This window comes from Musca vetustissima, unplaced genomic scaffold, assembly GCF_032173495.1.
Source record: "Musca vetustissima isolate MV318-11 ecotype Yass unplaced genomic scaffold, APGP_CSIRO_Mvet_v1 utg76885, whole genome shotgun sequence".
In the NCBI taxonomy this organism is placed as follows: Eukaryota; Metazoa; Arthropoda; class Insecta; order Diptera; family Muscidae; genus Musca; species Musca vetustissima.
Genome location: NW_026885094.1, coordinates 1 through 60,616, shown reverse-complemented (window position 1 = coordinate 60,616; position 60,616 = coordinate 1). Strand labels below are relative to the sequence as shown.

The 60,616-nt window shown below is 35.1% G+C and overlaps 6 protein-coding genes across 7 annotated transcripts; 2 read left to right on the top strand and 4 right to left on the bottom strand.

Moving 5' to 3' along the window:
• Positions 1-2,234: 2,234 nt before the first annotated feature.
• LOC133332205 (AP-1 complex subunit sigma-2) lies at positions 2,235-20,617 on the bottom strand. 2 transcript variants are annotated; one of them, XM_061540585.1, is made up of 4 exons: positions 20,439-20,617; positions 20,262-20,370; positions 17,629-17,766; positions 2,235-2,279 (listed from the first exon to the last, which is right to left on the bottom strand). In XM_061540585.1, exons 1-4 carry the CDS (start codon positions 20,615-20,617, stop codon positions 2,235-2,237), a joined length of 471 nt encoding a protein of 156 aa, XP_061396569.1. The 2 variants fall into 2 exon arrangements, with proteins under 2 accessions (XP_061396569.1, XP_061396570.1); XM_061540586.1 differs by lacking the exon at positions 2,235-2,279 and adding an exon at positions 8,450-8,494.
• Positions 20,618-22,451: 1,834 nt separating this feature from the next.
• On the top strand, positions 22,452-31,210 carry LOC133332201 (bifunctional glutamate/proline--tRNA ligase). The gene is made up of 7 exons (XM_061540581.1): positions 22,452-22,525; positions 22,716-23,654; positions 23,719-23,890; positions 23,962-24,195; positions 24,260-25,088; positions 28,186-30,968; positions 31,049-31,210. The coding sequence occupies exons 1-7, from the start codon at positions 22,483-22,485 to the stop codon at positions 31,203-31,205; spliced, it is 5,157 nt and encodes a 1,718-aa protein (XP_061396565.1). The 5' UTR covers positions 22,452-22,482; the 3' UTR covers positions 31,206-31,210.
• Positions 31,211-31,917: 707 nt separating this feature from the next.
• Positions 31,918-32,361, bottom strand: LOC133332204 (mitochondrial intermembrane space import and assembly protein 40-B). The gene has a single exon (XM_061540584.1). It carries the CDS (start codon positions 32,359-32,361, stop codon positions 31,918-31,920), a length of 444 nt encoding a protein of 147 aa, XP_061396568.1.
• A 20-nt stretch (positions 32,362-32,381) lies between these two features.
• On the bottom strand, positions 32,382-32,862 carry LOC133332203 (uncharacterized). Its single transcript, XM_061540583.1, has 2 exons — positions 32,779-32,862; positions 32,382-32,652 (listed from the first exon to the last, which is right to left on the bottom strand). The coding sequence occupies exons 1-2, from the start codon at positions 32,808-32,810 to the stop codon at positions 32,382-32,384; spliced, it is 303 nt and encodes a 100-aa protein (XP_061396567.1). The 5' UTR covers positions 32,811-32,862.
• Positions 32,863-33,572: 710 nt separating this feature from the next.
• LOC133332200 (DNA repair protein RAD51 homolog 1) lies at positions 33,573-34,670 on the top strand. The gene is made up of 2 exons (XM_061540580.1): positions 33,573-34,231; positions 34,291-34,670. Exons 1-2 carry the CDS (start codon positions 33,573-33,575, stop codon positions 34,667-34,669), a joined length of 1,038 nt encoding a protein of 345 aa, XP_061396564.1. The 3' UTR covers position 34,670.
• Positions 34,671-43,338: 8,668 nt separating this feature from the next.
• LOC133332202 (PC4 and SFRS1-interacting protein) lies at positions 43,339-46,617 on the bottom strand. The gene is made up of 3 exons (XM_061540582.1): positions 46,106-46,617; positions 45,926-46,054; positions 43,339-44,366 (listed from the first exon to the last, which is right to left on the bottom strand). The coding sequence occupies exons 1-3, from the start codon at positions 46,611-46,613 to the stop codon at positions 43,339-43,341; spliced, it is 1,665 nt and encodes a 554-aa protein (XP_061396566.1). The 5' UTR covers positions 46,614-46,617.
• Between the last annotated feature and the right edge of the window lie 13,999 nt (positions 46,618-60,616).

Here is a 60,616-nt window from a genome sequence, read left to right as displayed (position 1 = left end):
TTTTCGAGGATTAATACAAGGCGTGGATTTTTAAAAGAATATTTTTTCGAGGATTAATACAAGGCGTGGATTTTTAAAAGAATATTTTTTCGAGGATTAATACAAGGCGTGGATTTTTAAAAGAATATTTTTTCGAGGATTAATACAAGGCGTGGATTTTTAAAAGAATATTTTTTCGAGGATTAATACAAGGCGTGGATTTTTAAAAGAATATTTTTTCGAGGATTAATACAAGGCGTGGATTTTTAAAAGAATATTTTTTCGAGGATTAATACAAGGCGTGGATTTTTAAAAGAATATTTTTTCGAGGATTAATACAAGGCGTGGATTTTTAAAAGAATATTTTTTCGAGGATTAATACAAGGCGTGGATTTTTAAAAGAATATTTTTTCGAGGATTAATACAAGGCGTGGATTTTTAAAAGAATATTTTTTCGAGGATTAATACAAGGCGTGGATTTTTAAAAGAATATTTTTTCGAGGATTAATACAAGGCGTGGATTTTTAAAAGAATATTTTTTCGAGGATTAATACAAGGGTGGATTTTTAAAAGAATATTTTTTCGAGGATTAATACAAGGCGTGGATATTTTTTCAAGGACCAATACAAGAGGCGTGGATATTTTTTCTAGGACTATCGAACACGTGGATATTTTTTCAAGGAATATTTTTTCTTAAGCGTGGATTTCTTCAAAGGACTTTCAGACCTTTAAGTGTGGATTTCTTCAAAGGACATGCAGGCCTCCGAGCTTGGAACTCAAAGGATTTTCAGACCTTAGAAGGTAATTTTATTCAAAGGACTTTCACACCTTAATGCGGACATTCAGACATCTTATGGGACTTTTAAAGAACTTTCAGACTAACTGAAGTGGATTTTTTTCAGAGGACATTCAGACGTTGATATTTTCGAAGGAAATTCAGACCTTTAAACGGGGATATCTTCAAAGAGCTTTCAGCCCTTTTAGCTTGGATTTTTCCAAAGGACATTCAGACCTTTAAAAATGGATTTTTTCAAAGGTCTTTCAGACCTTTAAACGTGGATTTAAAAATTAATATTTTTCAATGACCACTTACCCTTTAAAAGTGGATTTTTAAATGGGTTTTAATTGAATATATTTTCAAGGCCTATTAGCTTTCAAAGCGTCGATTTTCTAAAGAGTATTTTTTCAAGTATTATTTGTTCTCCAAGAGTGGATTTTTAAATTAATATTTTTCAAGGATTAATAGTCCTCCAAGTGAGGATTTTTCTAAGGATATTTTTCAAGGAATATTAGTCCTCCAAGCGTGGATTTTTAAATGAATATATTTAGTCCTCCAAATAACAAATTTTCTAAGGATATTTTATCAATGACTATTAGCCCATCAAATAAGGATTTTTCTATGGATATTTTTTCAAGTACTTTCAGACCTCCAATCCTGGTTTTTCAAGGACTCTTATTTGTTTCCCTAATTTTCCCATTAAATAAAACACACAATTTTTTTATTGAGCAAATATTTATTACAATAAATGTTTTATATATGTAATTGTTTTTTATTTTATTTTTTAGTATTTATTATGCGACTATACACACAATTATATTAAATATATATTTTTTGGAATGAAAATGAGAAAAAATGTATTTATGAAAATAAAAACAAAAAACTAACAAAATTCCAATTTAATAGAGTTTCGACTGTGTCTTTTTTCTTTCTTTCTTTTTTCTTTCATTATTTTGTGCTAAAGTGGATTACAAGAAAATTAAAAAAAAATAATTATATTTTATAAAATCGTTTAAAACTTAAGTAGAATTAAGGCCATCTTCTTTGTTTTTGTGTTTTTTGTTTTTTAATAATACTACGCACACACATGTAGATACATATTACAATATTTTGGTTATACAACAAATTTTTATGTTATATAGCTGGGTGGATAGGGGCAGAGGGGGTTGGTTTTCAGTGATATTTAAAGTTGGTGGTTGGTACATAGATATTTTTGAGATATAGTAGTGTATATAGAATTATAATAATATTGTATAAAAGCACTCCTTAAATGTTTTTGGTTGGTTATGGAGGAGGTGCGGCAGGAGATTTTAATTTTTTTTTTTTATCTTTTGAAAAACATTGTCAAAAATATGTTGTTGATTTTTTTCTTTAGATTTTGTTTTGTTTAAGGACAGCATTTAGGTTTACATTTGTTGTACTAACACACACCCACTGAGTACCATTTTTTTGTTTTTTTTTTTCGTACTGTTTAGATTTATCCCAGACCGTGATCATCAAAGAAGCCTTGTGGAGTTTCATCCTGAAAAAAATAAAAAAGAAAAAACAAAATTGCATCGCAAAATAGAGAAAAACTGCCGAATTTGTTAACTTAAACTTTGGGAGAGGGGAAGAGTATTTATTAGGTTTTCATGAGATTACAGGAAGAAATTCAAAGGATTTTTTCTAACAAATAATTAAATACTATTTCAGTCAAAAGTTGTTAATGTTCATATGTCAAGGATAATCAAATTTAAAATAATCAGGAACTATTTTTTTAAGACTTCTACAAAGGGCTTTCAGAGCTTAAAGCGTGGATTTCTACAAAGGATTTTCAGACCTTTATGAGTGGATTTCTTCAAAGGACTTTCACATAATTAAGCGTGGATTTCTCCAAAGAACTTTCAAGCTTTTAAGCGTCGAATTCTACAACGGACTTTCAGGTATTTAACCGTGGATTTCTACAAGAGGTTTTCAGACATTTAGGCGTGGATTTCTACAAGGGACTTTCAAATCTTTAAGCGTGGGTTTCTTCAAGGGACTTTCAGACATTTAAGCGTGGATTTCTTCAAAGGACTTTTAGGCCTTTAAACATGGATTTCTTCAAAGTACTTTCAGACCTTTAAGCGTGGATTTCTACTAAGGGCTTTAAGACTCTTAAGCGTGGATTTCTACTAAGGGCTTTAAGACTCTTAAGCGTGGATTTCTTCAAAGGACTTTCAGATCTTTTAGCTTGGATTTCTACACAGGACTTTAAAACCTCCAAGTGTGCATTTCTTCAAATAACTTCAGACTTTTAAGCGTAGATTTCTTGAAAGGACTTTCAGACCTTTAAGCGTGGATTTCTTCAAAGGACTTTCAGACCTTTAAGCGTGGATTTCTTCAAAGGACTTTCAGACCTTTAAGCGTGGATTTCTTCAAAGGACTTTCAGACCTTTAAGTGTAATTTTTAAAAAGCGTGGATTTTTACAAAGAACTTTCAGACGGATTTTTCTTCTCCCCTATTCCGTATGATATTCGTATATCATTTTATTATATATATTATGTTAGGGCAATAGTACGGATTCTTATATTTGTTTGAGATTATTTTCAAATTTCTCTTAAATCTCATGAAAACTTAAAATTGAATACTTACACTTGTCTTAAAATATTAACACTTATATACTAATTATTTATACTATAATAAATTCATAGACAAAGCACAGTTAAGCTATTAATTTTTTATATTTAAAATAAAATTATTTTTTGCAGATTGATTTTTATCTTTATTAAAGTGTTATTATATATTATTTTTAAGTTGAACAAATTCACCATTAAATATATTATTGTGTGTGTACGACATACATACATATTACAAACCATTCACCCAATATCAAATGTTACTATTATTTTTTATAAATAAATTGTGATGATTTAAAAAAAATATAAATAAATTGCACAACATTTACATTTCATATTGTATTTTTTTATAAATTATAAATATATTATTTTATTTATTTGCATTATATATTTTTATTTTAGTTTACATCGTTTGGACATACATACAAAACATACAGAAGACAATGCATCACAGGTCACAAACTCACTCATAAAAACACGCACAGACTCACAGAGATGACCACCACAAAAGGACACATGGTACACACTATTATTTTGTTAATTATTTAAAATTTTTTATTTATAATATTTTTTTCTTAATATTTAATTTGTGTTTTTTTTTTAATTTCTAACCTAGTACTATAAAAATTGTGGAAAGACAATCATTTATTTGCAAATGTTCCAAAAAATTGGCTGTTTTTCTAATATATATGAGAAATAAAAAGAAACCATTTGTTTTAATTTTTATATATATTTTTTATTATTTTTATTTTTTCTCAACAACACCATTTTAAAATTATACATTTATATATTTTTTAATTGTTTAATTACAACTATATAACTTTATGTTTTGGAAATTTTTATATTTAGATGGAATACATTTTAAGAAAATGGAATTTTATATTCCAAATTTTGCATTTGAAGGAGGATGTCATGTCATGTTTATTTTTGTTCACTTAAATATTGTTCTTGTTCTTTTTTCTTCAACTATTCTAGTTTTTTTTCGGTTTTGCAATTTTTTATTTATTGCTTGAACTATTAAACTATTAAATTATTTTTATTTCTTTAAAAGATATAGACTTAAACAATTCTTAAGACATTATTTTTTTTTTCTTTTCAATTTCAAAGCTTTGCATGATGAACTGCCAATGGGTGAAAAATGTTGGAATTTAGGATTTTGTAGAGTAAGGATTTTTGTTTACATTTATGAAATAGTACGGGGGCTACTACAACACTAAACACTTACAGAATTATTTTCTAGCATCTATAAATGCCACAAGACTTATTTTTATTTTATTTGGGAAGGGGTGTCTAGCAAATCATAACTAAACACAAAACAGATAATCCGCGATGTATGAAACGATTTTGTAAGCTGTGAATGGACTTCATTTCAATATCTACTGAAACGATAACAATAGCGTTCAGATACACAAAAATGACACAGAGTCTATTAGACTATGAAGCTATTTTTCTAAAATATTTTCTCGATGAAGTCGATTTTCTTAAAAACGAAAAATGAAGGACTTCACAAATATTTTTTCAACCGAGTACTTTTTATAAGAAGAAGAACATTGTTGGACCTCCGAGCAAGGATTTTTTAAAAATTTTTCTCAATTTTTCCCTAGACCACCAAACGTCGATTTTTTTAATATTTTCTCAAGAAGAAAATCCCCCTTTGCGTTAAAAATTCATCAAATATTTTCTCAAGGACAGTTAGACCTTCAAAAATGAAATTAAAAAAAATATTTTTGTTTTCAAGAAGTATTAGAGCTAGCCTACGCCGATGATATGGAACATTGCGAGAGGTAAGAGCCAACTTTGAACAAATTGAAAAGGAGTCTGCCAAAGTGGGTCTGGCAGTAAATGACGAGAAGGCCAAGTACATGGTATCAACTCCCAAGACGTCCAGTAGACTCGGACCAACTGTGGAACTTGAGAACTACAGCTTCGAGGTAGACAAAGATTTTATATACCTTGGTGCCGCCATAAACAAAGCTAATGTGATAGCTTTGAAATCCGGAGGAAAAAAGTGTTGGCCAAAAGATGCTATAATGGTCCGCCAGACCAAACTCACACTCTACAACTACCCGTGCTGTTATATGGATCTGAAGCATGGGTACTTACACAACCAGACGAGACAGCTTTTGGAGACTTTGAGAGAAAAATTCTCCTAATGATCTATGGGCCGATCTGTGTTGACGGTGAATATCGCTGTCTAATGAACCATGAGTTGTACCATCTATTCTCGGACATCGGCACTGTCAGACGTATCGAGCTGCAGCGACAACGTTGGTTAGGTCATGTTGTGACCTAACCAAGATCAAGTGGAAGAGAACATTTCGAAACATATTGGAAGAGCTGCGCGCAATACCGACGCGTCTGGAAATCTTTTTTAAACTCGCATCATGGAAAAACCGTTCTGTCACAAGCCAGCTAAGTAAGTATTAGAGCTCCTATGTCTGGATTTTTAAAAATATTTTCTCCATGACTACTAGAACTCCAATAGTGGATTTTTACAAATCGTTTTCTCAATTAGTAGCAGATATTTTTTTAAAAAACCTGCACCTTTAAAAAAATAATTTCTCAGGGACCAATAGACCTCAAATAGCAGAAATGTGTATTTTTATACCTTACCCAACTATGTTGTCAGGGTATTATAGCTTTGTGCGGCCCAAGAGTTTGAGTTAAGTATACCGAATGTCATATCACAGCTAGCTGATTCGATCTGGACATGTGTGTCCATCCGTTTGTCCATTATAACACGATACAGGCCACAGTAATGGGCCAATCATCATGAAATTTTGAATGTAGGACGGGTTCTGGCCTATTATTTTTAGTAATGATAGGTTAATATTAAGATGGATGAAATTGACCAAAAACTTTTTTCTCTGTTTTTCTGGTCGCTCTAGAGGCCACAATTCTGATCCAAACATAACCGAATTATACATGTGGAAAAGCATTTGGCCAAAGAATAAGCATGACAGTTTTGATGAAAATTGATCAATGTTTAGCGCTTCAAATGGACTTCAAATGTGTGAAAAATTATAAAATTTGAATTCTATAACGTATATATTTACTCCTGAAGGACAAAGGCCAGTGAGGTAAATAATATATCCAGTGTAGGTATCATATGGTCGGTCCTGCCTGACTATACTGCCTCGCTCACTGGTTTTTAATATATTTTCAATAACCTCTAATCTCAAAAAACCCAAAAGCCTGAATATTTTTTATGAGCTCCAAAGTGGATTTTGTAATAAATGTTCTCAAGAACTAGTTTTTCGTGTTTTTTTTAATATATTTTCTCAATGACCTCCACACGTCAATTTTTAACAAACATTAATATTTAAATATGTTCTCCAATATTAAAGAACTAAGCAGACCTCTGAGCCTGGATTTGTTTAAGAATATTTTCTCAAGGACTAAGCACGATTTTTAAATACTCGTGTTTTAATGAAATATTGTATATATAAATCTGGCTCTTCAATGAAATTTCCTTCCAATGGTGGTATTTAAAAAAAATTAAAAAACTCCGCTTAGGTGATCTTCGATTTCTTTAAATCCTCGCTTTGGAAGTCTTTAAAAATTTATTTTTTTAAACCTCGCTCAGAACTTCTTCAAAAATATTTTTTAAAGACTTCGAAATTTGTTTCTAAAAGTTTATTTGTGATCTTCGAAAAAAATATTTTTTAAATCGAAATATGTTTCTCGGCCGTCAAAAATTTTGTTGATATAAAATCTACACTAATTGAATGTCCCTACAAAATTTCAAATGAAAATCTCATTTTTCTCTTGAAGATATAGCCGATTTATTGTGTCAGCATCAAGTGACGGCTGAAGGGCTTCTCAAACTTTAAACGCTTTTCTCTAAACATTTTTTTTTTTGCGAATGGCGGGCACGATAACACAAGAACTAATAACCCATTCGATTTCAAATTTTTACACGTTTCTCTGTGAGTGTAAAGCTATCGTATAAACTAGGATAAAGCCAATCGGTGAAGATCTTCCTTATTTTTTAACTTTGGTTTTGGTAAAAAATTGGCGATTTTCCAAAAATATTTTTTCAAAGGTCCACCATTTTGTTAATTTTAGAGCGAAGTCCTAGTTCATACGAGAGCCAGACATGTACTCTTTCTAACACCGTTGGATTTTCGGATTCCGATGTTCCAGTGAGGAGATATCATGCCCGGCATCAAAAATAAGGACTTTTCTTTAATTACAAAAAAACAACAACAAAAATTTTTTGTAAATTATTTTTCTTCTATTTTAAATCTTCAATTATATATGTGTAAAGTTACAGACCTTAACAAGCATTGGTATTGATTTACCAGCCCATTGAAAATCTTGAAAAATTAAAATCGAGAATGGGGGGGTTCCCTTAAATCGAAATATGTTGGCCGTCAGAAAATATCTATTTTTTAAAAAAAAAACTCAACTTTGGTGGTGTTCGAAAGTCTTAGAAAATGGTTTTAAAAATCATTTTTCGCTTTAAAAAAATCATTTTAAATAATCATTTACCCCTATTCGTTTTGTGTCGACGATGACATACGGAATAGGGGTGATTATAAACATTTTTTTTAAATCCCTGCTTTAAAACCTTTGATTTTTTTAATCACGATGTTGATGCAACCACGCTTTGATAGTCTTCAAAAATTCTCCTTGAAAATGTTTTTTCTATTAGTTTGTAAAAACCAATATTTTTGCAGTATATACCCAATCTATATCCCTTTTTTTTTTGTCCAATACTGTTCTCTCATAATGTAACGATAAAACAATTCCCTTTGACAAAAATTATAAATTGAATTATTTATATACTTATGATGTATGTATGTTTGTATATATATATTGTGCATAATGTGTTGTTATACAAATTCGTTGTTGCATTGTGTGTGTTTTGTTGTTTGTATCAAGTGTTAGTAACTAATGTGAATACATTTTAAAATATGTAATTTTGTTTTGTTGTTTTTTTTATCACATACAAATTTCAAAATACGTAATACATATTTATCTATTTTTGTTTTATTTGTAGCTGGCATTAAACAACAAGTACAATAATGTGCAAAATATGTTGATCTGTTGTTGTTGTTGCGGTTGTGATTTTAAATGAATTTTTACTTTCTAAATGAGTCCAATGTCTCTTAAAGTGCCCTCTACAACGTCATCCTAGATAGAGTGGTAGTAGTGGTAATGGTTGTAGTAGTAGTACAGGATCATAGGCAGAGAAGATGAAATTGTTTTTTGTTTTATTTTGAGGAGAGAAGAGTAGGAAGAGAACAGAAAAATAATAATAATAATAATAATGAAATGTAACTAGCATTTGATGGCTAATAATACCATGATGTGAGTGTGTCTTTTTGTTTTACATTTAAACAACAACAAAATGTTATTATAAAAAACACGACGAAAGGAATTAAGAAGAAGAAGAGAATACAACAATAGTTATAAGAAAAATAAATATTACAATATTAACAATTCTTATTTTTTCAGGTTTTAAAATGTTTACATTCTTGCAAGGGAATCTAGACGAAAATTTATTTAAATAAACGGGATAACATTTTCTTGGTGCAATTTATCATTGTTTCAAGGATTCATTAAACAATGGTGTTTCTACAAATTATTTGAGAAAAGAGTAAATTACAGTTATGGAAAGTAACAACTATTGAATTGTAATTTCTTTTAATATGCAATTAAAATTAAAATACATCGTTTTTTTTTAAGTTTTACATGTAAAGCTTGTTTTCTTTTCTCTCTGTCTATGGAACTGCTTAAATTATTTACAGCCTTGTTTTTTATTTTAAAGAAGAACAACATCAATTGAGAAATGTTACAACATTGCAAGGAAAATGATTGTCTTTCACACATTTTTTTTATTTAATTTTGTACAACAACTTTTGTTTTTTTATTTTTTTTTGTTAATAATACACACATACGTTTGTTTCGAGACGTACTTACGTTGAGTTTTTTTATTAGTCCTAATTAAGCAACTATGAAGCTTCGGAATTATGACTATAGTTAGTATTGTGTATGCGTAAATTATTTTATTCTAGCTAGGTCATCCAATTAGTTCACTTAAATAATTGAATACCCTTCTAAACTGAAATGAACGATTTAAAATTTCAAACTTTATAAACCGAACCTCTCAAAATACCGAAAAATGGGCAGTACGGTTATATGGTGGCTATACGGAAGGTTCACCAATGACATGGATTATTTTTGGTAAAAACATTTGCCTCAAATTACACCCAACTGGGTTGGAACATATCATAAATTGAGAGTATCATTATATGGGTGGCTATACCTAACGATAGACCGACAATTATAATTTTGGTAGGTAGATTTGCTACACAATCAGAACCCAAAATAAACAAATAAAAATGTATCAGACGGTGTTGCCGAAAGATAGATTTCCTTATCCTATTGTCTGCGTAGGTCCACGAAATTACACACAGGTTTTATTATTTTTATTGGGAGGTACCATATAAAGAGCAATCCAGCGTGCTGTGTGAATGGCTGAAGCCAATGATCAATGACATTATTGGACCATACCAATGCAGCTTCAGATCTGGCCAATCCATCATTGACCAGATCTTCATTCTGCGCCAGATCCTGGAACAGAAACATATCGACATATTCCACCTATTCGTCGACTATAAAACCGCATTCGACAGCCCTATCCGTTCAGAGGTGTACAAAGCCATATTTGCGTTCGGCATTCGGCAACACATGCTACTCGCCTGCGCCGATGACATCGACATAGTGGGTTGAACACTGAGAGCGGTAACAGCTACCCTTGAACAAATTGAGGAGTCTGCCAAAGTGGGTCTAGCAGTTATCGGTGATAGTATCAACGCGCAAGCTTCGAGGTAGTCAAATATTTTATATACCTTGGTACCGCCATAATCAAAACTAATAACATCAGCTTTGAAATCCGGAAGAGAATAGTGTTGGCCAACAGATGCTACTATCGTCTACGCAAGCAGTTTAGAAACAATGCCACATTCCGCCAGACCAAACTCAAACTCTACAAGACACTGATACTACCCGCGCTGTTATATGGATCTGAAACATGGAAGCATCATTTTCTTGCTAAGTAGCCAGCAGGTGAGGCAGCTCTTGGAAAGTTTGGAGAGAAAAAATTTCCGAAAAATCAATGAGCCGATCTGCGTTGACGGCGAATATCGCTGTCGAATGAACCATGAGCTGTACCATCTATTCTCGGACATTGGTATTGCCATACGTATCGAGCTGCAGCGACTACTTTGGCTAGGTTATGTTGTGAGAATGGATGAAGATGTGTCAGCTTAAAAGGGCATATAAAGCGAACCATCTGATGGTTCACGCAGAAGGGAAAGACTTCGAATTTTATGTAAAGATCAAGTGGAAGACAACATTGCCGAACATAGTTTTTCAAAAAAGGAAAAAGTGCGCAAAATACCGACTCGCCCGGAAATCTTTTTTTTTTTTAAGGTCATCATATGGAACGAAAGTTCTGTCACAAACCATCTAAGTAAGTAAGATTCATTATCTCATTGACTTTCCATCGATATTCACCAAACATCGAGGCTATACATAAATCTGGACTATATCCCAACTAAGTACTGCAAAAACGACAGGCAAATCGGTAGGAAAAATGGGTCTATAACCCATAAAAACCCGAAATGGTAATTCTAGTCTCTATGTCTATGTTCGAACAAAATTAGGTGTCACACCAATAATATCACGGAACTGATTCTCACCCTTTTCAACTATTGGGCCAAATTAATAAGCCAGTAAACTGATTCTATAACGACTACTGGACCTATAGGAATAAACTTTGGCAAATTATTCCCCAACAGCAACAAAAGCAATTTGGTTAAAAAATGTGTGGTTAGCAATCTTTAAATACTGAAACCGATAGCCTGAGCCCTGACGATTCTACTTTCAAGTCGGTCGTCATTATTTTCTGTACTCGATCGTCTCCAACTTGTTCAATTTTGGTCGATTTTGATCACTCACCTGAAATCGAACAAAGATGCTACGTAAAATTTTCTAATTTTTTCGTTTTCAATACCGACGTAAACCAAAGGTATTTTCAATTTGCAAAAACTCCATAGAAGTGGGAACTAAGACTTCAACTACTATACCCTTATAAAGGAGATAACATATAAAGCGAATTTATGATATTTATATAATCTAATATTGTTGGCATATACTCTAATATTGATTCCGATTGCTCAGTTTTGAAGAGTAGCCTCCTGACGGACGATTATTAGGTTTTGAACACTGAACTTATCCCAGTTCGTCTGATCCCGCAGATGTGAAGGGTTGTATACTATTTATTGTCCATGCCAGTTTTGAGTGGTTTATCAGACCTAGCTTTTCTTCTTCCTGCATTCGAAGTCAATGATGATGTGTATTTGTGGTGCATCGGCATAAAGTGATCATATAATAGTAACAGATCAAGAGTCTCTTTGCCGTAGTTAGTCCATGTAGCATCAGTTAGTTTGATACTATCTATGAATATAGCATCCAAGAAGAGTGTCCGTTACTACGCACCCTGCTTTCCTAACATTTTCAGTCGTTTTGGAGTTATATTGACCAACAGAAGATTATTGTGTTTTAACACTGAACTTATCGCAGTTCATTTTTCAAGGATTCCTATCAGGCTTCTGATTTAATCTAAGAGTAAGAATATAGACGAATATCATCATATGATCCGAAAAGGAATATTTTTCTGATGCCCTCCAGTTTTTCACCCAAGAGTTGCCATTATCGGTTAATTCAATTACTTCACCTCTAATTCTGTTCATAAATTTGGTTATATCGTTATATAGGCTCTATATAGGTGTCTAATATGAATTGAGACGAATCCTGAAGGTAGATGGGACAACACTACTGTGGTTATGATAATTATTCCCATTGTACAATTTTGTAGAGTAGCCTCCTGACGGCCGATTATTGGGGTTTGAAGACTATCCGTTGCTACGCACACTGCTTTCCTAACATCTTCAGTCGCTTTGGGGTCATATTAACCAACAGAAGATTATTGTGTTTTAACACCGAACTTATCCCTGATCGTCTTTCTAGGATTCCTGAAGGTAGTCGGGACAGAAGATTATAGAGTTTTAACACTGAACTAATTCCAGTTCGTCATCCGAGGATTCCTATGAGGCTTCTGTTTTACTTTTTGAGTAAGAATCTAGACGAATATCATCCTATGATCCGAAGAGGAACATTTTTCCGATATCCTCCTGGTTTCTGACCCAAAGGGTTATGTCAATAACTTCACCTCTAATTCTGTTCATAAAGTTCGTGGTAAAATTATATCGATTGCACAATTTTGAAAAATGACCTCCTCACATAGTGGAGGTAATATACAAAAATGTTTTGTTTTTCTTATGACCACTAAAAACTATTCTGCACTACTTATTAACCCATTATGCGCACACAATATTACATACACAATGTTTACAAATAAATAATCTATATTTAGCAATAAATTAATCAATTTTAATATATATTTTTTAATTAAATACTGACTATAGATATACATAGGTACATAAATATACATAGAAAAAATTCCACTAAAACTAGGAACAATTTTCTTTTCCGTAATTTTTTTCTTTAATTTTATCATCTAGTCAAAATGATGACAATAAAAAAACTACAAGAAAATTGTACACATATACATACAGAACTATTGTAAAAATAATTATGAACAAAAAAACTTTAATTTAAATATTCATTGAAGTCCTGATGATGTTGTGAAGGAGGTGGTAGTAGTAGTATTGGTGGTTTGTGGTGATGGTAGTTGTAGTAGTAGTTGTTGTTATTACATTGACACAAAACGTATGCATTGAGGAGGAGTAGGCATTGATTACAACAAACAATACATAACAAAAATACATCACATCAGGAGATTTTTTTTATATTAATTTTTTGTTGGCAGTTAAAATGGTGGGTGATGATTTTTGTTTGTTTGGTAATTTGTGTTATAAATTATGTTATATATTTTTTTAATTTATTATTATCATTATTTTTTGGATTTTGTGGTAAGCATATTTAATGTGAGAAAACAAAGAGGGGGAAGAAGGAAGGGTTAAGAGAGTTTATGATTATTATTATTATCACAAAGAAAATTACATAGAAGACAAGATTATGAAAACATTTGTTTTGTTAATTATGTTTTTTTTTAATATGGCATACAAGTTGGTAAAATCTATTCTATTATTATTAGTAGTAGTACAGGTCGGCAAAATTGCCCAGGAGAAAAATCTCTCTCTTTCTAAAAACACTAACATGCATACATAACAATGTACTACATATACTAAGTGGATTTCAAAACTCCAAATTTTAAACAAATTGAAAAAACAATTAGGGGAGACTGGGGCACCTTCGGCACTTTTTTTTTAGAGCTCTATATCTCAGTACTTATTCAACATATATAACAACTTTATAGCTGATTATTGTCCTCTGACACTTAATTATAAAAAATTGTACCAAAAAGATATAAAAAAATAGTATTAGTTAATAAATTTTACAGTTTTGTAAAAAAAGTCAAATTCGCCGAATGTGCCCCAACCCGGGGTAGCTTCGGCATTTGATGGGGCACATTCGGCACCATAGTCATAGCCGGGTAATTGTCATCGCTATCAATTTGGTTGAAATTCTGCTCCTCTAAAGGCTCTATTTGGTTGTAATACGCCACACAATGTTTGAATTATAGGGCTTTATTTTCTAGCGGCGGACGTTTACATCTCAAGGTCGCACACACCATCAGAAATAGGGGTTTTTATCGCATTTTCGTCAATACAACCACGTTTGATTTTATATATGCAATTTCGAACCATATTAAAGGATTGGTTTTAAAGACAAACTCAAAAACATTTTAAGGAAATAATATTGCACAATCTGTATATGGCCGAATGTGCCCCACTTTAAAATGCCGAATGTACCCCGAATGTACTTTTTATAGTTTTTTTCATTTTTTTCGATCAGTTTTGTAAAAACATTATATTTTTAAATATTTGTATAATAATACACATCGTAGTTAACCACTTTTTAATAATATTGTTTTAAAAATTTAAAAAGTTTTATACACGAAATACTTACGAAATGGAATTGAAACATTACAGAAACATCTATAAAAATACAAAAACCTAAGTATATACATAATCTTATTAACTAGAAATTTCAAACTTTGTGTCAGTTATTTATTTCGATATTCGATACCTATGTATCGAAACTAGTGATGTACGGTGAGAGCTTCATAACGAAAACGCGATTGCCGAAGGTGCCCCGATGCCGAAGGTGCCCCAGTCTCCCCTACTCTACAAATCCTAAAAATGTTTCGAATCTAAGAGGTGGTACAAAACAGAAAACAAGACAAACGACATCATGCAAAACTTACAAAAGAAGAAGAAAAAGAAAAAAAATATTTGTTTTTGTTTTGGAAAAAGTATATATCTTAAGATAACATAAAACTCTATATATAATAAAACACACAGCTCTAATTCTGTATTGTACTATTTTTGTTATTGTTATATATAAATATAATAGATATGTTTTTGTTTTTTTATTTAGTTATAAATACATTTTCGATGGAAGGATTTTTTAGGATACTTTTTGTTGGTAGGACGGTATTGGTTTGCTTATTTTTTCAATTTTTTATGGCAAGTTATATTTTTTTTAACGTTACAAAAAAAATATTGACAAGATTTTATTACGGCATTAAAGGCAAATGGAGAAGAAAAACAAATTAAGCTAATTATTATTATATACGTTATAATGTGTAAGGGGTGGAGGAAGGGAAGCTAGTTTTAAATAAAAATATTTAATATTTATGAAAAATATGATTTTTGGAGATTGCCTTGACAAGAGCAGATAACAAATTCCGTGAATTTTCGAAAAATAAAAAAAATATATTCATACTTTTTCAATCTGTTTGGTCACCTCATGTTGGGCAGTATCCACTGACTTGCATATGATACAGACATGATGGTTCAACACACACATCGTTGCAGTTCTCAGGGATTCATTCTGCCGGTCAAAATACTTCTCCATTGCGTATCACGATATGCTCGACAAATTGTCGTTTATAATAACTATCGCACCTCTTCAGATCAGACACAGATTCGTCGTTAAATGTGATTGAGGATATATGCCCCTTCTTTGCAGTGTTCGAGGCTTTGCACACAGCTTACTCACACCGGTTACAATGTTCCAACGCTTCAAATGCTCTAATTTGTTATTCCGCTTATGGTCCGTAACTAATCTGCTTACCTCCACGGAGAGCTCATCATGCTAAATTGCTAGTTTATCTGACTGTGCTAGAAAAGTTAGACTCATTTTGGATATACGAATAATACATCTTCTAGCGGATGAATCTCTAATGATGTCCATGAATTCAGAAGGAACGGGAACTTCTCCAAAGTAATGTTATGTCAATTCCCGGATACCCTGTCACATAGTTTACCTGTGGTTAAGTAAAGTGAGTTGTTCAGAGGTGATGAAATTTGGTGGTCTGCTGATGGATTCTATTATGAGGATGTTGGTCTGATCAAATTGAAATTGCGGGCTGCTGATAACGTCATTTATCGAACTGAACAACACCATTGTTATATCTGGCGAACTGTGTCATTCTAACCTTATTGTGGTGAGCTTCAAAATTCATGGAGTGCATTGAAGCCTAATAGTAGTAATATTGCCCTCAAAAAATGCTAATATTAAGCAAAAAGCATGGATATATTAATCGGTGATATATAGACAACGTTAAGCATCTTTACCTCGACAGCATCGCATTTAACTGTCATATCCATGCATTCCAAATATGGTCACTAGAGTTTAGTTTAAGTGGGATAGGCCTGTATTGAAGGAATGCTTGTTCTTGTTCGATTTTCCCTCGGAACCATTAACAACGCTGTAGGCTACAATTTTCATTAAGTTTGGTTTCATGCACAGCCGCCACCATTATGTTCTCCCTATTCATGAAGTGCACTATTTATCCTCGAAGTCCGTTGTTATTAAATTATAAAAATAATGGCCATTAAGGTGTCTGGAAGGCAATGTGTGACCTTAAATTCTGCAGATTAGTTTGCTTTTGAGGATACTGTGTAGTTTATGTCTAAAAATTATATCCTGATCATGAAGAAAAATCATGTTGCTGACACTGTGGAGTTCTTGTTTAAAAATTGGACTTCTTCAATATTAAATCCTAATTAAGAATAGAGTTACGGACAAAAAGTAATATTTTACCAATACTATAGTAAAGGTTATAAAAAGGGTGTAAGTAAAGAACCAAAGTCGAATACAAGCTATATGATGGAACTCTCTCAAAATCTGGTCTATAAAATAAGGTACGTAATGAAAATTAATTTGTATTTCATAAAACTAACAGGAAATTTCAAAAAGTCAGGGAATTATTGATCTGCGATATAGACTGTTACTTAAGTTTATATTTCTGAAATTAAATTTGCATTTATGAACCTTAAAAACAATTATTAAGTTGTCTATAAAAATGTCGCATTGAAGTCTGCAATTAAATTACTATTGGGGCCTATTCTTGAAAACATTTTAAGCTAAACCCAAACACATTACAAAATATACATAATAATATTATTAAATATATTGCACTATTTTTTTTTTTTAATTTTAAATATATGTAACGTGAGAGGTATATTTTTACCATATATGTATATTGAATGCAATGTTTGTTTTTACATCCCTAGAGAGCTTCGCTGTAGGCATATTAAAAATTTGTTTGTATGTTAAAAGCATGCACATAACTCCATATATTATGTACTCCATTTGCAATACACAGTACAAACATATGTACAACATTAGATAAATGGAAATATAATTGTTATAACAACATAATAATAATTATGTAAAGAAACAAAAAAAGAAAAGTATTTATAAATTATTGTAAAGTATAAAAGAATTCCTCTTTCTTTTGTATTAATTTTTTTTTTTTTGATATTTTTTTTTCAAATTTTAAATTAAATAAATTTTGTTTTTAATCCACATGTTTTTTTCAAATAAAAGTAAAAGAAATAGAAATTTGTTTAAAAATTGTGATAAAAAACGTATTTTTGTAAAAACAACAACGATGAACTCAGCATTGGATGCATTAAAATTAAATAATAAAAATATTAAGAAACAAAAAATCAACTTTTCAACTAATTAACTAGTTATCAATATAATAGAAATAAAAAATAGGATGCATTTGCGTTAGCGTTTTACAAATGTTTGGATATTTTTTGTTTGTTTTTTATGCAATAGGCATTGCTTTATAAATCATATATTTCTGGCGTACTAACCTCTTGCAATAGATCCTGAGATGCAATCGCTTTTAAGACATTCTTTTTCGATGTCTCTTGTATTTCACCGCCAATTAACAATTCGTCCAGTATGAAATATGCCTTTTCGAAATTGAAAATAATATCCAATTCACAAACCTGTAAAGGAAAAGGAAAAAAGAATAAATAAAATTATATTTTTTAAAACAGACAAGTCCGATAATTATGGAATTATTTGTGAATATATTTAGTTGTACAGAACAGGCGCAGTTTTGTACTTCTTGAGTACATCCGCAAGAAGTACAAAGCCGATATTATTGCCTTACAGGAAATACGATGAAAAGGGACTGGTGTAGGTAAATACGATTTATGATTAACAGGAGAATAAAAGACCTCGTCTCCTAGCTCCAGTAGATGAGCGAATTGCTATAATCCGTATAAAAGCGAAGTTCTTCTACATCAGTCTCATTTGAGCCCATGCCCCGACCGAAGTGAAAACCGAAGGTTTTGGTGCAGGCACATCCTCCTGTAGAGATGAAGAAAGAAACCTGGTGACAGATACAGAGTGTTGAGGATCTGGAAGGAGCATCTGGTATCAAATAGTGGCGGTGAAGAAGATACCCCAAAACCAATAAGAGAAGACGGTATAGAATGTATACAACCTAGATGAGGTCAGAATAGCCGAGGTCAGAGGAGCCGAACTATTTAAGACTGGTGGTCATATGCTGGTCAGGAGCATGCGCCAATTTGGCTATAGAAATGCATGCCCAATGATTGTGACCTCAGCATTCTGTGTCCCGTGCACAAAAAAGGAGACAAGACGATATGTGCCAACAATAGAGGAACAATGGTTCACGCAGAAGAGGTAGGCCACGAAACCGATGGAAATATTAAGTAGAAGACAACATCTCGGAACATAGTCTTTCAAATTGGATGGCCGAAATCTTTTTTAAGCTCGGCTTATGGAACCACCGTTCCGTCACAAGTTAGCTAAGTAAGTATTTTCAGACATGTTTTTTAACCGATTTAGAGATTTAATTTTATATTTTAATTTGAGATTTGATATTTTGGGTTTTCACAGGGTGGCAAATCGTCCTACCAAAAATTATAATTATCAGTCAATCATTGGGTATAACCCTCATATAAAGGTCGAGCATCGTTATAGGTACGTGGCGGATGTTCCAACCGAAGTTACTATAATTTGGCATTATGAAGTGGCTAAAATTTTATATTCCAAGATCTTGATTTCTCACACAACATATTTAAAATAAGGTTTCTATATAGCCTATTTTGGGGTTTAGGGAGTCACTTTTTAAGCCTGAGTATCTTTAGTTTGATATTTCGTTTGCAAAGTCCTTAGTCCCCATATATAAATGTCCCTGAACTTTTAATATTTTTACAAGAATAAAAGACAATATTTTTCAGAAAAGTTTTCGAATGGATTATAGACTGTTTTTTCGTAGGCTAAGGGACCGATTAATCTGGACCAGTTAGAATATTTATTCAAAGTTCAAAAGATTAAAATATGTGAAATTTTTAGACTATTTTTTTAAGACGAGGAATGAATGAACCAAAAGTCTGGTTTTTCGAATTTTTCAAGGACTGAAGGACAATATTTTATTTGAATATTTTTATACTCTACACAAATATATTGTTATGGTATTATAGCTTTATGTGTCCCCTAGTGTTTATAATGCCACGAATAATGGGCCCTAGTATAGCTGAGTCGATCTGGAAATGTGTGTCTAACCATCCTTCTGTGCATTATAATTTATATAAAAACAGTACAAGCCATATTTATGGAATAAACCTTACAATATTTTGTATGTAAATTCTGTTCTTTCCAAACACGACTCATATTGTTTGATCGCTCTAAAGTCCACAATTATGATCCGAACATTACGAAAATTTAGCGGATCAAATGGACTAAGGCTTTTGTGTGAAAAATGCTAAATTTGCATTCTATGGCATATATATTTACACCACCAGAACGTAGATCGAGGAAGTTGGCAGTTAGATTGTAGTAATAGAGGGCCAAATGGACCAACAATTTGTGTGACCAATTAGGAAATTTTTATTCTTTGGTGTGTATACATGCTCTAGGAAGACGTGTCAGTATGTGGACGTGGGATTGTTGGATTTGTGTACTGTTAAAATCATAATAGTTGTAGAAACTCTGAATGTTTAAGTATATTCTTTCTTTAGCTGAATATAGGATTTTATTTCGACTTTAATTTATTTTATACAAAAAGGATAAATCAATATTTCCGTCAATAGCTTTACTTATAAGTTTTACCGCAGAAGATGTTCTTCATAGATATGTCATTAAAAGATTTGTGCTAATGAAATATGTATGTAATGTATTGTACTGTACTATTTCCAATTGGAAATTACAATTAGTTGATCAAAATTAAAATAATTCTTGGTCTCATTCACAAAACAGCGCTCCATAAAAAAAAAAATAAATAGGTCACATACAAATACACACAGGTATGACCACAGAAACATCAATGTCTTTATCTTCATACAAAAAGGGAAAACTGTCTTATGAAGATATTGATAAGAAAAAGAGCTGCACACATTTTGTGTTAGATTCTATCGCAATACTTATCACGCAATGATAGAATTTTATTATTATTGACTTAAATACTTACGCTGCCAAAATATTTATCCAATAACTCCACATAGCGATGTATAATTTCTAGCGTTAGCAATTCATTGTCGTTCTGTTCAATTGCACAACAAAAATATAAACTGGCATAGCTACAATAAAAAATAGTTCATATTAACTATTTTTTCCAGTGAAAATATTCATTTTTTCGTATATTTACCGCTTGTAAACAATCTTGCAATCTTTCCACTCCAGAAAAGAACACATTTTGGGTTTACGGGCCAAAATTGTTGTTACCAATTCACGGGTAATCTTCTTCTTAACCTTATCCGGATAGGCATTGTACCATTTCTGTAAACGTAATTTGCCCTGACGGCTAAACAATAGCATAAAGAGCATCTAAAATAGAGGAAATAATCAATTGTATTATTTTACAAAATACACAAAAATATTCCAAATAGCCCGTGATGTGAAACAATTGGAAACTTTTTTGGGGCGCGTCATCATTTTTTGTGTAAACACCATGTAATCTAATGAAATCGTTTATTTTAGTAGAAATCTTACCATTTTTGCAAAAGTATTTGTTTTATTCTACCGTTTTTGATAAAATATGTATAAATTCTTTAATAATTTATTGTTGAAATCATCAATAAAAGAAATATTTTCACGGTAAGCACTGTGTAATGAAAAAATATATTGCAATGAATGAGTGTATCTATGCACTGAACATACCCATTGACATAGACAGACACCTGTCAAAAGTGTTATTATTAAAGAAGAGTTGCCACAATTAGGTGTAGGTGATGTTGCCAGTATGTGTTATTAGAATTAAAAGGGTGGATTTGTAAATGAATATATACTTTCAGGGACCAATTGAGCACTAGGCGTAAATTTTTAAATTCATGTTTTTTTTTTCAAGTATTAACAGACCACTGGGATGGATTTTAATTCATATTTTTTGAGGTATTAACAGACCACCAGGCGTGGACCAATAAAGCTTAGATTTTTAAAGATTATTTTTCAAGTACCAAAAGACCCATAAGTCGCGGATTTTGTTTTACATCAGAAGATCCCGTCTGCCTTCAAGGTGACTATAATGTCAACATTGTCTTCCTCATCGTCATGGGGACACTAAAGAGGTCTGCATCCATTTGTTTTATATCTGAAGATCCCTTACGACTTCGAAGTGAGATTCTATTGAATATAATGTCAACATCTTATTCTTCTTCCTCCATGGAGTTGTCGCCCCATATGTCAGCCTGAAAGCATTCCTGACTAAGGTGGAAGCTGTCGTATGGCTCAAGTGTTTCAATCTGCCTGTCTATGTCATTTAGAGCAGTGTTGAAGTTGTGTCCAAATGCAATTGAGGTTAAGCGTGAAATTGTACTTTGTGCACGGGATGAATCAAGGTAACCAGTTAGTCAAAGATTTTGTCATATGGCCTGTTCCCGTACTTTATGATATCGAAGAAAATAGTAAAATCGAGTAGATTCTTGCAGTACGGGAACAGACCAATAGACTCTTTACCATGGCAATGACTTGACGGTACTGGACGATTATCCCAGGTATCAACCAGGATCCGTTCGAATACAATTATTGGGCCATTCGTCGCCTTATTTGTTATCAATATTACGAAATCCACAAGTGAACAATAACTTATGTGCTGGAAAATGATGTCCTTGGGTTAAGGTGATATAAAAAAAACCCTTAACTGGAACATTGTGCGGAGTCATACTTCAGGGGATGAGACCAGAAACGCGTTGTAATGCGTCAGTCTAACGATCGTCAGTCCAACTCAGTCATTTTCTTCCAGACTCTTCCCTTAGACCCGCTAACCTCCGCAACTGTTGTTTTTTTTAATTCGCAATATATCCACTGAGCTTCCCAATGTCCGCAACGTGCTATACATTCAGCTATGCTTCAGACCCACAATATAATCCTTTGACATCTCACCAGTGGGGTGCTAGAAACTATATCCTCGATAAACAGAAAACAGATTGTAACTTGATGTGTTGCCATGTTAGCTAAGTCATTGGGAACCTAATGTTGTTTTCTTTCATATCTGACTTGGCATCCCTACCTTGAAATGTCAAAGTAATTTTTTTTGAGCGGTGACACACTACACGTCTTTTCTCGTTTCACATATTTGCAAAAAAAGAGTGTGTGTGTTGTGTGCTGGAGGTGGGACTTCTGAAATAAATATTGAATTCCTTCACTAATTCGAATTTTAAAATTCCAATTTATAGAATTTTGTGAATAAAAACATGGCTCTAAAACTGACAGCTAATGTTGCCAATCCCCCAATAAGTAAGTAGTGTGTGAGGTCAATAAAAGTCGAATCTATTTTTAGGTTAAAATTATCGCCTGTCTGCCTGCCAGATATGTAGCATGTTGGCAGGAGGTTGCTTTATTTTCATCAGTTTCGATTGTTGAGCGTCAGCCTTTGCAACGTGTATTTTATTAAACGATATTTGAACTAATTGTTTTTCTTTGTTAGGTGGTTTGGCAACTGCCCATCTCATCAATGATACGGTGCCTGTTGAAATCGTATGGGGCAATGAGACATCTTTGCTGTATCCAGATGGCCGGCGTTTGGTGTGCTATTCGAATAACGATGTTTTGCGTGCCTTGGCCAGAGCTGCTCCCGCGTACAAGTTGTACGGTGAAACCGCCATTGAACGTACCCAAATCGACCATTGGCTATCGTTTTCGCTGACCTGTGAAGATGACATATCATGGGCCATGGAATTTTTGGATAAATCCATTGCTCCAGTTACATATTTGGTAGCCAATAAATTAACAATTGCCGATTTTGCCTTGTACAATGAAATGCATTCCCGTTATGAGGTTTTGGCCGCCAAGGGTATACCTCTGCATGTGCAACGTTGGTATGATTTGATTAGTGCCCAGCCATTGATCCAGAAAGTTTTGCAATCTCTGCCAGATGAGGCTAAGTTGACATCTAAACTTGTCAATCGTCCCAAGAATAACTCCAAGGAATCGTCGCCAGCTGTGGCCGGTAAGACCGGTGAACGTAAACAGGAGGGTAAATTTGTTGATTTACCCGGTGCTGAAATGGGAAAAGTTGTTGTGCGCTTCCCTCCAGAAGCTTCGGGTTATTTGCATATTGGTCACGCCAAAGCTGCCCTGCTTAATCAATACTATGCCCAGGCATTCGATGGCAAATTGATTATGCGTTTCGATGACACCAATCCCGCCAAGGAAACTGTTGAATTTGAAAATGTTATTTTGGGAGATTTGGAGCTATTGAATATTAAACCCGATATCTTTACACATACATCGAACTATTTCGATTTAATGTTGCAATATTGTGAGCAATTGATTAACGAAGGAAAGGCCTACGTGGATGATACACCACCTGAACAAATGAAGGCTGAACGTGATCAAAAAACTGAATCCAAGAATCGTTCAAATGGTGAGGTCTAATGGAATATCAGTGTTAGATAAATTTATGTTGATATTGATTCCTTTATCTGCAGATCCCGCCAAAAACATGGCCATGTGGAAGGAAATGTTGAATGGCACCGAATATGGTCAGAAGTGTTGTGTGCGTGCCAAAATCGATATGCAATCTCCCAATGGTTGCATGCGTGATCCCACAATCTACAGATGCAAAAATGAACCACATCCCAGAACTGGCACCAAATACAAGTAAGGGTTTCTCTCTTCTTTGACTTAGTAGCAGGTATTAATAAATCTTTTTGTTGTTATTATTTTTTTAGAGTTTATCCCACATACGATTTTGCTTGTCCCATTGTTGATGCCATTGAAAATGTAACACACACCTTGCGTACAATGGAATATCATGATCGTGATGATCAATTCTATTGGTTCATTGATGCTTTGAAATTGCGCAAACCTTATATTTGGGAATACAGTCGTTTGAATATGACCAACACGGTATTGTCAAAACGTAAGCTTACCTGGTTTGTGGAATCTGGATTGGTTGATGGATGGTAAGTGAACTCATACTCCATAAGCAATTTTTCTATAGATTCTAATTTTTATTTTCTTCTTTAGGGATGATCCTCGTTTCCCCACAGTACGTGGCATTGTTCGACGTGGTATGACTGTCGAAGGTTTGAAGGAATTCATTATTGCACAAGGTTCCAGCAAATCAGTGGTCTTTATGAATTGGGATAAAATTTGGGCATTCAACAAGAAGGTTATTGATCCCATTGCCCCACGTTACACTGCCTTGGAATACGAGAATCGTGTTGTAGTCAATGTTGCCGGTGCCAAGAAAGAGAAAATCGAAGTTCCTGTCCATCCCAAAAATGAATCTTTGGGCAAGAAAACTGTTACCTTGGGACCACAAATCTACATTGATTATGCCGACGCTGAAGCTTTGAAGGCTGGCGAAAATGCCACTTTCATTAACTGGGGTAATCTGATGATTAATAAAATCAATAAAAATGGATCGGGTAAAATTACCAGTGTTGATGCCGCTCTCAATTTGGAAAATAAGGATTTCAAGAAGACCTTAAAACTTACATGGTTGGCTGTTGAAGATACGCCCGAGGCATATCCACCCACTTATTGTGTTTACTTTGATCATATTATAAGTAAACCTGTGTTGGGTAAAGATGAAGATTTCAAACAATTTATTGGCCATAAGACACGCGAAGAACATTTGATGTTGGGCGATCCAGAATTGAAGAAATGTAAAAAGGGTGATATTATCCAGTTACAACGTCGTGGTTTCTTCAAGGTTGATAATGCCTATGCCCCACCCAGTGCTTATTCGAATGTTGCATCACCTGTTATTCTATTCTCTATTCCTGATGGTCATACCAAGGATATGCCTTCATCGGGTTTGAAAATTAATGCCGCAGCTGATGCTAATAAGGTAAGTAATACTCTTTTTTAATAGTTAAATACTTAATTGGGGACAGACGGGAGATTTTTATTTTTTCAATTACCTCGAATTTACCTGGAAGAACTACGGAAAAGAAAAAACAGAGGACAATATACCAAATCTCGTTTTTTTTCTAATATTAGTTTCTGGAATCCATGTAGACCTTTTCATCATATATTTAGAAGGAAGTTTTCTTAATGAAAGTTGCTGGAGACGATAGCAAACAATTTTACCCTGTGAATGGAGTTGTCCCTTAATGAAGGGAAATATTTTCAAAATTGCTACCCTATATTTCATCTTCAGACCTAATCTAGATGTAGTAAATTTTGGATCAAATCGTTTATCTCTTCGTGGGTTATTGGGGCCATCAGCCAGACAGTCGAACTCTTCTAAATCAACTTCAAATTGTTTGAAACTGATTTAGCATCCATGTCAGGAGCACCAGACTCAATATCTTCTGCTATGTAACTTACTGTAATTACAAAAAAAGAATGGAAAAATTTAAAATATTTTCATGCCAGCAAAAAATCGAGAGCTTCTTTAATTTATGGTGCACTATCGGCCTTAATTATGTACTTACACGAAACTTCACCACAGAATGGCGACAAAAGAAATTTCCTTTTTGTTCCAAAAATTTACAGAAATCGCTGCAATCATTTGTCTGTTTTATGCTTGCATCCAATTCCTTTTGTGCCTTAGCCAACATGTTGGTGTGGATTGTTTACAAGAGCTCACAGATTTTCCGTTCAATATTGCAATGGAACGCCTTTCAATTCCCAGTAATTTAATTTCTAACCCGGCGAATAATGAGTAGTTAATTCATACTGTTTTGCATAATGTATTACATTTATTGGCCTAAAGGCTTCGTTATACATGTTAAGTTTGAAATAAATAAATTATCACCATAAACGTCCTTACAACGTACACAAACAGTAATGAATGGCTGCTCCAAAGGTTTACAAGCATCCAATTCACCGTTAGGACAGAGTGTACAACAATAGCTTGAATACATGCCATCTGGCGTGATAATACCAAACCTTGATTGTCGGCATGGGCCATAATAATAACTCCAATTGTTCTGGCGGTAATACCCCATGGATTTTTTGATAGACAAACTGTTTCTGTTGTGTCTCGGGATCTTATACCATTTCAAACATTTTCGAGAAGTTTTGACCCAAATGATAATGGTGGACAACTTGAATGGCACGACTCGAAGCAGAAATATAAGCCTGAACAGTGGTTGTGAAATCAACCACAGCTAAAATCAAGGGCCGCAAGACAGAAAATGAAAGTATTGCGGCCCTTGACAACAGGTATAGCCAACCGATCAGTATACACAGCAAACAAGTCCAAAATGTCCAACACATCCTTATCGGCTTCAACCTTTGTGGCGGAGGCGATGTGTCCTTCTTGCCACAAGAATTCACGATTCCTCAAGAATGGTTGAGGATGTTTGAATTCCCAACGTACAACACTGTTCCATTGGTTAAGGCGAATGGGCAGATCACGATACGATTGAATCCATTTGTCGTATCCCGCCTACGACAAACATAATGGTTTCGGAGGTTGGACGTACAGCAATGGGTTCAGCCAAATCAGAATCTCCCGACTTGGTTACCCATGCAACTTCGGGGACAAAATCAGCAATGTGTGTCTTTTCCTTTTCCAAAGCGACACGGGAGACGAAGATGGGGAAGTAGCATTCATTAACACCCATTTGAGTGATGTGGGCATCGAACCATGTACGGATGTATTTCCAAATGACAAACTACCAGTCACGTAAAATACACCCTTTGTTATCACTTAAGAATACCATACGGGAAATTATCCTCCTTGGTGGCTTCAAGACCCAAACGTGTCTGTTTCTTGGCGACACCCGAGGCAGCTTCAGTTTCCTTCTTGGTGGGTCTGACATGTTTTGAGTGTTTCTCTTGAGGTGCATTTTTGGCTCAACCCCCTCCGGATATTCCAGAACAGGAAAATCGGTACATCCTTATATCAGTCTACCCTTGGTAATAATATGAAAATACCATTCGGTAATAATATGAAAATACCATTCGGTAATAATATGAAAATACCATTCGGTAATAATATGAAAATACCCTCCTTGGAGGATTTTTTCGATGAGTTGGTTGGGTATTTTTTTTTCTTGAGTTGCTTTCTTGACCGAACCACCCCACCTCCCAGTTTTTTTTCTTGGCACCAACCAAGACAGCTTTAATTTCCATTTTTGGCTGGTTTCTCTTGAAGTGCCAAACCAATATCAATATCCCAGGGACAGAAAAATCGGTAGAAGTCACTTCTATCTGATCTTCAGAGACAAAATTATTTGCAACTTCTTTTTTTCTCTTGAGGTGTTTTCTTAGCCAAACCAACTCCCGATCTTCCAGGACAAGAAAATCGTTACTACCTTGATAATAATATGAAAATATCATTCGGGTAAATTGCCCTCATTGGATGCATGCAGGTTGGTTTTTCTTTTTTGTCTTGAGAAATAATATATGGAATAGTCCATATAAGTCGAATTTTAACTGTTATTCTATTTTCAAACAATATTCTCTTAAAATTATTCACAAAACAAACCATTAACGAAAGAGTCAAAAACTTCACGCTCCTCTCTTAATCTATATTCCGGTTACCGCAACATGTTATCATGAACATACACGCGCACTCACACACTGTTTGTTGTTGTTGCTCTTTGGGGGCAAAGAGTCCCAAACACACATTCATTTGAGAGTAGCTCCTTAGTTAGTGTCAACACACATAGTAATGTGTTTGGATACCATGCTCTGTTGATGGTTATGGTCGTCGATCGACCTCTTATCTTTCATTTCTTCAACAGAGTTTGTTAAGCACGGGTGAGTTGTTATGTTCGCACGCCACTGAGGAGGGAGTAGACCAAACATCAACTAAAACATTTGTTACTTTCAATTCGTCGTATTTGTACGTGGTGCTATTGTTGATGATATTGTTGTTGTTGTCTAGTCAATGTTTAAACACCATTTCTTTCGAATTCAATTTTTTATTTGATGACGTAGACATAAAACGTTAACCCAAATCTTCACCTTATTTTCAATTTCATTTTTAGGCCGCCGCCACCACCAATGGTACAACAACCTCCAATGCCAATGATTTAGATCAAAAGATTTCCAAACAAGGTGATATTGTACGCGATCTTAAAGCAAAGAAAGCAGATAAGGCACAAATTGATGCTGAAGTCAAGAAACTGCTGGCATTAAAGGCTGAATACAAGGCAGCAACTGGTAAAGATTGGAAACCTGGACAAAGCGTCAGCACCCCAGCTGCAGCAGCAACCACAACTAGCGCAGTACCCTCTGCTAATGCAGTTTCCGTTAATGAACAAATTATCAAGCAAGGTGATTTGATTCGCGATCTTAAGGCCAAGAAGGCACCCAAAACTGAAATTGAACCTCAAGTGAAAATCCTCTTGGATTTGAAGGCTTTGTTTAAGAAATTATCTGGACAAGATTGGAAACCTGGTGTATCAGTTCCTGCGTCTGCTGCTCCCACACCAAGCGCCGCCACTCCTGCCACCTGTGCCGTTGCTGATGTTCTAAACAAAATCGCCAGCCAAGGTGATAAAATCCGACAACTTAAGGCCCAAAAAGCAGACAAAGCCACCATTGAACCTGAAGTAAAAGTTTTATTAAACCTCAAGGCAGAATATAAACAGCTTACCGGTGAAGAGTGGAAACCCGGTTGTGTTGCCCCTGCACCAGTTGTTGTTAAGAAGGAAAAAAGTCCTGATCAACCATCAGCCAATGTTGTAGCTGAGCTCCTCAACAAAATCGCTGCCCAAGGTGACCAAATCAGACAATTGAAGGCTAACAAGGCAGATAAGGCGACCATTGATCCAGCTGTACAATTATTATTGGCATTGAAGGCTGACTACAAGAGTCTTACCGGACAAGATTGGAAACCTGGTACCACCGCCCCTGCTGTTGTAACCAAAACTGAAGTTGTTGATTTGACCAGTGAAGGCTCTAACACCAGCTCCGGCGTTGCAAGTGTTTTGGATAAAATTAAACAACAAGGTGACAAGATTCGTAAACTGAAATCAGAAAAGGCTGCCAAGAACGTCATAGAACCTGAAGTTAAAACCCTCTTAGCCCTTAAAGCTGAATACAAAACCCTAACCGGAAAAGATTGGACACCAGACGCCAAAGTTGAAGCTCCCGTAAAACAAGAACCCGTCAAAATGTCATCTACCCCCGTAACCGAAAAAGATTTACTCACCAAGGAAATCACCGAACAAGGTGATAAGGTACGCACTGCCAAGACCAACAAGGCACCCAAAGAAGAAATTGATGCCGAAGTTGCAAAACTTTTGGCTCTGAAGGCCAGATATAAGGAAGTAACTGGCACCGACTTCCCTGTCGCTGGACGATCGGGTGGTGGTTCGGCCAAGAAAGCACCTCAAGAGAAAAAAGAAACACCTAAACCTGCCAAACCCGCTAAGAAGGAAACTGAAGCTGCCTCGGGTGCTGTCAAGAAACAGACTCGTTTGGGTCTTGAAGCCACTAAGGAGGACAATTTGCCCGAATGGTATTCTCAAGTGATAACCAAGGGTGAACTGATCGAATACTACGATGTGTCGGGTTGTTATATTTTACGTCACTGGTCGTTTGCCATTTGGAAATACATCCGAACATGGTTCGATGCCCAAATCACACAAATGGGTGTCAAGGAATGCTACTTCCCCATTTTCGTATCTCGTGCCGCTTTGGAAAAGGAGAAGACACACATTGCTGATTTTGCTCCCGAAGTTGCATGGGTTACCAAGTCGGGAGATTCTGATTTGGCTGAACCCATTGCTGTACGTCCCACCTCCGAAACCATTATGTATCCCGCCTACGCCAAATGGATTCAATCGTATCGTGATCTGCCCATCCGCCTTAACCAATGGAACAATGTTGTACGTTGGGAATTCAAACATCCTCAGCCATTCTTGAGGACTCGTGAATTCTTGTGGCAAGAAGGTCACACCGCCTTCGCTACAAAGGCTGAAGCCGATAAGGAAGTGTTGGACATTTTGGACTTGTATGCCCAGGTGTATACTGATCTGCTGGCTATCCCCGTTGTCAAGGGCCGCAAGACCGAAAAGGAGAAGTTCGCCGGTGGTGACTACACAACAACTGTTGAGGCTTTCATTTCTGCCTCGGGTCGTGCAATTCAAGGTGCCACCAGTCATCATTTGGGACAAAACTTCTCGAAAATGTTCGAAATCGTTTACGAAGATCCCGAGACACAACAGAAACAATTTGTCTATCAAAATTCATGGGGCATTACGACGAGAACAATTGGTGTTATGATTATGGTTCATGCCGACAATCAAGGTTTGGTATTGCCACCCCAGGTGGCATGTATTCAAGCTATTGTTGTACCCTGTGGCATTACGGTGAATACCAAGGAAAATGAACGGGCCGAATTGTTGGATGCCTGCAAAGCGCTGGAGAAACAATTGGTTGCCGGTGGCGTTCGCTGTGAGGGCGATTATCGTGACAACTATTCCCCAGGTTGGAAATTCAACCATTGGGAATTGAAGGGTGTCCCCTTGCGTATTGAATTGGGTCCCAAGGACATGAAGGCCAAACAAATTGTTGCCGTACGCAGAGACACAGGCGAGAAAATTACCCTGCCTATGGAAAATATTGAACAGAAAATCAGTGAACTCTTGAAAACAATCCATGCCAGCATGTTGGCTAAGGCACAAAAGGAATTAGATTCGAGCATTAAGCTGACAAAGGATTGGAGTGATTTCTGTAAATTTTTGGATCAAAAGAATTTGCTATTGTCGCCATTCTGTGGTGAAGTTTCGTGTGAGGATAAGATTAAAGCCGATAGTGCACGGTAAGTTGAAGAAGCTCGAGATGTTGTTGGTGGCATGGAAAGATTTTATATATTTTTTGTTTTTTTTTATGTGATTTCAGTGATGAAGATGCTGAGCCTGGTGCTCCTGCCATGGGTGCTAAATCGTTGTGTATACCCTTCGAACAGCCTGCCGCCATTACTGATGCTGACAAGTGTGTCCATCCTGCTTGCACGAATAAACCTAAATTCTATACCTTGTTTGGACGCAGTTATTAGGTTGCAAAAACCTCCCTCCTTTCCCCTCACCTATGACGAATATCATTATGAGTTTTAACGAGATTAAAAAACACACAATTCGATACTACTTTTTTTGGTTTCTTTTGTAATAATCAAAGGTCGAAAAATAAATAAAAAGAAAAACAAAACAATTTAAAATCCGAAATTCATCTATTAGATCAAATTTAAATGAATCTTCAAAATTGACAGAGTGATAGAATCACTCGTTTTTGAAAACGATGAACCTTCAGGAAGGTTCTAAATTATGGATGGTTGTTGTAGTGTGGTTGAAGTGACAGTTGTAGACCGAGTAAGACCCTTTTGGTTTCTGAGCGTAGACCGTCTGTTGTGAAGTAAAACAAAATTGAATAACAATTAAAAATGCCATTGGAACTGGTCCCATTCAACAATATGTATGGCATGTTGTATGAGGGTCTGAGGTTCACTCAAATTATTTCGATTGGAAAAAACCACTCCCACTACTTTCAAAACTCACAAAATGAACATAATTTTCTTTTCTTCTACATCACATCAAACGATAACATATTTTATTTTAAAATACCGCATTAAACATTTTGCTTCAATCTCTTTTAACATTCCTTTGCTGGTTCTTTTCAATGAACATAAAAAAGAAAAGCCAACAAACAATCAAAGCTTGTCGCTAATATTAACAATAAATCTTATACACAACTTAAGTCCTAGAATTGCCAAATCAATTCACTTTTTCCACTGATTTATTTGTACTAGCTGCTTCAACGGCTGCCTTCTCATCTTCATTGATATCTTCCATTGATGCCAAATCCAGACCGGGACCATCTTCATCATCGTCACCACTACCCCCCGATTTATTGTACACTGTCGGATATTCCGTAAAACAATCTTGCATTGTACGGAAAGCTTCATAACAATCCGAACCCTTGGGGTCGGCTTCACTGTAATGGAAACAGGAGAATGCTTCACGGAATTGTACACCACATGGTCCGGTGGCCATACCGCCTAAACATGGACAACTCCAATTGATTTCACCATCTTTGGTAATAATACCCTGGGCTGGTTCCGGAGGTGGTAGTTCAATGTTGGAAGGTGTTGCATGATCTTCTTTGGTGGCAAATATAACGGTATCTTTACCGAATTTCTTGCAGTAACCCGAAGACATTTTTTCTTGTGTTGATTTCTTTATAATTCCAAACGTTTCTCAGAAGTCTTAAGGATTGCAAAATGACAAGGTATATCTTGGAAACGTCCAATAAGGGTAATGGCAGCTTTTGTTTTTGCTGCAAATTCTTTGGGTACTTTCAAAATGCCACGCTTTTGTGAACAATCAAATTTTTGCAGCTCCAATTCTGTTTGTCCACCAATTTCACCAAAAAACTCAGTCAATGATGTTTCAATGCTTCCTTGAAAATATGCCGGTGTCAATACAGCTGATGATTCTTCTTTTAGTTTCCTAGGGTATTTTGTTGTTGTTTGTATTTTTTGGAGGGGGGCAATATCATGTGGGTGAGCGGAAAACAAAAAACATGTTAATTTTCTTTTTTAATTTCCTCCGGGCGGGATAATTTGTTGTACTTACAATTCAACGTCTAAATATATGTAACTATTCATAATTCAGTTGCATCCAGGCAACTTGTTGATATTATTTTTATTAATAATTTTAACGAGAATTTACTGGAGTAATGTTCCAAGGAATTTTACATAAGGTTTTTTAAGGTTATGTTTAGATGGTAGGGATAAGTAAATCGATGACAGGTTAGATGACAGAGTTAAGATTATTAAAAAGAGACGGCGTTGGTGTCTTTAGACTGGCCACAAAACATGAGAAAAACTATTGCCAATTGTGTTACAGTTAAATTCTGAGATATATAGACACACGAGAAAACATTCTACACATTAGTTTAATACATTATTTTAATATATTGATTAACTAAAAAGGCATTTAAATTTATAAATTAATGAAATTTGACAATATGTCTGACAATGCCCGCTCATGTGACAGCATACCGGAGACTGTTAATGTTGGCAACACTGATTATTCTTTTCAAAGAGATAACACTTTTCTCTGAGGTTGCACTACATACTCAGAGAGAGAGAGAGAGAGAAAGAGCTCATTTGGGGTATGTTCAGTGGCAAACACCTTTTATTGTGAAAATATTTCTTTCAAGCGCGATTTTGAAAGAGTGTTCTCTATTACTAAATTTCATTAATTTCAACAAAAATAAGTGGATAAAACCGACATAAACAAAAAACATTCAAAGAAATAAATATAAAACAAATCAATACTTCTTAAAAATCTTTGAATTGAACAAAGCAAGACGAGACTAAACACAACGAAATAAGCAACTCAAGTTCCGAAGAAATTTCGCAAACATGGAATATCTGGATAAAGACAGATCTTTGGCCACAGCCACCACAGATGACGTTGAAGAAGAAGAGGAGGAAGGTGGACCAATACCCATCACCAAAATCGAAGTAAATGGCATTACGGCCAACGATATCGAGAAATTGAAAAATGCTGGCTTCCATACCGTTGAATCGGTGGCCTTTGCTCCACGTAAAGAGCTGTTGGCAATCAAAGGCTTCTCCGACAGTAAAGTTGATAAACTTGTTGAATATGCCTATACCCTAGTGCCGATGGGTTTTACATCTGCTCTGAGTTTTTATCAGAAGCGTTCGGAAATTATTATGTTAACCACTGGATCAAAAGAATTGGATAAACTATTGGGTGGTGGTATCGAGACCGGATCAATTACCGAATTATTTGGAGAATTTCGTTCGGGGAAGACACAATTGTGTCATACATTGGCGGTAACATGTCAGCTGCCAATAAGTCAGGGTGGCGGTGAGGGAAAATGTCTTTATATCGACACTGAGGGTACATTTCGTCCCGAACGTTTGGTGGCCATGGCTGATCGTTATAAATTGGTAAAGGATGATGTTTTGGATAATGTTGCATGTGCCAGGGCTTTTAATTCAGATCATCAAACTCAATTACTAATGCAGGGTGCGGCAATGATGTCAGAATCAAGGTAAGTGGAATTATTGATACTTTCATTTAAAGAGAAATTAAAATCCCCCTGCTTCCCAGATATGCTTTAATTATTGTGGACAGTGCCACAGCCTTATATCGTACCGATTATGCTGGACGTGGTGAATTGGCAGCACGTCAAATGCATTTGGCACGATTTTTACGTTTACTTCTGCGCTTATCAGATGAATTTGGTGTTGCTGTTGTTATTACAAATCAAGTGGTGGCCGAGGTTAATGGTGGAGCATCTATGTTCCAAGCCGATGCTAAAAAACCCATTGGCGGCAATATCATAGCACATGCATCCACAACACGTCTATCGTTGCGCAAAGGACGTGGTGATACACGAATTTGTAAAATTTACGATTCACCATGTTTACCCGAATCGGAAGCAATGTTTGCCATATTACCCGATGGTATAGGTGATGCAAAAGAATAATTGTAGTAATAATTTGGTATGGTAAATAAAAATATATATTTATTTTAATTTAGTTTTAAGTGATTTTCTGTTTTAAATTTCCATATTTCCAATTATGGTTATAATGATTTCCATTATAGAGTCGTCGATTCGGTGTGACAATTTTTTAGCAGTTTGCTAGAAAAAAAAAACTAAACGCTGGAAATTGTGTATTGCCAGAATATTTTTTGTAATAAGAACGAAATGTTTTTGTAGTATTTTTAAGTAATAATTAGTTGATTTTTTTAAATAAAATATTAAAAAATATGTTAATTGTGCAAGTTATGAAGCGATAGAAAGTAAAATCGAGAATGAAGATTGGTGGTATTTTTTTAGCCCAACATTGAGGATCCTTGGAAACTTTTAAAATCTGGTTTATGGTTTCAATTTATCTGTCCTTCGCGACCAATGATGCAGAACGAGCACTGATTGATGTTATCAAAACTCTTCTGGGTTGCTACGAGCCTTCTAATTTAATCACCCACCCTGGGAAAAAATGTGAACCAAAGAACTTACCGCCAGAGATGGCCTGTCAGAAACAGTGACGTAAATGACATACATTTCCGACGTATAATACATACGTCAGAAACGTCGGAAACCTACCTAAATCCATTAGGTTTTTGACAAAATAGCTATTTCCATTAATCAATTTGTGAAGTACGCATGCTTTACTCAAATCGATATAAAATTTCAAAATCTTCTTCTCAAAAAAATTTAGAAATTTTTATCAGTTCTAGTAAGGAATAGTCAGATATATGTAAAAATAATATATATTCTTGAAAATAACTGTATATGCTGATAATATTGATATAAATGACGTTTACTACGTTTATAACATTTTATACAGGTATATGATGTTTTCGACGTTTACACCTTTTTGACAGTCGAAAACCTAAAAATTCGTCACACGGACCATCCCTGCTTACCGCAGAAAACTGCAAGAAAAATGTACAACACGGACATTAAATCAATTCTGACTCCAAAGAATTCAAGTCTGACTTCAACAGGTCCTGTGTCGGCAATTGCCGACAATAAGCTTCAAAGGCAGACCGCGACTGAACAGAACCCGAGAAGCACTATAAAAATGCTGTATCTTATCTCCTCAAATTCGTAGGGCGAGATACGAATTAGCTTTCGGAGAGGAAGGGCAAGTTGAAATTCGTAAGGAAATTCGAAAGAACTAATCCGCATGCCCTTCATCGTTAGCTCCAGATAGACAGTATCCCCCTCCCGAAACAGACGGCTCGGCCAAGAATCTCAAAAGAGACCTCGGAATCAAGTAAAGTATCAAAGTCGGCGAGGCCCTCTGTCTCTGACAAATGTGCGAAGCTGACTTCTGACCCGAAGCCCAACCCTACTCAAAATGCAATGAAAAAGGCTGTCGAGCACATCCCAACACAAACTGTCATCCATAAGGGTGATCGACGTGTGGAGGGAGGGCTCTGTCTCAAAGCCCGATTCCACGCCAAAAGAGAAGCGGTCTGCGATTATGTCAACTAAGATAACAAACTCACTGAAGAGAGGGCAGATTGCTCTCTATACATGCAAGAATTCCATTGGGAAAAGATGGGGGCTGTACGGTCTGGCTTTTTATATAGACGTATCTAATATGACAGCAGGTACAGGGGTTGGCATCTACTGTGAAAGGCTAGGCCTTGAGCTTACCTCCAAGCTGGATAGCAACTGTAGTGTTTTCCAAGCTGAAATCTTCACTATTTGGAAGGCAGCGGAACTGATAAAAAGCCTGGATGCAGATATCGTTGAACCGGTGTCTATCTTTGTGGATAGTCAGGCGGCTATTAAAGCCATTGAATCCTGTAATATCAAATTTGAGGTCGTCCTCGAGTATAGAACAGTTTTTGAAACACTCACATTTATCGACTGTGCTGCGTACCAGGGCACCGTGACATCATGGGTAATGAAAAAGCAGAGGAATTAGCTAGACGAGGATCTCAATCTACAGATCTAGCAATCGATTGCTCAATCAAACCACACATCTGTCATCTTTTTCAGAACTTTGAGGCGTTCTTCGACGAAAGAGCCTATGGACTTTGGTACAACGAACATAAGTGCAATGTGTCAAGATCTATCTGGCCGACCCTGTCAACCAATTAGAGTAATGACAGGAGTCATTACTGGTCACTGCAATATCAGGGTATTTACCAGAAAGTGGAACCATGATGATACATGCTACTGCAGACTCTGTGTTGACGAAGAGGAGACGGAGACAATTAAGCATCTCCTGTGTCGATGTTCAGTTCTTGCCTACATACGGCACAGACTAGCGGGTGCTCTCTTTCCACGTTCTTTAAGCTTCTTTACAACTAAGGCTTTATTCTACAACATCATTAAAGACGTAATGTGGTTAGGAAAGTGCAACCTTAGCACGTAATATGTGTTTCTGTCCAATTTCTTTAGCCATCGAAATTATTCCCATCTTCCTCCTAATAATAATAATAGCTTCTATTCTTTCTTTCCATCTCTGTCAATTTTTATTAAATAAATGGTAAAATAAATCACAATTTACTCATATCGTCGTTCACTAGTTCCTTGAAACTCTGTATGATTGGGATAATCACACATTATCCTTACACTATGACGATGAAGATTGCCCAGTTGACCTTCTAACAAAATATCGTTAATGAATTTCTCCGCCCACAGTTGTTGCATAGGCGGCATGCGTTGTAACTTATGCGCCCAGGTTTCGGCAATGCGATGCAAATTATTATCCATGTCTTTACATTTGTGTGACGTTTCTAGTTCCATGAGTTCAGTATCATTTATGGTCTCAGTTACATTTTCCATATTCTGCCAGTAAATATATATTGGAGATAAAAGTCTTGATTATAATTTGGTAAATATGGACATTTAAACTATTAAAAAACTTAACTGTTTGTTGTGTTTCACCGCACATCGTTGCCGGCATTTCTTCGTGATCCCTAATTTCATCTTCAGTTTCCCATTTTAGTACTACAGCATCTAAAATACCGTCATTGTCCTTAATTTCCTTATCTACATCTACGTTACTTTCGGTACTACTAGCTTCCTCGGCTTGAACAGTAGCCACACCAGTAGTGGTGGTAGAATTCATGCCATTACAAATATTCCTTTTCCTCCATCGACATATCCAATTGGCATCTGGTTCAAAATCTTCACCCAGCTGCCTGGCAATTTCTCTTGCCTTTTGTATTAGACATGGATTTTTTAGAGTAACCTCTTTGGCTAACTGCTCCTTATACCATTCCGTTAAAGCCTTCTCCACATTAAAGCGAACACCTTTCCGGTTGCGTTTTTGTTTTAAATTTGCACAAGTGGCAGCAATTCTACGTATTTCATCTTGATTCTTTAGAATTCGTTGTACCGTGGAAATGTTACACTTGTACTTGGTACAGATATGCTTTTTATTAACTTTATCCACCTCAATTTCTTTAATGATGTTTAATTTTTCTTTTATCGACAGTGAAGTTAATCTTTTCTTAGACGACATATTGAAATTGGTTTCTTTAAAAAAATATTTGCAGTTAAATGAACAAAATTGCAAAATGTAAACAAAGCTGAAAACACAACAAACATGACGCAGTTATTGCAAAATGTGCAGGTATGTTTGCTGCCTGCATACCGTGTACACTTAAGTGATACGGCGATACGTAAAACTTCGTCGTGGAAAATATGTTTGAATTAATACATATTCAGATGCTCCTTAGTAAATGTTAAAAAAGCCAAGGAAATCTGAATACGAAAGTTAAGTTCGAAGCATGAAAAAATAGACCCTCAGAAATGTTGTCCTCATAAACTTAGACATTAAAAAAAGAGCCCAAAAGCCGTTTGGTTTGATCGAGACTAACTTCCCAAAACCAGATACATTATTTTGCAATTAAGTTTCCATCCATATCATACTAAAGCGAAAGATGTTGGAAAGTCAACGCAAACCCTCCAAAGTTATAATAAGCGGGCAAAATAGGTTAAGGATATACGTTTGTTAGTACAACCGTCCACTCGGTATTGTCCATTATGATTATTTATAACTGAAAAGAGAACGGGAAGAGAAGAGAGAGTGGAAGAGCAAGAAGAAGATAGTAGAAGAAGGCAAACCTAGAGATGTTTATTTTTGTCAGATTTATCCTAGGATCTGGTTGGGGTCTATTTTAGAGAAGAAGGCTCGTTTATCAATTTCATATCTTCCAAACTGTTTATGTCTTCTGCCGATCAGCGGTGGACATCTACGGAGGATATGTTCAATTGTTTCTAGCTCTTATTCGTCATCACATAGGCTACAGTTATCCTCTCCGTCGGAGTCCCATTTCGAAGTGAGAGATTTAATCTTGCAGTGACCTGTTATGATCCCCACAATTATTTTGATCTCTCTGTTATTATGTGCCAACAGCGAAGAAGTTCTTTGGCGAGAGAATTCAGGTCACTATGTCCTGGAACCCAACATAAGCTAACTATCTGTCGTGTATCATTCAGAGCGGACTTGCAATCAAGAACTACTTTTGAGTTTATGATACACGACTTCAAAGTCTTGAAGGCCGCCTGACTATCGAGATATATAGTCACCGGTCCCGTATTGTCGACAGTAGGTGTTTTTACTATCTCGTCCGCTTTCGTGATTGCAAGAATTTCTGCTTTAAAAACACTACAAAGATTGTTAAGTTTATAAGAGTTGTATATATCTAATTCCCTACAGCAAACACCTGCACCAGTGCCTTCCTCCATCTTGACCCGTCTGTGAAAATTGACAGACCTGGCAGAGGTAAGGAGCCACTAGTCCAGGATTCCCTACTAGGAAACTCTACTTTGATGTCGTTAAAGTCTCTATGAGAGGGAACATAGTCACTAATGTGACTATTTCTCCTCAAGAAATCACAACCTGGCGTTATTTTGAGGATATTAACGTGACCATAGTTCAGCGATTTTCAGGCATCCGTTTCTCGGTGCCTCAGGGCTCATCTGGCCGCTTGGAATTTAATCAGAATGTCCAGTGATTGGAGATTCAGGATCGCATTCAAGGCTGCCTGTGGTGTACTTCTTACCGCTCCGGTAGTCGGGATCGAAGCCGATCGCTGCACTGAATTTAATTTTGTCAGCAGTTTCTTTTTGTTGACTCCCTGTCACCATACAAGGCAGCCATGGGGAGAACGACTGTCATAGTGTATGATCTCTAGTCTTAGTCCCCAGCTCTTACCTATGGAGTTCTTGCATGGGTAGATTGCTATCAGTCATTTTTTAGAGCGTTCCTCAACATTTTTTCCACGTTAATTTGCGGTTAAGGATTGTACCAAGGTATTTTGCTTTTTAGAAAGGGTTAGGGTCACTCCTCCCAAAGATGACAAGCGAAAACTAGGAATCTTTTTGTTTCCTAGTGAATAGCACCAATTATGTCTTAGTGGGGTTTACCAAAAATGAGGATATGGCCATCAAAATAATTTAAAAGCGACAAAAACATTTATAATGTCCAAACCTGGACATATAGAGAACATTCGTATGTTTTCATCGTACTTTCCCATTTTCGTATAAAATGTAGATTGTGAAGCACTGTTGGATTCGTTAGAAATACATATTTATTATAAAAACTAACGGGCCCGGCAAACGTTGTCTTGCCAAGCAATATAATATTGTTGATTTATAATTCCCGGAATTTAGATTTGTTTTTAAACCCTCCACCATAAGGTAGAGTGTACAGATCTTTGTAATATTTTTTTCTATTTTTGCATTCTAAAGTTTCTGTTGATATAAATTTATTAATATTTTAATTCGTGGAAATTTATTAATATTCTAATTCGTGAAATTTCCACATATATTACTACTCCTAGGATATTTGGTATTTAAAATGTTCCATATTGGTTCTCTTTTAAGGGCACTATAAAACAGTATTTTGTAGTATGAGGAATTTCGACGATTTTTAAACAGAATTGGTAGTAATTTTATATTTTGAATTGTCATTGAGCAGAAAATTTCCGTACCAAAAAATATTAATGTTTCGGGGTACCGTCCATATAATGGTAGCTCTCAATATTCGGTATTTTGAAGATCTTGGGCACGGCCATCAACAGAATTGCTTCTAATTTCTAACTTACTGAGCAGAAAATATAACGCCATCCCTTAATATTCGGTATTTGTCTTAATTTTATATTTGGATCATTGAGTACAAAATGTTCCTAACACAATTTTCCCAAGCTTCCCAAAAGCCTCTTGGGAATCCTTTGGGGATTTGGACCTATTTTTCAATCTAATCAGCTGTAGTCCGTTGTTTGGTTGTTTTATTTGGTAGCATAAATCCTACAAAAAGTTATCAATATTGGTCCACCTTTGTGGTGTAGCCTCTATATAACGGTACATACAATATTCGGTATTTTGGGGATTTTCGTCACGCTTTCAAGCAAATTGGTTGTAATTTTGTATTTTAGATCATCATTGAGTACAAAATATCATTACAAAAATTATCAATATTGGTTCAAGTTTCCGGGTAACACCCATAAAATGGTATCCCCCATACCATTACTCAAGTGGTGTCAAATCTTTTTATTAGCTGTAATATGTCATTCTGGTATATTGGGGGGGTAAGACACATTTTTGCAAAAAAAAAATCGCTATTTAGGTCAAAGTTTTGATATAGCCCCTACATACTGGCCCGCCCCCATTTTCGGTATTTTAAATAAAGACCGAATTTTCTCAAAGGCATAATAGGCATAAATAACATCATCCCAATAATGTCATTGAGCATTGGCTTCAGTCGTTCACACAGTACGCTGGATAGCACTTTATATTATTATTCCTCTATAGTTGGCACATATCGTTTTGCCTCATTTTTTGTGCACGGGACACAGGATGGAGAGGTTCCAATCATTGGGCAGGTATTCCTCTAGCCAAATTGTTCTGTTCAGCTGGTGCATGCTCCTGATAAGCATCTGACCACTAGTCTTGAATAGTTCGGCTGGAAACCCATAGGCTCCTGCTGCTTTATTGTTCTTCAACCGATTAATTACTACTCTGATCTCATCTTGGCTAGGTGGTGTACACTCTCTTATTGGTTCTGGGGTATCTTCTTCACCGCCACTATTTGATACCAGAAGCTTTTCAAAATGCTCCTTCCAGATCCTCAGCAAGCTATCTGTATCTGTCACTAGGTTTCCATCTGCATCTCTACAGGAAGATGTGCCTGCGCCAAAGCCTTCGATTTGGTGTTTTACTCGTTGGTAAAATTTCCGGACTTTATTCTGACTCCTGTACATCTCTCGATAATTTTCCATGTCATGGCCAAGACAGCGGTCATATGCAGTTTCTAGGCGCTCATAAAAAATGTCTGGTCTGTTCATCTTTGTCTTCCGTCAGAGCATGGGCGTAAATAAGACAGATGTAGAAGAACTTCGCCTTTATACCGATTATAGCAATTCGGTCATCTACTGGAGTGAATCTAGAGACGTGATATTTTACTCTCCTGTTAACCATAAATCCGCAGACAAATTCATGGCAGCTATAATACAGTGCGTAATTGTCTGATTTACTTACACCCGTCCCTTTCCATCGCATTTCCTGCAAGGCAATAATATCGGCTTGAAAATAATAAATAAATAAAAAAATCCATTTCAATTTATTTAAAAAAAGATAATTTTGTTTGTTTATTAATTAAATTATTTACGACTCAGTTTTAGTAGCAGATAGAGTTAGAGAAATATTTCATTCAATAAGATGGGGGGGTATATGATGTGATCAATGTGTATCTTTTCTTTTGTTTTTTCTTTCAGTAAATATATAACATTATTTCGCTCAATAAAAAAATATATATTGAAACAGAACAAAAAATACTTAGTGCTGTAGGATGTTTCCTTATATAAAAAGAATAAATTTAAGATTATTCAAAAAATTTTCATAACATATTTATATGTGTGTTCAGAGAGGGGGGAAGAAAATGTGTGTGTGTGTTTGTATTCTCATAGAGAAACTAAAACAAAACAAAACCAACAAGAGCATTTTAGAAATTTAAAATTGAAAATCTATACAGCTGATATAATCGAGTGTTTAGATTTCTATTGTTTGAAAAAAAAAAAAAATTATAATTAATTAATAATAGAAAATTTACGTTATTTTAGCGTAAAAAATACGAAATACATAGATCTAAACATACTTACAATATTATTAGGAAATATTATGCTAATTTTGGGCAAAAGGGGAGTTCTGAATAACAAAATGGTAAGTGTTTTTTTTTATAATATTAGCATTTTTCTAAAGAACGTTTTCCTATTGTCCAAGATTGTGCAGTTATAGTAACAACTTTTTTCCTTCATGGTTAAATTCTATCCCACCTACTGGCAACAATCTGAAACAAGGGACATAATATTTTTTCAATTTCTGATTTAAGATTTAATAAATCTGTCAAACCACTCACAACTTGTCCAAAATTAGCATTCTATTTTTTTATGTGCATATATATATCTAAAATGCATATATAATTAAATTAATGCATTATTATAACTGTTTACATTACAGTTGTTTTTGTGGTTTAAACTAAGAAAAATAATATTTGTTTTATAATAATAAAAATTGCCAATTCGATATTAAAAAATGATAAAACGATTCAAAATATTTTTTTCTTTTAAATACTTAACCTATGATAATAAAATGAACGTTTGTTGTTTTCTGTATATTAATATTCAATTGGCTTCTACGGCTGCTGTTGTTGTTGTGGTATGATGATTCTCATCTACATCAATTGCCTTTGTTGTTGCCTCTCCATCCTCCTCCTCTTCGTGCTGCTCTTGTTTTGTCGCATCATCGGCATCAGTTGATGGTATTTCGTCGTCTTGTTCCGATTTTACATCTGTCTTTTTTCCTTTACTTTTGGAACTTTTCGTCGAATTCTTATTGCCCGACAATGTCTTGTAATGTTCCTCGCTTAGGATTATACGATTATTCATATGCTTGGTGTTCTCAGCATAGGCTTGCGCCTGATTATAGAATTCCTCCCAGAAGTGGGTTGATGTGCTGGGACCGAATATTTTCTTGAAATTATTATAAATCAAAACGGCCTCCGAACGTATAATCTCAGCTTTAGCCTTGAAATCAGCCTCCTCCTCTTCGCTCAGATTCCACAACTTCAAATTGCCAATATAGCGGCGCATGCGACGTATACTATCAACACAATCGGGATTGCGCAACAACATGACCTTGGTCAATTGGAATTCTTTATATTGTTTAATGATTTTCAAACAGCGATCAACATCGGCCCGCTTCAAACCCAAACATTCTCGCAACTGTGCTGATAGCTGTATGAAATCCCGTTCAATAATCAGAGCATCTTCCTGTTCGATCAATTGACTGGTGAAACGATTAACAGCATCGGGATGTATTTTGCTACGTGATGGATTCACCACGACACGATCCCAAACGGAATCTAATTTGATAGTACCCATTTCAAGTTTAGTTTTAAGTTCTTCGGCTTCCTTGAGGGCATTCTCTTCCCATTTTTCTTTTTCTTCGGGTGTTTCGAATGTTTCCGGTTTCTGATAGTCCAATTTAATGCCAACACACTTGGCCGGTGGTACAAAGGCCAATAGTAGGTTGTTAAGAAATTCATTTTTACCCGAAGAATTTTTAACCGTAGGTGTAATAGTTGCTACAGGTTTAGCACTCGATGAATTCTTTTTGTCCGATTTTGTTTTGGTTTCATGGGCGGCTATTCCTACAACAACAAAAAGGAAACGAATAAAATATTTAATTAGACATTATAGAATTGATAATTTTGAATAATGGATTCCATTTTGATCTGAGAAATTTTATGATCTGTTCCAGGACCTACTAAACCACCTTTTGAGTACGGGGACAAGTCAATTTCAACAATTCCAATTTGCTTTTATGCTTATTTTGAAGGTACGACGGATAAACTTTATTTCGAAGTAGTTAGCTGCACCAGATTCTAGCGTCTCGATATACACAATTCAATGAGTAACCAAATTTACCATGTTGTTATAGACGAACGCCATTCGTCCAATGTTTTAGATTTTCGGTCGATACAAGGAGCGAATATCGATTCGGACCATTACCTTGTGGCAGCCAAGGTTCGCACCCGTCTTAATGTAGCAGAAAAGGCGCGATCTAATGTAATACTGAAACAATGGCAAAGAATGTCCCACTCCCTGCAAACTGCAGCAAAAGCTACAATTGGGTACCAAAGACCACCATCAAGAAACCCGTGGTACGATCAGAAGTGTCGTAATGCTACTGAGGTGAAAAACGTAGCATATAGGGCGATGAAGAATTATCGGGAGAAAAGGAGAAAGAAACTTTTTTTAGAAAAAAAGAAGAAGGAACAAGAAAAACGTGAGTGAGAGCAAATAGAGATGTACAGAAGTCAGAATGAAGTCGGGAAATTTCAGCAACGTGTAAAACACCACACCGAAGTCTTTATTGCAGACACATCTTCCTGTAGAGATGAAGATGGAAACCTGGTGACAGAGGATCTGGAAGGAGCATTTTGTATCAAATAGTGGCGGTATAGAGTGTATACCACCTACCCAAGATGATGTTAGAGTAGCAATTGATCGGCTGAAGAACAATGAAGCAGCAGATGCCGATTGATAACCAGCCGAACTTTTCAAGACTGGGGGTCATATGCTGATAAGGGCCTCTCGGAGCCCTTCAATACCGAACGAAGATTCAGACAAGGTGACAATTTATCTTGTGACTGATAGTATCAAAGCGCAAGATGTCCAGTAGACTCGGACCAACTGTGGAATTTGAAAACTACAATTTCGATGTCAGCAATTTTATATACCTCGGTACCGCCATAAATAAAACTAATGACATTAGTTTTGAAATTCGGAGAAGGATAGTGTTGGCTAACACATGCTACTATGGTCTGAGTTAGCAATTCAAAAACAAGGTCACCTGTCGCCAGACCAAACTCACACTCTACAAGGCGCTGATACTACCCGCATTGTTATATGGAAAGACCGCGAATTAGATGGAAAGATCAAGTGGAAGACAACATTTCCGGATATGGTCTTTCAAATTGGAAGAACTGTGCAAAAGACCGACGCGTCTGAAAATCCTTTTTAGGCTCGGTTTATGGAGCAAATCTAAATAGATTTGCAGTCTAAATCGCTTACAACGACGGTCTATTGTCCGCAATAATCGATACATCGTTATATACGATATCTAACGATTTCCACTGTATTTATAGATTTGATTTTCTTATCTACAATTATTTTGGAATATTTATATTAGTTTTGAATTACCCACCTTCGGCTGGAACCTTCTTTTTGGCAGCTGGTGCATGTGAAATTCCTCCGGCATCAACATCATCATCAATATAACGTTTTAATTTAATTTTACGTCCACTGCGACTGACAACTTCACTCTCAGGCACTGCTGCTACTGCTTCCACTTCTTTCTTTACTGCCTTTTCCGTTCCGACACCACTTGCAGTTGTTTCAGCAGCACTTGTTTCTTCTTTGTCCTTAGCAACAGGTTCATCCTCTTCTTTGGCTTCCTCCATTTGTGAATCATCCACACCTCCGCCCACGGTAGTATCATTTACAGCGGCTGCACTTTCATCCATGGTATTATCAAATTGTCCCTCCAATTGTGATGAGTCAATTGTTGTATCCACATTGCCGGCCGCAGCAGCAACTACGGCTGGTAAATCAATTGGCGCCGAGTCTTCGCCATTGAGGGCAGCCTCAATTTGTTCCATTGCCTCACGAAAATTATTACGTTTCATATTCTTATCGGTGGCAAATTTCTCCTTGTTCTCCTTGTATTGGAATAGATCTTCCAATTTAATATTGGCCGTCTCACCCGTTCCATAAAAGTATACATTATACTTTTTGTTGTTGTATCTGGTAATCTTTGCTGGCCAAGCGGGATATCCCTTGACTTTGGCAAATACCAAATCGCCAATATTGAATTGTTTCTTTTCTTTAACCATTGTTGCTGTTTGTTTTTTCTTGTGATTTGTCAATAGATAATTTTATAACTAATTTTTTTAGTTATTTTTTACTTATTTAATAGTAATTTTTTTTTCACGACAGAAAAATGATTTCGTAGCACAATGCAATGCTACAATGTAGGGATACGTAGATCGACACACGACTAATTACTAGTTGCCGGAAAAATGGGAATGAATTATCGATATTTTTGATGTCGATTTTTTGGATTCATTTTGAAAAGTTTTCCAGCACAGAAATTAATTACATCTAATTAATTTCCTTCTTAATCGAAGTAATTAAAAGATTTACATTACTGAATGTCTAAAAACCATGACTATATTTGTTTATTTCTACACATACGACTGTCAATTAGCGCTGAGAGTGTGTACATCGCTTATGATATCGATATATTGCAATTGGCAACGCCATATGAAAAATGAATATTATTGTAAATTAACTACACAATAATGCTAATCACATTGAATTGATGCGGTAGAGTAGACAATTTGCTATTATAAAAATTAAAATAAAATAGCTTTTTATTCAAAAAAAAAAAAAATTAAATTATATCCAGTTAAATAAAAACAGAAGACTTGTGGGTGCGTATCTTAAGGGCTTCACCGAGGGAATAATAAACTCATGGCATAATTATACAGGGTAGTCTCATGCAGACATATTTCCAATGTTTTCACTAATTTGCCTTTGAAAGTATTCAGTTTTCAAAATGTAAATAAAAAAATATTCCTTCGAAATGTACGCAAATGAAGTGTTCAGTGGCAAAACTTGCAAATAATTTAAATAATAAGTTGTAAATGAAGATGTAACAACCATGGTTAAATCTTGAGAGCAACGATCAGCTTTAAAAAATATTTTTTTTTAATTTATTGAAAATATGCCAATCTACATACATAACATTTTATGGATTTTTTTCATATTATTTAAAATTAAAAGATGAATTTCAAATTAAAAAGGGTTGCCATCATAAAATTCTCAAATGAGACTACCTCCTGTAATTATGCCATGAAGCCTTAGGCCAATAATATTTACATTAACTTATAGTACTTACTCCAGATTTGATTTTTTGCAGATAATAAATAAATATAAATAAACAATTATTACAATACAATATATACCTAATTAAATATTACTTTTGAAGTATAAAAAATTAATGACATTATTGATAATTCCTATCTTTTACAGTATTAGACACATATTATAACATTATTCTTCCATTATGTCTTATACATAATAAAAAGTAATACCACTCTACTCACACACACGAAATCAGCTGATTAACAACACACACTACGTTTGCCACTAACCATAGACAACAAGAAAACTCCCCTAATTTATCAACTGTGTTACGACGACGACAATAATTTTTTTCCAACCATGACATTATTTTGCTCTTTCCTTTTAGTTATTAATTCGTGAATTTCCAATTCGTATGTGTTCTATATATCGTGTTGTAAATTGATTGAGGAAAATTACTACCAAAAAAATGATTATGAAAACTATGAAAACCCTAGTGATATGAAAGTTTTCAGTATATGGATTTGTTAAAAACAAAACTGTGACGAGTGTCGTTTGCGGACGGACAGAACGTTAGTTTCTTTGGTTGTGGGTACGCGTATGCTTTTCTATCCCCGACCTTTATTATATTGACCCCAATAGCAACAACAACAATTCAAACATATATCTTTGTGCGGGAATATTTTTCGTTCAACAAGATCGAACAAGTGTATCCCATTTATATATTAATAAAAGAAGAAGAATTATACAAAGTGATCCAAATCTAGCAACAAAAACAACAAACAAGTATTGTTATTATCCCAAATCATAATCATATGCATAAAAAGAAAGTTCCATTTTCCAGCAGCTTACCAGTGTTGTGAGTGTGGAATTCTTGTGGGCTTTCTTCTATCAATAAATCTTCTACCAAAAAGAAAAAGAATAAAACAAAAAAATCCAATACAGGCTGCTCTAACTAATAACGAAAATAACAGCAGCAACAACAACACCAGTAATACAATCAAATTAAAACGTGAAATAAAGTGTATGGGAAAAAGGTTCGTTTGTCCGTGCCTGTTTTATTTTGTTTTTTTGTGAAGTATATTTGGTGTGTTTCTTTTTTCTTTTAATATTATTATTTTTATTATTATTGTAAATGTGTAATATTTGTGTGTGCTGCTGCCTTTCTTTGATTGAGTCTGTTTGTGTGCGTTTGTATAGAGCCCCTCATTGTTTATTTGATCTTTTTGGTGTCGTCACAATACTCTCCTCCTTCTCCATCTCCTCCCTGACTTAAATGATTGTCATTCAGTCGCATGATTAAGTAATAATTTCTCTTCAATAAAAAACACTAATGTTTGTGGAGCTGCTGGCATCCAGGAGATTTAAGGAGAATGATAAAAGAAGAAGAAAGTCAAAGCAAAATAAAATAAATTAATAAAATACCTTCTCCCCCACCCCCCGAAAATTTTTATAGATCAAATAAACAACAAAAAAGTGTCAAATAAAATAAATAAATAATCCTCTTGTTGAATTGTCATTTAATGTGAAGAGAGGGCGCGCGTGAGCGAGAGTAAGCAAAACAGAGCAACATCAGTGTCAATCTCTTCAAAGTGCCGAAAAAATACATATTGTTTGTGAGAGTAATCATTTGCATATGATTTTCTTTCAGTGAAGAAGAAATTAACTTCTAATAATCAAAGAAAATAGTGAAAAATTAAAGATTTCCCAATATTTTAAAAGAAAAATAAAACAAGTGCCTGTACAATATCGTTCTGATAGTGATTGTTTAAGTGTTAAACCTTAAAGAAAACAAATTATCTCGAATATTTGGTACAAGAAGAATATTAATAAAGAATAATAAAAAATATCTTAAGCCACAAAAGCAATTTGAGATTACCATTCAACAACCAACTACCTGTTATCAATTATTGTAAAAATTTTACAATTTTCATTTGAAAAAATAACAAATCATTACTTGAATGCAAAATAATTTGTTGTTACCACACAACAACAACAATCGCAAAAAACCATGGGTGCAATATCAAAATTAGCGAATAACAACGCCACCAACAACACAGCTGGTGGCGGCAATAACAATAACACGGTCATGGTCACCACCACCAACACCAATAGTTTGCAGATCCCCAACAAATCAGCTGTTGATCTTCATCAAACCACTTCTACAAATTCTACATCAGCAACTCCAGGAATGACCAATAACCCACCCCAATCAGCAGCAACACCAACTGTTGCATTGACAGCCAATGGCAAACCCAAAGAGAAAAGAAGGTAAGTTTTTTGTTTTTTTTCGTTGGTGATTAAATAAGCAAAAGTTTGGTAGTTTTTTTGCTGTATCAGCAATTATTGTTTTTCTTTTGCCTCCACTACCACCAGAGTGAAGTTTGGAATGGTATTGGTTTTTTTTTGTATAATATCACTTGAGATTGAGTTTCTTTATCGGCAATACATTAATATTGTATGGGGAATGTAATGAAACGTATATTCTCGAAATTTCTATACGCGAAGTTTTGATCGGGAGTACAAAATTAGTTTATGCAGATCATAATTTGTACATTAAATTGAAGGGAGTAATTAGTGCAAAACGTAGTAGATCATTTTAAGCTTCGGGACTCAGCTCCATTTCTATTAATTTATATTTATACAATAGATATTTTTTGGAGGTTCTTAGAACCAAGAAACAAAGAAAAGACTTTTGTAATTTTGCTTTGAAAAGGTGATTAAGTCTCGTGACCTGTGCTGATCTGTCCATAGGAAAAAAAGACTGAAATATCTTGCCACCGATTAAAACCATCTTATTGAAAAACTAAACTGGATAACCCATTAACTTCATAAGCTCATCATCCGTTCTGAATCGTTTTTGGATATATAGACTAGATTAGATAAATAAATTGAATGTAAAAGGACTTCCAAAATAATGAAAAGAAGAAAGAATATTAAAGTAATGAGGGCCCTTAAGGGAAGCCCACCCATTCTCGATTTTAATTTTTCAAGATTTTCAATGAGCTGGTAAATCAATACCAATGCATTTTAAGGTTTGTAACTTTGCACATATATATTTGAAGATTTAAAAGAGAAGACAAATAATTTACAAAAAATTTTTGTTATTGCTTTGTTGTTGTTTTTTGTAATTAAAGAAAGTTCCTTATTTTTGATGGCGGTCATGATGACTCCTCACTGTAACATCGGAATCCGAAAATTCCAACGGTGTTAGAAAGAGTACATGTCTGGCTCTCTTATGAACTAGGATTATTGTCTTCGCTCTAAAATTAATAAAATGGCGGACCTTTGAAGAAATATTTTTGGAAAATCGCCGATTTTTGACCAAAAACCAAAAGTTAAAAAATAAGGAAGATCTTCACCGATTGGCTTTATCCTAGTTCATATGATAGCTATACACTCACAGAGAAACGTGTAAAAAATTGGAATCGATTGCGTTATTAGTTTCTGAGTTATCGTGCCCGCCATTCGCAAAAGAGAAACACGCTTTTAAAGTTTGAGAAGCCCTTTAGCCGTCACTTGATGCTGACACAATAAATCGGCTATATCTGCAGGAGTTCTTGAGATTAAATCCCGCTTTTTTTGCAGCAATCAGCGTAGGGTTTATATGTTTCAGTTGGCCTATTATTATTTTTATAGAATATCTGTTCCTCCTTGGAAGGTTGTTTGATACCTGGATTTCGATTTCACCTATATATAAATAACCTGATAGTTCGTTGGTTGAATTGTCTTCTGAAGTAACAAGGTTGGTGAAAGCCCCCATTCTGAGATTGGCAGGAAAAAACCTTCTGATACCCCTAAATGCCATATAAAAAATGGTTGAAGACATCAGGGTATGTTCAGCAACTGTGAATTCTCCAGCGGAAGCCGCAAGCGTAACATTGCCATGATGTACATCACAGGCTCTCTGTTTCACCTCAGATACACTTCTCCAGCCTTGTACGTGGCACACTTGGTGAAAAGACCGTCATTCGTTGTGATTCTCCACCCACAATTTTAAGTCCGCTATTCATCTTTTCGAACTACTTCAAGATTTTTACCCATTATGAGTGGTGGAGTCAACAACCAAGTTACCATTTCCAACGACCTACGACAGCGAGCTTCCAAACCTGCCAAAAGATAATCTCATCGAGTGATTTCCTAAATCGGGTTCCACCAATGAACTTCGCTGGTCATCTTTGTCAATTAATGTCATTAATAAATTATTAATGAATTCCGCAGGTTCCATATTTTAACAATATATAACCTTTGCTCCCTATATAAGGTGACCTGACCAAACCGTAGTTTCTTAAGATACACTAATAAACTTCGCTGAAGCACCACTCGGGATCAACTTTGGCAATCATTTCAACAAGAGAGGGGTCTAGATTCGAAATGAGCCGAGTCGCCTCCGAACATTGTGTAAAATCAATTGGGCGCTACAGCAACAATAGCCATTGTCAATTATTTCAACTCGTCTGATAGCAGCTTCTCCTTGTTTCTTCATGGCCGCTGTCTCCGTCGACGCAATCGAAGTTTTGTCTTTAGAATTGCATACACCGTCAATTTCGGTACTTTTGAGGGTTTCGGAATTTATAAAACAATTGTTTTATAAATTCCGAAATTGTTTTATAAATTCTAACCAATTTGTTCCGAATGAAAATAGACCGAAATGGCCAAATTTTATACAATCGTGTACGCTTATAACGAACTTTCCTGGTCCCGAAGTTTTAAGACATATTTTTCATAGAAATCTTTACTCTTAAAGCGAACTACGAATATGGCGAAATTTTTAAAAAGAACTATTTATTCGGTCCCATCCTCCAGATCTCATCTACTTTAATTCGGTTTTAACAAACTTACTATAAATATACAAAAGACGGGTACGGGTACCCGGTTATATCCGGTTCTAGTGGGCATAATTTTAAAGCTTATAAAAACACTTTACCATTAAGCGGTGATATGATGATAATATCAAACCGTTTTGAATATACAGTCCAAAAACTGGGGTTTGGACCCCGATTTTTTTGAAAAACTGCCTAAAAGTCGAACATGGGTCCAATCCTAACTCAAATGGTAGACTTGGGCCCAATCCAAACTCAAATAGACCACAATTCGCCCTTTCGAAAATCTGTCTATAGGAGAAAGTCTTAAATCACCAGCCGAGGGCCGGCCACCCCCACAAAACTATTATATTTAAAAGGAGATTTTGTTGCGTAACCGGTGCAGGTATCTGTCCATAGGAGGAGGTCTTAAATACCCGGCCGAAGGCCACCTAAAAAACTTTTCAATTTAAGGGGAACCCCCATTCTCGGGGTCAAAAATTTTTTGGATTTAATTCGATTCTACACTAATTAAAGAATGTATCTACAAAATTTCAGGTGAAAGCCTCAAGAACTCCTGAAGATATAACCGATTTATTGTGTCAGTATCAAGTGACGGCTAAAGGGCTTCTCAAACTTTAAACGCGTTTTTCTCTTTTGCGAATGGCGGGCACGATAACTCAAAAACTAATAACCCAATCGATTTAAAATTTTTACACGTTTCTCTGTGAGTGTGTAGCTATCGTATGAACTAGGATAAAGCCAGTCGGTGAAGATCTTCTTTATTTTTAACTTGGTTTTTGGTCAAAATTCGGCGATTTTTCAAAAATATTTTTTCAGAGGTCCGCCATTTTGTTAATTTTACAGCGAAGTCAATAATCCTAGTTCATACCAGAGCGAGACATATACTATTTCTAACACCGTTGGAATTTTCGGATTCCGTTGATCCAGATGCCCGCCATCAAAAATAAGGACTTTTCTTTAATTACAAAAAACAACAACAAAGCAAAAACAAATTTTTTTTTGTAAATTATTTTTCGTCTTTTTTAAATCTTCAAATATATATGTGCAAAGTTACAAACCCTTACAAGCATTGGTATTGATTTACCAGCCGATTGAAAATCTTGAAAAAATTAAAATCGAGAATGGGTGGGTTTCCCTTAAAAGGAGATTCTGTCGCATAGCCGGTGTTGGTATCTGTCCATACGTGAAAATCTTAAACCCCATTTTATATTAACCGGATCCGTAGAACCGGGTACCGGTATACGAACTATCCTTGGTCCCTACGTGTTCGCTTTAACCGTACATTACTGTAATTTGTTAATTTTTCTGACCCCAATTTGGTCTGAAATATCCAAAAGGGCAACATTGGTCAGACGTGCTTACTTGTTGTTAAAGGAGAAGACATGTTACTTAAAATCTTTTTCTTTAATATTTAAATTCGAACCGGATTATAAAAAGTATTTTGTATACACCCCTTTCTCATTTGCCAATGTGAGATATAAATCCCCTAATCCTTAGACCCAATGTGTTTTAATCACCCTCTGTTATTAAGAATGACAGCATTTAACAAAAATTAACCGCAGAAAAATACTAAAAAAATAATTCAGGGAAAAGATTATATTACGAATATTATGTCTCATCAACCTTCCGAGAAAGTGATAAGCGTCAATAACATATTTTGGACATATACACGCTTATTGAAAACAATACTCCGAAAACTAACAAAGGTATGAGGCGGAATCGGGACATTGACAACAAAAATCATAAAATAGAAATTGTTGACCATGAAAATTCTAATCTATAACAACACGAAAACGAAATTCTTATTACATAAGTTATTAAATAAACGAAAAATCAAACAACAAATAGTATGAACCATAATGAAAGTAATGATAAAATGCACATGCTTGTCTGTCTGTCAGTTTGCTTTGAAAATTTCATTTTCGCAATAATACAACAAGCTTTCATAAGCAAAAGAAAATAAATATATGGGAAATTGAAAAAGAGAGCGAGAGAGCAAATAAAAATATTGAATGGAAATCACTGGAAAATAATCATTGATTATCGCGCCCCCCACCAATGAAAATGCATATATCATCGTGTGAGAGTCAGTCACATTGACCGAGACCTTGTCTTTTTCATATCATGTAAAGAATAGAAAAAACAAAAATAATAATTAAAAGAAAAAACAACAACAATATCATAGATATTTGAAAAAAGCTATATCTACATATGCATTTGATTGCTCTAGAGCGTGTGTGTTGGATGGTATGAAAACAAAACCGATAATAAAAAACAACAGCAAAGAGGAAAAAAGCTAAAAATATTGTGTGTGTCTGCTTTATTTTTATTAATTAATAATAAAGCTCGTGCTACCTACCAGCTTGTGTTGATTACTACGAAAATTAAATGCCGAACAATTCTTCCCGCCATTACCATCGGCCAAACAAACCGAACGATGAATATCAACAAAACACACACAAGACACGAGCAATGAAAATCCCCCCCAATTCCGATAAGATTGAAGGAGGGTGGCTATAATAATGTTGGGGAAAATTTAAGAGGATTATTTCAAGGACTATAAAAGAGGCGTGGATTATTTCAAGGACTATAAAAAAGGCGTGGATTATTTCAAGGACTATAAAAAGGCGTGGATTACATCAAGGACTATAAAAAAGGCGTGGATTATTTCAAGGACTATAAAAAAGGACGTGGATTATTTCAAGGGCTATAAAAAAGGCGTGGATTATTTCAAGGACTATAAAAGGCGTGGATTATTTCAAGGACTATAAAAGGCGTGGATTATTTCAAGGACTATAAAAGAGGCGTGGATTATTTCAAGGAATATAAAAGAGGCGTGGATTATTTCAAGGAATATAAAAGAGGCGTGGATTATTTCAAGGACTATTTCAAGGACTATAAAAGAGGCGTGGATTATTTCAAGGACTATAAAAGAGGCGTGGATTATTTCAAGGACTATAAAAGAGGCGTGGATTATTTCAAGGACTATAAAAGAGGCGTGGATTATTTCAAGGACTATAAAAGAGGCGTGGATTATTTCAAGGACTATAAAAGAGGCGTGGATTATTTCAAGGACTATAAAAGAGGCGTGGATTATTTCAAGGACTATAAAAGAGGCGTGGATTATTTCAAGGACTATAAAAGAGGCGTGGATTATTTCAAGGACTATAAAAGAGGCGTGGATTATTTCAAGGACTATAAAAGAGGCGTGGATTATTTCAAGGACTATAAAAGAGGCGTGGATTATTTCAAGGACTATAAAAGAGGCGTGGATTATTTCAAGGACTATAAAAGAGGCGTGGATTATTTCAAGGACTATAAAAGAGGCGTGGATTATTTCAAGGACTATAAAAGAGGCGTGGATTATTTCAAGGACTATAAAAGAGGCGTGGATTATTTCAAGGACTATAAAAGAGTCGTGGATTATTTCAAGGACTATAAAAGAGGCGTGGATTATTTCAAGGACTATAAAAGAGGCGTGGATTATTTGAAGGACTATAAAAGAGGCGTGGATTATTTCAAGGACTATAAAAGAGGCGTGGATTATTTCAAGGACTATAAAAGAGGCGTGGATTATTTCAAGGACTTTAAAAGAGGCGTGGATTATTTCAAGGACTATAAAAGAGGCGTGGATTATTTCAAGGACTATAAAAGAGGCGTGGATTATTTCAAGGACTATAAAAGAGGCGTGGATTATTTCAAGGACTATAAAAGAGGCGTGGATTATTTCAAGGACTATAAAAGAGGCGTGGATTATTTCAAGGACTATAAAAGAGGCGTGGATTATTTCAAGGACTATAAAAGGGGCGTGGATTATTTCAAGGACTATAAAAGAGGCGTGGATTATTTCAAGGACTATAAAAGAGGCGTGGATTATTTCAAGGACTATAAGAGTCGTGGATTCTTAAAGAATATTTTTCAAGGACTATAAGAGGCGGGGATCTTTTAAAGAATATTTTTCAAGGACCCACACAAGGTGTGGATTTCTTAAAGATTATTTTTTCAAGGACTATGAGAGGCGTGGATTATTTCAAGGACTATAAAAGAGGCGTGGATTATTTCAAGGACTATAAGAGTCGTGGATTCTTAAATAATATTTTTCAAGGACTATAAGAGTCGTGGATTCTTAAATAATATTTTTCAAGGACTATGAGAGGCGTGGATTTTGTAAAGGACTATAAGAGACGTGGATTTTGTAAAGGACTATAAGAGACGTGGATTTTTTCAATGACTACAAGAGGCATGGATTTTGTAAAGGACTATAAGAGACGTGGATTTTTTCAAGGACTATTTTCAAGGGCGTGGATTTTTTAAAGGACTATAAGTGACATGGATTTTTTAAAGACTATAAGTGACATGGATTTTTTTAAAGACTATAAGAGAGGTGGATTTTTTCAAGGACTATAAGAGGAGTGGATTTTTTCAATGACTACAAGAGGCATGGATTTTTTAAAGGACTATAAGTGAGAGGTGGATTTTTTCAAGGACTATAAGATTAAAAACAAAAATTGCGAGGACTTAAAGAGTCTTGGATTATTTAAATAATATTTTTTTCAACGATCGTTACAAGGGGAATTTTTAGGACTATAAAAAAGATAGATTTTCGATGATTATAACGAGTAGATTGTTAAATGATAGTTTTTCAAGCATTTTAGTTTGCATAGATTCTTTAAGGATCTTTTTGCAAATTCTCTACGAAGCGAGGACTTTCTAACGGACAATATTTCAAGTTCTATAGGAAGCGAACATTTTTAAAGGATAGTTTTTCGTAGACTTTATGAAGCGCGGATTTTTTAAATGACTATAATAAGCGAAGTTTTTTAAAGGATAGTTTTTCAAGGTCTACAAGAAGCGTTGTTACAGTGCTTCCTAAATATCACAAACTATTGACGTATTTAATCGCTTGGCCTTGCAGTATTATATTTACCCTACTGCGTTTGTTATTTTCCTGGCCTTAGTTGTATTGATGTTAATCTGACGTCCAACATAGGGATACAGTCTCTCTAGGTCTGCAAATGTTGACTGCATGCGGGATATCTTGTGAGAGAGAATACATATACCATCCGCATGTCAGACTTTGAATTCTCGTGAAAGACTAATTGCGACTTTGTCTCATCTCTGAACTGTGTGTGAACTGTAGGGCAGAGGGCATCCTTCCTTGAAGCCGATGATAAATTGTTCTATTAGGACTCGTAGGATTTTGCCTGGTGTTTTCAGCTTCTAATTAGTCTGAGTGCAGCATGTTTATATCTTAGAGGTTTTTCCATTTGTTTTTGACTTATTTTCTGAACTACAGTTGCTAGAATTTTGTACATTGTGTCGGACAGTGTTATTGACGAAAATTTTGTAATCGACATCTCGTAACTATTGTAAATTGATTACTCTCCTAGACTAGGCTTACAAAAACTATTTGTGATCTCTTAAACATTAAGTTAATGTACCCACATCATTCAGCAATAAATATCCAAAACTCTGGAATTTTTTGGAATATTCCATTTTTTTTTGTTTATTTGGGTTTCACCTCCCTCAGCTCCCAACATTTCCATTGAGTATTAGAAGAGGAGATGGAAGAAATGACAAGACAAACAAACATAGATAGAGCTTCAAATGATGTTCATACGACGACGGCATCTAATCTTATCTGCCGGGGCAAAAAAGCTTGTTAAATTCTGCCGGTAGGCAATGATTAGTTTGCACGACTCCAAAAAACCTCTCTTTTTTTGGGGGTTCCAGTTTTTAGATAGGGGTGCCAGTTAGGGGATTTTTGCTAATGAGGGACTTTTATTGAAAATAATTAGGGCAAAAAATTAATATTCGGATCAATTTTTCGAGGGAAATATCCCATAGTACCGAAATAAGTTTCAATTTGTCCTAGACCCTACTAGGACTGTTTTCAAAATACGAGCTCAGATTTTCATCTTAGAGAATTTCTTCACTATGAAATTTTTTACTTGATATTGTCATGTCTACTTTTCCCAATTTTTTTCTCTTTTGATTTTAACCCTCCCTTTCCTATTACCAAAGAAGTATGCCCATATCGGCATTGTTTTTTTATTTTGTTTTGTTGTGCTATTGTCTTTCGCTATTTTAGTTGCCGGTCGATTTATTGTTGTGTCCTTGAAATAATGGTGTTGTTGTTGTTGTTTTTTCTAGTTGGCACCATACCACCCTTGTCGGCATTTCGTATTCGTATTTCGACGGGTTTGAGGGTTGAACACAACATTATTGGAAGTTCATTGACCTTATTTTTGGTTTTTTGTTTTCATCAGCTTTTCTATACATTCGTTTGTCAATTCTTCTACACTTCTTTCTTATGTTGTGGTATCCTCTATGGTTTTTTTTGGTACTGTTTTTGGAATTTATGAGGGCTGAAATCATAACACACATGCTGCCGTCACGTGATTGTTGCATGTTGTTGGTTGTGTGTCAAGGCAATTTTCAAAAAAATATTGGAATGGGTATTATATGCGCATGCGTTGTTGATGGACAATAAAATGAAATTTTTGATATTTTTTTGACCTTAAAATTCTTTAATAAATCCACGCCTCAGTTGGCCCTTGAAAAATTATTCTTTAATAAATCCACGCCTCAGTTGGCCCTTGAAAAATTATTCTTTAATAAATCCACGCCTTCTCCTATAGACCTTTAAAAATTATTCTTTAATAAATCCACGCCTTCTCCTATAGACCTTTAAAAAATATTCTTTAATAAATCTTTAATAAATCCCCGCCTCCTATAGACCTTAAAAAAAATATTCTTTCAGGAGGTCCTTTAAAATTTTTCAATAACAACTACACGTTGACAAATTTTTCTGTTAAGCATTGTGGTATGTCCTTATTTGTCCCTTCTTACATCCAAATATTTTAATTTTTATATTTAGAAAACCAATTAGTCCTTCCAGCTACCAGATATGTAAATAAGGATAGCTATCCCTTAATTAACACACACATTCTTTGAAGATCATCAAAGAAGAAATAAACAACAAATTTTCCCACTCCAGATTAAATTAATTTAATACAACAACAATCTGTCACTCACTGAATAATAAGAGGATCACTTGACGGACAGACAAATGTGTCTGGGCAATTGAAAAAAAGTCCAAAGAGATCACATGCAATGACATGAAAACATAAAATGTCAATAATGACAAATATCAATTGACAAATATAAATTGAAACAATCAATCCCAAAATGGATGTGGAAAACAGGTCCATCAACAAGAATCCTCTTAAGTACATTATCATGTCCACAAGAATGGATTATGATTAGATCAATGTGTGGATGGGAAAATTGTATCCTGGAAATCTTCTCTAAGTAGAGGTTTGAATAGAAAAAAAAAACTGAAATAATTTTATGTTGTTGTTATTGTTGTAAATGAAAAACAAGCATTTCAGAAAATAAAAACAACAACAACTACATGGTGGCAGGCTCGTTGTTACAGCCAGCCAGCCATAAGACGGTATTGAATCGTCACGTAGGCCAAAATCAAAATCAATTTGCCCTGAGGCATACTAGAGAGCGAGACATGGCTGGATGGGTGCCTGTTGAGCAGGTATGCATTACAACAACAACACCGCAAACACAAAATGCAGCAGGCCAGCCTGGCTTTAATTTGAAACTGAAATTATAAACTAAACGACGCGTCATTGATTTAATCATGCCAAGAAAAATATGGAAAACTAAAACCCAACTCTCCACACCCACCCCTATGATGATGCCAAAGAAAATGTGGTGGCGAGTGGCCCACGCGATTGCAGTGTGATCTGTTGGATGGGTGCATTGAATAAAAATCTTCCTTTTTTGACTCGTTTTTATTTTTTCAGAATTAAAAAAAAACGACAATAAACTGAAACGAAACAAAAACGACCAACCAACCGGCCAGTAATCAAATTGTATTCGAGAAGAATTTAAATGAATTTTTGTCTAAAGTCGAGGCAATTTTTGTTTTTGTGGTTTCAAATTTACCTAAAGTGTACTCAGCACAAAAAAAACAACAGCAACAAGAACAAAAACGATTAAATGGTTGGACATACTGCATCGAATTTCCAACCGGTTGATGGTTTGTTTTTTATATTCTCTTTAGAACAGCGTCATGGGACACCCGACTGTATAAGGTGGCCATATTGTTCTTTACAACAACATCA

Bases quoted from the DNA above. Each gene is read 5' to 3' on its own strand.
- LOC133332205 (XM_061540585.1), bottom strand. From the start codon at position 20,617: ATGCTCTTTATGCTATTGTTTAGCCGTCAGGGCAAATTACGTTTACAG. The intron at 20,371-20,438 runs GTAAATATACGA...TTTTTATTGTAG, and splicing joins TGCAAGATTGTTTACAAGCG to CTATGCCAGTTTATATTTTT. The intron at 2,280-17,628 runs GTTAGTACGCCA...TATTTTTTTCAG, and splicing joins CTCAGGATCTATTGCAAGAG to GATGAAACTCCACAAGGCTT.
- LOC133332201 (XM_061540581.1), top strand. From the start codon at position 22,483: ATGGCTCTAAAACTGACAGCTAATGTTGCCAATCCCCCAATAA. The intron at 23,655-23,718 runs GTGAGGTCTAAT...CTTTATCTGCAG, and splicing joins ATCCAAGAATCGTTCAAATG to ATCCCGCCAAAAACATGGCC. The intron at 25,089-28,185 runs GTAAGTAATACT...TTTCATTTTTAG, and splicing joins CCGCAGCTGATGCTAATAAG to GCCGCCGCCACCACCAATGG.
- LOC133332204 (XM_061540584.1), bottom strand. From the start codon at position 32,361: ATGTCTTCGGGTTACTGCAAGAAATTCGGTAAAGATACCGTTATATTT.
- LOC133332203 (XM_061540583.1), bottom strand. From the start codon at position 32,810: ATGAATAGTTACATATATTTAGACGTTGAATT. The intron at 32,653-32,778 runs GTAAGTACAACA...AAAATACCCTAG, and splicing joins ATATATTTAGACGTTGAATT to GAAACTAAAAGAAGAATCAT.
- LOC133332200 (XM_061540580.1), top strand. From the start codon at position 33,573: ATGGAATATCTGGATAAAGACAGATCTTTGGCCACAGCCACCACAGAT. The intron at 34,232-34,290 runs GTAAGTGGAATT...CCTGCTTCCCAG, and splicing joins GCAATGATGTCAGAATCAAG to ATATGCTTTAATTATTGTGG.
- LOC133332202 (XM_061540582.1), bottom strand. From the start codon at position 46,613: ATGGTTAAAGAAAAGAAACAATTCAATATTGGCGATTTGGTATTTGCC. The intron at 46,055-46,105 runs GTGGTGTCGGAA...AAGCAGTAGCAG, and splicing joins TGCTGCTGAAACAACTGCAA to CAGTGCCTGAGAGTGAAGTT. The intron at 44,367-45,925 runs GTGGGTAATTCA...TTGTTGTTGTAG, and splicing joins AAAGAAGGTTCCAGCCGAAG to GAATAGCCGCCCATGAAACC.